The sequence below is a fragment of the Wyeomyia smithii genome, chromosome 3, assembly GCF_029784165.1.
Source record: "Wyeomyia smithii strain HCP4-BCI-WySm-NY-G18 chromosome 3, ASM2978416v1, whole genome shotgun sequence".
Taxonomy (NCBI): domain Eukaryota; kingdom Metazoa; phylum Arthropoda; class Insecta; order Diptera; family Culicidae; genus Wyeomyia; species Wyeomyia smithii.
Genome location: NC_073696.1, coordinates 262,351,745 through 262,410,710, shown reverse-complemented (window position 1 = coordinate 262,410,710; position 58,966 = coordinate 262,351,745). Strand labels below are relative to the sequence as shown.

Below are 58,966 nucleotides of genomic sequence, written 5' to 3'. Positions count from 1 at the left end.
TTTTTCCTTTTGCGGAAATGCTTGTGTCATCGCAGAACAATGACTTTGTGCATCCTGGAGGCAAATCAGGAAGATCTGAAGTGAATATGTTGTACAGGACTGGACCCAAGACTGAACCTTGAGGTACACCTGCTCTGACAGGAAATCTATCAGATTTTGAATTCTGATAGACAACTGCAGAGTTCGATTAGTAAGATAATTTTTTAAAATTTTGATTAGGAAAATTGGAAAATTAAAAGTTTGCAATTTCGCAATCAAACCTTTATGCCAAACACTGTCAAATGCTTTTTCTATGTCTAAAAGAGCAGCATCATATTAGTAACTCTGAGCAATTGATGAGTTGTGGAATGCCCATGGCGAAATCCAAACTGTTCATTTGCAAAAATTGAATTTTCGTTGATGTGTGACATCATTCTGTTAAGAATAATTCTCTCAAACAGTTTACTTATTGAAGAAAGCAAACTGATTGGTCGATAACTTGAAACTTCAGCTGGGTTCTTATCCGGTTTTAAAATGGGAGTAATTTTTGCATTTTTCCATAATTTCAATTGGACTCACAAAATTCAAATTTGAGTTATGAACACTCTCAAACTGCTGAGCAAATCTTTGAGCCTTTTGTTCATTGGATACAAGAAAACGTTCACCATCTTTTAAAACTGGAATAGGCTTCGAAGGTTTCTTAAGAATCTTCGACAGCTTCCAAAAAGGTTTTGAATATGGTTTCAATTTTTCAACTTTAGTCTCAAAATTTTGATTTCTCAGAAGAGTAAATCAATGTTTAATCTCTTTATATAAATCTTCATAAATAGTTTTTAAAACAGGGTCACGAGAACGTTGATGTTGACGTCTGCGGACATTTTTCAAACGAATCAGAAGTTGAAGATTTTCGTCAATTATTGGTGAATCAAATTTCACTTGAGCCTTTGGAACCGAATAATTCCTGGCATCAACAATTGCACATTTTAATGCTTCCAAAGCGGAATCAATATTCACTTCGTTTTGCAAATCAAGCTCATTATTGAAATTTCTCTTAATATGAGTTTTGTATCTTTCCCAATTAGCCTTGTCATAATGAAAAACAGAGCTCATAGGGTTTAAAACTGATTCATGTGATAAAGAAAAAGTTATTGTAAGATGGTCAGAATCAAAGTAAGCATGTGTGATCAAATCACTACATACAAGACTTTGATCTGTTAGCACCAAATCAATTGTTGAAGGGTTTCTTACAGAAGAAAAGCATGTAGGACTATTCGGAGACAACATAGAATAGTATCCTGAAGAACAATCATTCAATAAAATTTCGCCATTGGAATTACTTTGAGAATTATTCCATGAACGATGTTTAGCGTTAAAATCGCCGATTATAAAAAATTTCGAACGATTTCTGGTGAGTTTTTGTAAATCACCTTTAAAATAATTTATAACCAAAGCATTTTCAAATGCTGCAAATATGATTGATGAAATTAATATATTTTTCTGTCACTTACAAAAACTTTTATAACAGCGATAACAACTACACAAAAAGTGTATAATTGAGTTCTTGCTTTTCTATGAATTCATTTCTCAACCGCGGTCAAGTCAGCTATCGAGAATGTCTTACCATTTACTAATTTACGATTTTTTGTGCTGCGACTTGCTCATTACTATCAGCAGTCACGCATAAAAGCCCTAGCTTGCTGAAATTTAGTCTTCATTGTATAACCGATTACTGCAGCAAGAGGACGGTTGACTCTCACTGGAAACTGGCTCGACCTGCAGCGGACAAAGTAGTAGCTAATTTCAGCGCAGCAAGACTGATCAGGCAACTCATTCAATCGCAGCGTTCCACAGCAAACGGACCAACCGGTGGACTGAACAGCATTGCTGAACATATCTGGACATGTGAGAAAAATTTTGTCCGGTTCTGTCGCCACTGCTAATAATTATAAACGTGCCGGTAGCGTGTGTTGATGACCGTTATGTCTTGTTTGCTTGTATGTGTAGGATGTGCGGGGAGCAACAAGAGAACTAGAATCATCTTGTATTATCGGTAAATTTCTCTATTTGGAGAAATATCAAAGTATTTTCAAATGCCTCAAATCAGAATGGATAAAGTTGATATATTTTTAAACCTTGACAACGAAGACAATTAGCAAAAAGCGTATTTTTTGAGTTCTTGTTTTCTCTTTTCGCTTAGGGAAATTATCGTGATTTTTTTTTAAAATACACGAATTTATATGCTGGCATGAGTTTCATGATATCTGAGAACTTCCGCTTGAATCTCTTTGTTCTCCAATTTCAAACAGTTTCTTGGGTTTGATGTTTACTGAGAAAGTTAATTAGCTAAATTTAATGTTTGTCTTAGTAGTAAAGCTACTAACAAAGGTTTTTCTGTTTCAAATATGTATGAAGAGGAGGCGCTTAATATAAAATAGTTTCAGAGTTGCAAATTCGTCTACTATTTATTTTGATGGAATATAAAACTATCGCATTGCAACGTAATTTCTGGTGCGTTGAAATGCCTTCTCGAGCATGCGCACACTTATTTTTTTATGTGAGGCAAATTTGATAAGTAATCTATTCTGATTGACAATCGGTGCTTTATACGATAAAAACAGGGTAACGTAAAAGATTTGTTGAACGTAAAATAAAACAATAACCGAAACGGTTTGAATCAAAATCACTCTTTATTTTCGTATAGGAATTTCTTTCGCTTCTCAAAAAATTATTCGCATTACAATAAAAATATAATCGGACTAAAACACTTGCAGAACCGTTTGCCTGAACATATTTGTGGATTTCACGCAAGTTGTTTGCGGATCATTTTCTCTTCATCTACAGTAAAAAAGTAAGCATAAAGATTTGCGTTTTTTTTTTTGTATAAGAAGACGAACTACCGTCGAAAGAAAATACATCGCTTGAAGCAATTGGTTCGCAAATAGAGTTTTGTTCTCATCTCTGCTATTAAAACCGCAATAATTAAACGTAAATTGAACCTAACAGATGATTCTGACATGAGTGTTAGCTGTATCGTGTGGCTGTAGAATCGAGCATTATGTATCTATCAACAAATGTTTCATGAATTATCGCCTGGCTCTCGTGAATTTATTTAGCAAAAAAAAAAAAAAAAAATAGATGATAAAAAAAAAAAGATGATAAAAAAAAAAATTCACACTACTGCCATCCGACTTGTGGTAGCTTGCGCTCATATTGAACAGAAGAGTTTCAGGAGTGTATAAAATTATTCATTTTCCGTCCTTGTAGCATTTCCTCTCGAGCCGGTATGGCACATGACTTTGTTTCATCGCGGTGTCACATTCTCTCCGTAGCGCATTTTCCCGGGCAGTAAGCGGCTTACGTAAAAGTTTATCAATTCAACTGATCAATTCAAAAATAAAAGGTGTATCTGCATATGAACAAATGAAGACATGGCCCATTTTCTTGGCAATCGACGCGGAGAAAGTAAACGAAGGTGGAAATAACAGCTTCGTACGTCAATAAGATCTCGCAAAATCCCTGAATTCTGCACGCTTCCGTTGTAAACGAATGGCAATCCACCCCCACCCTGTCTGTTACTAACGTTTTTTAATTTCCTTCGTTTTCTCGCTATTAATAAGCGTTCTAGCAACCGCTCCGGTTGAGCTGACACGCAACCGAGGAAAGCATGTTTCCACACATTTACCATTTTAGTTCCTTTCTTTTCCTTCCGCGCTTCCTGCCATCAAAACTTATTCTATTTTTTGCAATTTACTCAACTCCCCGTGTCACCAGTTCATGTTTTTCACGTCACACGTCATGGTTTTTACCCATGTTTAAACTCTTCACTAAACCATGCCCACGTTGAGCGTTCCTTTTTCACTCGTTCGCACTCATCATCCTCTAAATTTATTTATTTTCTTTCTCGTTCCACATCGCAATAAACCCACCTCACACGTAACCTACTTTTGATTTTCCTTAAGCTTTTTAATGAACTCCTGCTGATATTCGCACTTTAGTTTGATGTCCGGGGGGCAAATCGACAGTCGAAACTCGAGCGAATCGTCCTCGCTCAGGTAGCCCTCCTGTCGGAGCCGCTCGTGGTGGATGTACTGCGGCCAGCCCCAGATTTTCTTCAGTTTGAACACGTTCACACCTTCCATCTTGATGTTGGCCGTCGGGTTCTGGTGCACCAGTTCCACCCGGTACTCGAAGCGGCTAGCGAAAAAGCGGTATGAATAACCCCTTCCAGAGTGTTAAGTTATCACTTACCTTCCGGAGACGCCCTCGAACAGTATCAAATAAACGCTCAGTTGGTTTCCCCTGCCTTCGTTGTGTCCGTTGGAGTAGATCAGCAGACGCCACGTGAAACCCAAATCATCGCAGAGTGGATCAGAATAAACGAAACCATCCTTCTGCTGTAGCTCGGAAAAGTTCTTCATCGTATAGGTGATGGTGTTGAACTCCGGTATCAGTTCTCTGGATAGTACGAGTTAGTTTAATACGAGTTAATGTTGTAAAAAAATATTCACAACCTACCGTTTCAACAATTCGTTCTCCCGCTTGACGTCCAACCGCACCAGCTGCTGGTATTCGCACTTTGCCTTGTAATTTGGTGGCCTGAGTGAAAAGCGGAAGTACAGTGCATCATGTTCCTCGTTGACGTATCCATTTGCACAGATCATATCCAGTCGGGCGAAACGGGCCCAACCGAAACGCTCCTGTATCTCGAACGTTTCCGTTCCCTCCATTTTAACCGTCTTAGTTTCGTCATTGTGCAGCAGCTCGACGCAATAATCGTAGCTGAAAAGCAAAGTTATCTGAAAAAATGAACCCATCTACCGCGCAAACCGTCTCACCTTCCGGGAATTCCTTCCAGTAGACGCAAATACACACTCAACCACTCGTCCCGTCCATCCTTATCCCCATTAGCATACACTATCAGCCGCCAGCAACAGCCAAGATCATCGTAACTGTTGTCCGAACAAATATCCTCATTACTCTGCCTTAGACTGGAAAAATTTCGCATTACGAAGATGTTCGAATTATACTCCGGATATGCTATCGTTTGGAGGGCGGTATTTTCCTCCCGTAGATTACGAATTCGCGTCAGATGCTGACTCAACTGGCTGTTGAATTGAAACAGTATCTTTTCCTCCTTGAGTGTCTGGTATTCCTCCTGGTACTGGCAGCGCAAGGCCAACGTGGCCGGTCTAATCGACAGCCGAATGTAGATGGAACCATCCTCGTTCAGATAGCCTTCCTCCAGGACCCGTTTGACCCGAATAAATTTTTGATAGCCACGGATCTCACCAACTCGAAAGTGATCCTCCGATTGGAACTTCACCTGCCGATGGGGGTCATCGTTTAGTAGCTCCACTATGTACTGGTACCTGTTTTGTACGAGAGGAAGGGAAATCTACATTCACAGCATCCTCCCCCAGTAAGACAAAATGAAATCGTTACCTTCCTGCGATACCGTCACACAGTTCGACATATGTGCTTAGATAGCGGTAGCTGGTGTTGTTGCCCTTGGGGTACACATTCAAGCGCCACCGAGATCCCACCGTGTCTGTGTACTGCTTGGAGAGCACGATGGACGTCGTCGGGTCACGTATGTTGCAGATCGTGATCACGTTGCTGTCGTATTCGCTGCGAAAACAGAAACGGAGAAATATTTGTTTGTTTAATGAAAATGATGAACAATTGCTTCGATTTTTTCGTCTCTGCCCGACAGTTGAAACTAGTTTGTCCTCCAATGGCTGGCAAGAAATTTCAATCTGTAACAAAAAGTAACTCTGCTGTGCCTTATGCCTTTGCAGAGCTGAATTTTTGTCATAGAATTTATCAGCGATTATTACAAATTTCGAAACCCCAACCGCTCGACTAATTTGCGTGGAGGTGATCTACTTGGACATACCTTTCTAAATGGTAAGCCTCGGCTTATAGACTGGCTTTCAATGTAAGCGGTAGTCGGTTCAAGAGAGGAAAGCTATTCTTTCTACGAACGGCTATCAAATTTAGTTACCGAGTATTTACGTGATTGATTGATGGAATGTTTTGTGTGATTTTACGCTCATTCTTTGAACTTATTCTGACATTTTTCAGAAACAAACAGATTTCGACTATGTAAAATGATTCTAGTGGTAATTTCAAAACATAAATCTCATAGTGATTAACTCTCTATAAACGTCTGTTTTCTGGACATTTTAAAATTTAAGGGCCCTATCACTGAAGACAAGGCGAGCAACTCGCTCGTCTCGTCTTCTGTAATAGGTCACTAAGTCTAAAAATGTTTTTGTCATCAATAGGCACTTGACTCAGTCAATTCGATTTTTTTTGTTAAGTTAGCATCAATAAACTCTAATTCTGTATTTCAACCCATCAATAAACTCGATGCGACACGATCTGCGTTTAATTCATGTATTACAATCCATGTAATCATGACTGATTAAGCTAAAATTTTGCACATGTAAATAATTTGAGTGTTCGGTTTTTCAAATTCGACAATGACATTTTTTCCATACATTGCCACCCTAACCTACACTGGTATTGGTATTGATGTTTTTTGATATTTGGTGAAATGGGACGGAATCCAAGCATTATTTTATCATTGTTAAAAGTACATGGTTACCAAATTTTTAATATTTTTGATGCCATAAAATTCAACAGAATCGTAACCATTTGAACATTTCTATATGCTAGCGCAGCCTGCTGTTGGCAGCGCTGACAACACGGGAGCAAAATTTGACACACGCAGTTGACTTGAAACTCGAAAAAAAACAGAAACCGGAATTTCGCACGGCGCCACACTTCAATGGAAAGTAAAGAAAAAAGTATACTTATTTTGAGTGATTACGCGACTCTTACGTGCCAGTATTTGTGGAAAATGTTCTTGTCGCTACCGCGAAAATATAAACAACACCGAGAGAGATGAAATAGTGATGTGAAAAATAGCAAGATTGGAACGTTTCGAAGATTTCAAGATGAAACCAAAGGTGCAAACTGATTAAATTAGGTGCTCTGAAGCTAGTTTGGCAGTTTCACAATAAATAATTGCAGGTTTGTTGAAAAACTAATAATATTGTATGAGGCATTCCCGAAATGCGGTAGTATGCAGGAGGAAGCCATCGGTTCTCTCATGCTCAGATTCCGTCCCGTTTCACCTGGAGATTTTTATCGTGCAATTTTGTAGAATCATGGTATTCATTAGAATACTCGTGTCGTATAAGCAAATACATGAACTGTACTATTTCTTTAATAGGTGTGATCTAATAAATTTACACTCTCTAAACTCCCTCAGGACACATGAGGCAGGGAAACAATTTCGTAAAAAATTCCTTAATTTTTTTTAACTGAAAACGTCATTTTGTGCTGTTAAAAGAGTTTATGTGCATGCAAAAGTTGGATATTGCGAAGTCACATCAATAGTGTATAAAATTCGGCCATTTTTGGCTGTTTCCACAAACCGGAAGTAGAACAATTTAAAATGGTGTCAGGTCGATTGTTGGCTTCTATGTATCATCACGATAACACAAATACCCATATTGAGGAGAGGTGGGCAATCCGCTCGCGAACTGATCCAGAGAGCTAGTTCTTCTCTTTTTAAAAAGCGGTAACTTATCCCTTACTTCAGGTAAAAAGCTGAAAACTGATTTTATTGATCAGATACCACAAGCGAGAGCCATGTGAAAGCTTTACATTCCTTTTACCAAGCGCAAAGTTGTGCGCAACTACAATAGAACTTACAGCAACCAGCTGCCACCGGCTGTCTGCTTCTGTTATGCATAACCTATCCACCAACCGCGAGAGCAAGCAAAAAATCACTTGCCACCATTCACCCACAGACTCAAAGGCACATGAATGGATATCTCGCAGCTGATCAAAAGTTCATCGGAAGAGTCAGTTCTTTTAGAAACGATCAAAAGATTTGTTTTGCCTTTCTCCTAGAAAGGCATAGCAATCACTGGAAAAACCAAAGGTATAAAAGTAATCCAGAGGGTCGAATCTCGTATATCAATCGAATTAGTTCGACGAGCTGAGCATTTTCTGTATGTGTGTGTGTGTGTGTGTGTGTGTGTGTGTGTGTGTGTATGTGTGTATGTATGTATGTAACGGTCTCCCAATCTCACTCGATTTTCTCAGAGATGGCTGGACCGATTTTCATGAAAATAATTGTAAATGAAAGTTCTAGTTACTTCATAAGATCCTATTGAAATTTATTATAATCTCATCTGTTATGTATCAAAATGTAAAAATTATGAAACTTCATTATCTCAGAAACTACACAACCGATTTGAATAAAAATGGTTCTAAATAAACGGGCTACCTAAAAAACCCTTAACTTTTGAATTTTATAAAGATTGGACTTGTCGTTCAAAAGCTATGGACAGAAGCGTGTTCCGGAGACTATTGAATCTCACTCATGTTTCTCAGAGATGGCTGGACCGATTTTAATAAAATCAGTGTCATATGGAAGGTCCAGTTTCCCCATGATACCCTATTGATTTTTTCTGCAATCGGACTATTACTTTGCCTGTTGTGTTTAAATATGTGAAATCCAGCTATAAAAAAAAAAAATATTCCGAAGACTACTCAAACTCACTCACTTTTCTCAGAGAATGTTGAACCGATTTTCACAAAATTAGTGTCAAATGAAAGATCTAGCTTCCTTATAACACCCTATTAAATTTTACTGTAATTGGACTTTAACTTCGCCTGTAATGAATCAAAATGTGATAATGACGAAACATCATTATCCAAGAAACTACACACCCGATTTGAACAATACTGATTTCAGATGAACGGGCTAGTTAAGGGTTAACTGACGAATCATTATGATTGTACACGTGGTTCAAAAGTTGTGAAAATCAAGTCATATTCGATATAGAAAAAAAATCTTACTATAAACAATCGAAACAAAAATTATATTTTAACGAATAATATATCGAGCCTACATATAACCTATATATGAGTACAGTGACGTTTCGATAATCCCACGATCAAAAAAAATTCGCGTCATATATTTGAAACATATTTATTTCATATTGTTCGCATGTGTTAATGTATGTTCATATATGTTTGAAGATTATGTTTTAAATGTTCGGTATGGTTTCACTGCTACCAATGATTTGTTATTTTAGAATGATAAATTAATCCAGCAAATATGATCAAGGGGTATTTTTTTCTGAAATGAAGGTTTCGTGTAAATCTATTTTAACAAATAATAAGTACGAAGGAGAAAGGCTTGGTCTGACCGCTAGGTGGATTAATTTAGGTTTTTTTTTAAACTGACTTCTGATCAGCCCACGAGTGGTCGCATGCATCTATACTCCCAAAAATGCATGAGAGTCACACTGCGGAAAACGTACAACTGAGTAAAACGCATTGGACGCAGGTAGAGATTTTGTTCTTCCTATTGATTCAATCATAAAACTAAAAATTTAAAACATACATTCATCCGAGGTAAATATATATGGCAGAATACCTTCATATGCAAAAATATTGTTGTTTTTTCGATTAGTACACTTTAATTGGTCTTTCAATAAAAGTTGCTATAGTTTTCTACTCATTGTTTACAACTCTGTTGTAAACCTGTCCTGTTTTGCGTTTATTTGTAACACGGCACTGACCCAAGTTTATATTTTTTTCGACATTTTCAAGAGCACACTCAATGTAAAGAAGTTTCTGAGGTTTATCTCAAAAGTGATGAAAAATAACACGGGACTGTTATGCATTTATGGGCAGTATATTCATCCAAATAACCAGTTAATAAGCTCTTTTCTTCCCACTGCTGCTATCCATTCGTGTGCCCTTGTGTCTGTGGGTGAACGGTGGCTAGTTAATTTTTGCGTGCTCTCGCAGCTGGTAGATGAGTTAAGCAAAGTAAAAGCAGACAGCCCACAGTGCATAATGGTCCCGAAACCAAATTTAGGAAGAAATTTAAGTCTAGAGATCTGTAGCAATATTTTAGAGAAAAACTTTCTTCTATAAAGTTGTTACAAATGATAAAGCGCTTATTTTGAAATTATCAAAAATTAGGGTGACCCAAATTTCTGATGAAATCAGGTATTTTTGTAGATAGAAGAAAAAGTTGTTCTACAATGTAATAGTTCCCTTAATTTAAAGTAACTTTGTTGAAAAAAATATTCTATCTTTAAAAATAACCGATTAATATTGAAAAAACACATTTTTCGCTCTAACTTTTTTATTTCAATTTTCACCTTTAAACTATCTTTGAACGACTTTTAGGTCTTTTTGAGTGAAACAATTTGCAATACTGACATTGTGAATACCTAATAGGGCGAGGAATCGTTACATGGAAAAAACGAAACTTGATAGCAGAAAGCAAGAACCAAGTTTTTTTGTTCTATTTGGGGCTCCAAACAATCCTCAACTTATCGGAAGTCGATTGGTTTTGTCTCAGCTGTGCGCATGGTATTTTAAATTATTATGGAAATTTGTATGGAAAAACCACCTTATTTGCATTTTCCATTCTAAAGAGCTCAAAAAGGCTCAAACAATAGGTTTCATGACTTCAAATGGTAGGTTTTTCTGATGCCTAACAACTTGGCCGAAGACACCAAAGAGCTGGGGTGTCCCAAAAAAATACTAGCGCTGTTCAAAGTTGAATATGTCGAAATTTATGTTGCAAATCATGTTTTCTGCCAACACTGCCAGTGTACCGGCGTTAGTCAGATTTCCATCAGAAGTAACCTCTGAAACACGTTGTAGATTCTATTTACGCCTAGAATAATGACATAAATTGGTTTGCTTGCTCCAGCTGAGTGTATAAACTCGTTACGACTGGTTACTTCTGATGGGAATCCTACTGACGCCGGTACATTAGTAATGTTGGCAGAAAACAAGGTTTTCTGCATTTAAATCGACATACTCAACTTTGAACAGCTATAGCTCTTCTTAGGGACATTCTAGCTCTTCAAAGTCTTCTGCAAAGTTGTTAGGCATCTAAAAAACTATACTTTAACATAATGAAATGCAATGCGTCAAGCGGAGACAAAACCAATCGACTTCAGTTAAGTTTAGGATTGTTTGAGGCCCCAAAAGGAATTAAAAAAAACTTGGTTTTGAAAAATCGATCACTTTTTTCCACCCTAATACCTAATTCTACTTAAAGTTGATAATGTTTTTCATCAATAATTATGCGTTTTTCATTTGTTTGTCATTCATTTTGGAGCAAACATAAAACAATTTAAAGGGCATATTTGACTCTATATATGGAGAAATTTTAAATGTTAGTTATTTTTTGTATTTGAATAAATTCAATTTAAAAATATGAAGAAAAAATCCTAAAAAATTTATATATTTTGTGGGTATGTAATAGCACAAAGATTTATTTTTGGTATTTTTTTCTTAAAACTAGAAGTAATTACCATTAATTTGAATCAAAAAGAACGAAAATCATTAAAAGTTATAAATTTTTGAAAATAAAATACATAGAATAGAACTGTTCTTTTATGGTCACCTTATTTCGGAATTGGTCACGCAGTGCTTCAACTGTACTCAAAATTGCAAGGATTGATCTTTGTTGAAAATAATCAAACCCGTATTTAGCTAGGAAATAGGGTGACCATAAACGGGAAACTGTGATAAACTTGAAATCTTTTGAGAAAGGTTCGACCAAAATCGATTCAGATCTTGCGGAATGGTAGGTAAAAGAATTTTCTCTTTTCGGGGTCAGGTACGCAAGTGGTAATCGAGTAGACATATTCTACAAAGTTGTTGATACCATCAAGATACACAACTCTTCTCGAGGTTTCAACATAGTATATCAAATAGTTGGCTTTTAAAATTAGTTTTAAGTCAGAATTTTACACGTTTTGCAATTATTATGTTTCAATAAATAGCACTATCTGGCAGCCAAACTTAACATCATTTAATAAGTCGTTGTGTAAACTCGAGGTGGGAAATCGATCCTGAATGACCATTTCCGATTTCGTTGAAACTTTTCACAGTTGCTCCTTTTTGCTAATAAGGTCATTTTATGATATCCGCTGACTCACGACTGCTACGCATATTAAATTTCAACAGGGCCACAGGGCAATTTTAACAGTGTATTTATTCTAGAACCACAATTTTGTTACCTTCAACTTTGCTGAAGACACCATGTCAATCAAACAAACCGTTTTGCTGATACAGGTCCGACTCGATTATACAGAGACTCGATTATATATGACTTATTTAGAGCCAATAAGTCGTAAGCAAACATCAATAAAATAAGAAACCATCCACATTCCACGTGGACAACTGGGGGAGAGGGGGGTATGTGTAATGTCCACGGTCCATACAATTTTTTTAGAATTTATATGGGCAGTTGTCCACGGAGGGGGAGGGGGGGGTCAAGTAAGTAAAAAATAGTCCACGTGGAATGTGGATGGCCCCTAACGCTTGTTAGAAAAGGGGAAAAAAATTTAAAAAAAAATTGAAAATTTTGTAAAAAAAGTAAAACAAAAATTTAAAGATTAAAATTTTTCAAAATTTGAGAAATTAAGTACAAACGAGTTGACAAATCAGTATACACTGATCAGAATTTTCCTTTTCATTTGACTGCAAAGTTTTTTAATAACTAAAAGATATATTTTTTTTGTAAAATATGTGCTTTCTGACTTTTAGGGGGATGAGTCAAATATAAAATTCTTCTTATTTACTCGAAAACAACAAATCATTTATGTAGAATGAATATTGAACTTTTTTTATGTAGTGAAAAAAATCGGAGACTATATATTATCTAGTCCGACCTGTATACAAAATATAAAAACTGTGATAAGTTCCAGCGAAATCGGAGATGACATGCTGAAAAAAAAATTCACCTAGTTTCCATGTATTGTGCTGTCAAAAAAAGTGGAAGAACTTGAAGGAAAACTAATTTATTTCTCATGAAGACACATTCCCAATGAATAAAAAAAAAACTAACAAAAAATATTGAACATTTGAGAAAGGTCCGTTACCGGCTTTCCGTTGAAGTTTTCTTATGATGCCGAGACAAGAGCGTTGTACGGCCTTCAAGTCCGCTTTTGGAATGCATCCCTTGATTCTACCGATCAACTGTTTGCAATTCTTTGATCTCTTTGATTGGACGACACTGAGGTGAATTGGGTTGCGTATTAGGGGTACAAATGGAGTCGAGTGGTTGTTCAGAAACGTTTGTGTTTTTTTGACGTGCTGTGATGACATTTTCTCTAGCCAAAACACATATTTTTCATTTCTATGGTGTTTTGGAAGAAACAGAATCACAATGTTGTTCAATCATTCGTTCTGGTATATATTTTGATTGGTAGCTAAACTTGAACCATGATTTGACAGAAAGAAAAAAATCCTTTTCTGTCCACTACTCTGGCCGGTCTTCCACTACCTTCCTGGCGAATTATCCAGCTTTCCACGAGCGGTAATGGCGAACAGTACACGCAGCCCATTTTGACGTTTTCGATAGGTCAGCAAATTTTTAATCGCAGTAACGGAGTGAAAAACACAGAAATGTTGCATCGTAGCATAGCAACTTTAATAAACAGTTTTGTTTATTTTGATCCGCGCATGCGCACGACGAAATTTAAATAACAAAACGCCCATTGTTTGTTGAAGTTGCTATGTTACGTTACGACGTTGTTATGTTTTCTACTCCGTTACTGCGATTGAAAATTCCCTGACCTACAGAAAACGTCAGAATGGGCTGCGTGCACTGTCCGCCATTACCGCTCGTAGAAAGCTGGATACTTGAGGTTCGCAGGAAGCCATATATAATAGAAACCGGAAGATTTTCGCTTTTAAAATGGTTTACCATGAACTTTTCGCCAAAAATATTGTGCAGTTCATAGCGAACTGTACAACGCCGCCATTTTGAACCAAACTAAGCATGCATAAACAAAACAAAAATACTAGCATAAAGAGGAAAGGTAGAGCTATCATATACACATTCTCATTCCTCTCTGAGCGTGTTTTTTTGTGGAGTAAAAGAGCCCCAAACAAATTCCAGATTTTTAGTTGTCACCCGTTATAATGCTCACATTCAGATGTTTTCCAGAAACCGGAAAACATCGGCATATTGGATTTCGAAGAGGCATGTGCCTCTGAGCGTCATTTTGCTTCCGGAAATATTCATATTGGATGGCATTTGGTCATTTTCGGCTGTTTTAAGACACCGGAAGTTGCCACGTTAGAATTCAAAATGGTGTCTGTTGTCGAGCTCTTTACTTCTCTGTATCATTCTGGTTTCGAATACCCAATTGAGGTGGAAATCGGTCATTTTGGGCTGTTTTTTTTTCAACCGGAAGTCGCCATCTTGAATTCTTGGATTCAAAAACGGCGTGTGTTCATCCCACACATTTTAGGTTGTTTTCCGGAAAAATTGGTTAAAATATCTGTTTCATTTGCTTGGAAGACCCCCTCCCATCTATCCAGACAATCAATTTATACTTTTATACTCGGATAACAAATGTTTGAGAAATATCATAAATGATAGATCCTCTGTGCCTGATTTTCTCGTTGCTAAAGAGTAAATTATAGAATATTCAACACACATTTCGATTATCTTATTGCTTTTGCTAGTAAATCAGCCTAAATTTGGAATATTTCGAAAACAAATGCCATCAGAGAGTCGATTTTGGAATAAGTGGAAATTTTCTAAATGGTCCAAAATTTAGCCATCACAAAAAATCGGTTATAACTTCTAATTTTTACATAGTAAAAAATGAAGTCACAATTTGTTTTGAGTTTTTCTTTACCCAAGTTTCATTGAAATCGGAGCCAAACTAAATTTGATCGGTCATTAGGTGAAAATTACTTTACCTTCAATTCTTCGCGTTTTTCGTATCTGAATATGTCGGATAAACCTACTTTCTGTTTGACTCGAGCCTTTTACTATACACTTCACTCGTAAGTATATAGATGACGTATGACAGAGCTTCCATTTATTATTATAATGTCAATAAATAATTCAATCAATCAGTGCTCCAAGATTTTTATTTTTCATTTTTAGGCCCACGTTAGTTAAACGTAAGAAAAAGTCTGATTAGATCATTCAGCAAATGTCTTAAGTTCAGGATAGTGGAAAACCTTTACTTGTCGAAAACCCACAAATGGACAGTGCAATGCAGAAAAAACGACCTTCAACTGTGTTTTCCACGCGAACACATGTTACCTAATTTGAATACCAATCTCTTGCCTGCAAAACCGCGTTCATGACCAACTCCATACTTGTGTCCATACTACCAACATCGCTACCGCGACGATCAATGCCTTTCTACCAACTCTATTAGGTCCGTCCTACTGTACCAGAAGCTGCCACGTACTCGTGCGGTTTCAAAATGTTTACACATCTGAACCGGTAAGTGGCGACCTACTCGAAAAAGCAGTAGGAGCGCTTCAATTGGGTTTCAAACACGGAAACCGTGTGCCGCATACGAAAAGGGCTATATGTAACAAGGAGGTTGGTTTGGATTAGTTGGAGCCCTCATCAGTCAGCATCATCATCGTTGCGTACCCTCCCTCACAACTGTTTACGTTCCCCGCACCCTCGAAAGGGCCGAAAGTGGAGTGAAGGGCAATCCGCAGAATCTTGTGCACCTAGCGCTGAATCATCTCTGCGCACGCGAAACCGCCGCCGTCGTCGTCCCGGCTAATGTGTGAAGATCAATCATAAAAATTTTAATTGGCCTCTTGGTTAATCGGTCCGGCATCGTAGGTAAACTAGGTGCTTCTAATGATGATCATTTGCACTCTAAATCGGGGGCCGTCGGCGGTAAAAATAGCTCCCGCGTTACGATCTTGATTTTTCGAAACGGTTCGACGCGCCGCAGGACTTTGTAGGGCAAAAAAAAAATTACGCGATTTTGGTTGTGATAGAAAGAACACGCTAAGCCGACAGGGCTTAAATTCTAAACCAGAAACTGCGGATAGGGGTGCATTGGCTATGAAGTTAACATATTAATTTAATGGTTGTTAATTATTACTGCTGCTTGTGCGGTCGCGGTGTTTGCCACAAAAGATTGTGGGACAAAGCGAGAGAAAGATTAAAAGTGGTCGGATGGACGAATCGTCCATCGTCCTTGCAGTGCTCTGACCCATCTGTTCTGATCCTTACTTTCATCTGGCTAGAGGCTGAGGATTATTTACATACGGGGCGTATGCGCTTTGTTCGTCTTGGCTGTCAGTCAAAAGCGGTTGCGCTAAAATAAACATTGTTTAGAGAGCGATTCAATTAAGGCATAATTGAATCTAATTTAAATACTACAAATTTCAGGTTAACCACTTGTTCGACATGTGTCACTGTCGTCGTTGTCGGTGGCGGCGGTTGGATGCGGTATTTGAAACAGTTTTGGATTAGGTGGACCCACTTGACGCACAGTTCGTTCGGTGTGTGTGCCGTTCAGGGGCGACTCGTCCATAGGTGCAACCTGTGCACTGCACACTGGGACGCCAGCAAAAAATATATTTCAAACGCAAATTTTAATTTATATTTAAGTGGTTTTCATTTTCACTTTTAAATAGTATCAGAGAAAATGACTTGCGTGATTACGCGGACATGATTGTGACTACTTTCCCAAATTGTGATTTAAAGAATTCTCAGTTGAACAGGCAGGTTCAAAAGGCACGAGTCGCCCCTGGTGCCGTTGTTGTAGCAGGGAGGAAGGTGGCAGCTGATCCTCATCAGCTGTGATCGTGACTGACATTTTAGAACCGTTTCAAACATGCTCGAGGATGGATGGCAGTCGGCGCGTCCCCCTTGTTAGAAGGCTATTACGACAATTGTATTTAGTGCTGTGGAGCTCCACTTGGCGCCGGTAGATCTTACAGTAGAATGGGATTGATCAGCAAGCAACTGTTTGACGGCGTGAGAAAAGCATCTTTTATCGAACTTATTAATAATGAATCAGGGAAGCAGTTTCAACTGCATCAATCATTCCGAAGCCTGCATGAAGAATGCATCATAGTTATAACGCGACTCCTATCAAGAGTAAAACCATAATTTATTTTAACCCTTAAATGCGCAATGTTGTTTTGAAACAACACTACTAAAAACGTTTTAAAATATATATATATTTCAGTATTTTTTAGAAATATAATTAATTAGAACAGCTCTCTAGACTCTAACGAAGAAAACTTAACTGCTGGAAGTGCTGTATTTTAATGTTTTGTTTTTATTTTCGCTGTCAAAATCTCAGAAACGAAAAAAAACATGGCAAGATTTCCGACTGGTGCTGACTGTCTTTGTAAATAAATTTTAAAATAAGGTTAGTGGTTAGTGAAAATGTCTGAATTATCAGTAAATATACTAACAAAAGGTCAATTTTACAGTTACTGTTAACAAAAGTAATTGTTTCGACTTTATTCTGCGATAAAGTCACAGTGTTGTTTAAAAACAACATGATAATATGCACATTAAAAAGTAAATCTTTCAATTTTTTTATGCATATTGGTTAGTTTTAGAGCAGTAGTTAGTCGTTTTTTTATTTGATTTCTGCTCATGGTGATGTCGATATTTTCGCAGTGCTGGTTATAGTGACGCATCATGCGATTTATTGGGCCATTTTTTGAGTAGTTTGTTCTGTGAGAATTTTCCGAAAATATTTTACGATTTCTTAATTGACGACTGGGTGCATAAAAATTTAGTTGTGATAATAATTGAGTAGATTGCATGCGTTGAGAAATAATGTCATTGATAAAATAAAGCATTGAAGGATCGCGGCGTTCTTTAAGTGCTTGTATGTCTATAAGCATGCAGCGTGCTTCATATGATGGTAAGGGAAATGATGTCCAATTTAGCTTACGAAGCGCGTACAAAAGAAATTGTTTTTGGACAGATTCAATGCGTTCTTCATGTGTGGCAATATAGGGATTCCATACAATGCTACAATATTCCAGAATTGGTCGGACGTATGTAATATATAATAGTTTGATTGTATATGGGTCTTGAAAATTGTGGCCGAAGCGTTTTATAAAGCCCAGCATACTATTTGCTTTGTTGATAATTGTATTATAATGTTCTATGAATGTGAGTTTGGAGTCTAAGATTACGCCTAGGTCCCTAACGATTTTGCATTTTTCTACTGGTTGGTTTCCTAAGAAAATGTTTGTTGGTGGTGTTACTGTTTTTCTGCTAAAGGCTATTGAATTACATTTTTTAATGTTGAGTTGTAATAGGCTTTTGTTGCACCAAGTGTAGAATACATTAATTTCATTCTGGAATATTTCGAAGTCTTCTGCATTGGTTATTTCTATAAAGAGCTTCATGTCATCAGCATATACAAGCACAGGTATTGACTTAAGAAGAAAGGAAATGTCATTTACGTATAATATAAAAAGAAGAGGGCCCAGGTGGGAACCTTGAGGAACCCCAGAAGTTACTTCTATTGGGTTTGAAAAGGAATTTTGAAAGCGGACTATTTGTGTTCGTCTTGTTAAGTATGACTGCAGCCATTCCAAAAATTTTGTTTCAGTTCCGTATTTTTCGAGCTTGAAGAGTAATAATGGTATGTCGATTCTGTCAAATGCCTTGCTAAAGTCCGTATAAAGAGCTTCTACGTGGTTACCGTTGTCCATTACAGTCAGAGTGAAAGTTATGAATTCCAAAAGATTTGTGGTAGTTGATCGGCCTTTGTAAAAGCCGTGCTGTTGAGTTGTAATTTGGTGTTTTACTTGTTGAAAGATTTTTTCATTAATTATTGATTCAAATAAACCTGATTCAAAGTAAACCTGTTAAACAAAGATTTTATGTTTTTAAATGATTTTTTAATGTCGTGAGCATTTAAGGGTTAACCCATTAGTTAAAAAACCCCCCTGAACTGTCAAGATATTGATGTGAATGCTAAATGGTGCTTCTTAACACCTCATAATGTTATCAAACATTAATTAACTTCAGACAAGCCTCCAAGTGTGATGAGTTAGTTTTAACTTGACAGAAATTGACTTGCAGAATCAAAAGTGTTACCTGCACATCAACCAAATTTTTTGTAAAAATGAACACACTCTTTTACAAAGCGAGTTGTCATAAAGAAGCAATATCTGAACTAACTAATTAAATTCAGCTTTAAGAAATCTTTAAATAACAAATGAAATCGAAATGTGTTAATATCGGAAGTTACTCTATGTACCGCACCATACAGTTTGGGCACACTGGAAAAACTCTGCCATTGAACCGTGCTTCTCTGTCTGTGTGACGGATTGGCTGCATTCTTTTGTGTACACAAGTTCTGTCATTTTCATGCAAGTAAGTGATTTTTCATTGTTTTATTAAAAATGCAAGGACTTTAACCGTAACGCCGCAAAAATATTGTGCGCAAATAGTAAACTGTATGAGAAGTGTCACCGAGAAAATTGGTAAAAGGAGAAGGTTTCGAAAGTTTTGGTGGGAGAACTTTTCCGAGGCTCTTCCACAACGTAGCTGAAAAATGTGGCGCAGTATGACCGGAAGTCGGAAGGAAAACCAAAGAGACGTTGAATCACAAAAGATCAGCATCAGTAAGTGATATTGGGGGAAAAGGTGGGTACATTTGTATCAAACGTTGAGCGTACTAGAAAGAGATTTGGCTTGAAGAAGTCCGTAATAAGAGGCATCCGTTAAACCGAGCTGCGTAGCCGCAAGGTTACAGAGTCCGCTTTGTCAAACGGATGGTCGTGGGTTCGAATCTTAGTAGAATCAGGCCATTCGATGTCGAAAAGGACTTTAAGTATGAGTTTATTCTCAGGCTCCCCACCACTTACCCTTCCTTTACGCTGAATTCTGTAATACCCTTGCGTGAAAAATAAGTCCCTCTTATCATTAAAACTGGCCAGAAGGACGCACGACGAATCTTCTCCAGGGTATATTATAATTGGCGGTATTTGGCAGGAGGAAGGAGAAACAGTTGTAAAATTCGAATAATACCAGGTTAATGTGGCCATTTCCATTGAAAATCACCTGTACTGAACCTTATTAAAATTGTTCAAGGAAAAGTGCTTTAACTTGGATATGATAAATAAACAGACAAAATGAAAAAAAATATTTTAAAAGTAGATAAGTCAGAGAATTTAGAAATCAAAATATCCATTTTGATGGAACTAGTTACAGAAAATATCGATAATAACCTTGAAAAGATAACACTATCAGAAAAATGATAAATTTTATCCTCTGGGTAGCCAAAATTTGCCAATCGTTGAAGGGTCAACTACGTTTTAGCAAATCTTTCTCACTATTCGAGGTTTTCTGCCATTTCCAAGCATGATCATATCGAAATTGCATCACTTTCGACAGCTGATAGAATTCCCACAGCTTGACAGATACACATACCGTCGCAAGTGTACCAAAAAACCAAGCAGTTTTGATTTGTAAACCCATCGTAGCAAACCACCCCCGAACCGAAGCATGCGGATCGAACGCATTTCACTCACATGACCCGGCATCGAATCGAAACGAAAGAAAAAAACAGCCTGATTTAGCCGAATAATTAGTGCACAAGTTTAACCACATCAAGGTTTTTCTCTTTCTCTCTAGCTCTTTCTCTCTCTGTCTATTACATTCTCGTTCTCGCTAAAAATATCGATCTACATAATGATTGCTGCCTCTCGAAGCAGATGCCGGTCGTCTTCGGCGGAGCAGACAGCAGCATTTCTTCGAAGTGGGCGGTGGTGGATCGGGGTAGGCATCGGGAGACGAATGCGCGCTACTGCCAGAGTCCGGCGAAATCACGGCGGCTAGATTTTTCGGGGGCAAAATGTTGTTACAAGGCGCATATTTGATGATTTTAATGATGCGTAAAACGCGGTACCAGCAGCAGCGGGGAGAACCGAAAATTCCACCTTAAAGTAGCTGGCAAATTTGTTGGATAAATAGCGGCTCTTCGGCTCATTTATGGCACCGGTACTGCCCGCGTGTCGAGGGCAAGCATTTTGAGGATTAATCTGTACCGATTACGGTGCCGTATAGCGGTCACATGTTGGAGAATGTTACTCTCCGCGTCGGTTGTGGTCTGTTGCATAAATACGCACAAAGGCCAATTGGAGACGATCGCGATGCGCTGATGCACGGTGTGTATGCGGGTGGCATCGCTGGGTGTCTGCCAGGTTGCAAACGGGAGATGCAAACGGGTGATAATTAAGTGTACGCTTGATCCCAGAGGTTCGGAACCACATTGCACCGATCAGGCAAACTTGTAGTAGCCGGTTACTGTACCTGCTATGCATCCGGGAAGGGATGCGCCTTCGATACTTTCGAACGCAGCTTTACATAAGGAGTTTTTTCTAAACTATGTGATCATCAAGGGGTTAAGGATTGCCGATATTTTGTAAAATGAATCTTTTTTTTTTCGGAATACTCCACACAGAACTGCAAGTTTAGCTCTGAGGTGCAGTAAATATGTGATGATCTTAACTAAAGACACTGTCGAATGTGAGGCCTAGATATTCGAAGTTGCCTACTCGGTGAATTTCAATTGTATGAATTTGAATGTCCGGAAGCTCCGCAACAGTACGTTATCATTAGAGACAGTGGTAATTCGCGGCAAAAAAATTGAAAATTCGCGGGTGGCAAAATAGAAAGTATTCAAAATTCGCGGTAATTTTGCGGCAACCTTCTTCTTCGGAAAACAAGAAACAACTGGTTTATTTAATCATTATATTTAATTGACTGGTTTATTCAATTATATATTTAACCTTATGATTCATGATATCTTTGCATTGACAAGTACATACTGTGTCAAATTGTCCTCAGCCAAATTTTGGTGTCGATAGGCTCGTATTTTTCAAGTTATACTGGATCACGCTGCGTTCCGTATCTACCAAGTTCCCGGGAATCGCTTGTCCATGTTGCTGGTTTTGATGAATTCCGAAGGTTTTAAATCGAAATATTTCATGAATGACATAGAATGTTGCTATTTTTCATTACTTTCGCGGCATTTCGCGGGTTTTCATGAATTTCGCGGCTGATGCCGAATTTCGCGGAATTCGCGGCTTCCGCGAAATCGCGATTTACCACTGTCCCTAGTTATCATGTACGTTATAAATTCAGTGCTAGGAGGTTAGCTTCCGAAGTTATACAAAATCATAACCATTTTTTTCTAAAATAGACGTATATGCCCTCCAGACAGTGGTTAAAATTATCAAATGAGTTTCGCAACATTGAAACTCAGCTTTTTCGTCGTGTAGGTGATACATATTACCATGACAATCGGTTTCACTATCCGATATGCGATCTAAACAAAAGTGTTCATCGTTACTTGACGTCTCAAAATGAATATAATACCCAACAAGAACGAAACAGAAGACATTCGGATCGGTTTATCTATCAATTCAAAAATAGCAACCGTGAAAATGAAACTCAAAGGCAAAAAAATCAATTTCGATTTGAGGTACTGATATTTTTTGAAGTGCAGTTACATTTTTTTATTTCGAAAATAATCTGAAATGGATAGCCATACCAACTGGAAGCTCTTCTCATGATAACGATATTAACAAAACTAGAAAGCTTTGTGCAACTATGGTTATCGTCCATGTGTTTTCAACGTTGTAAAAAGTGCTTCAACATTACAAACCTTCTTTTAGGGAAGCGTACGCTACAGGAAGTTGCTTTACCGCTGACTGCACGTGGGCGATGTCAAATTGATGTTGGGAGCGAACGCAAACATTCCTAAGTCGTTTTGGACGTCTGGAATATCATCCGGCATTTCCGTACTGGTCATTCTTTTGAAGCGTATGAGCATGGTTCATTCAAAGATGATGAAATTACACAGAAGAAACCAAGAATCATCACCAATAGACAGGTCGATTTAGCTGATCAATTGTTCATGAATTCAAATAATAAGTTTGTTATTATGATTGAACTTATTTATGAGAAATATCATTTATTAGAATAAACGTATTAAACGTTATAACTAAAAAAAAATTATATGAATTATATACGATGATGGCTGCTGTGATTACGTATGAACTGGTCAAGGTCAGTCGGTTGCCCAGAAATTTAATATTGAATATTGCATCTGAGCTCAACGTAATACAAATATTCAGTACAAGTTATTGACACTGATATTCGTTCTCATTTCCGTGATGATGATAATGAATTTTGACAATATATAAACGAATGTGAACTTTGACTGAGGAATAAATACCAACAAATGTGTTCATCGAAAATCAACATTTCGATCTGTCTAGCGACCGTTGTCTAGCTACAGTTTATGTTTGTGCGTAGAAAATTATTTGACGCTAAGGTTGGCTTGATATCAGTCTGTTTGAGTTTCTAGGTGGTGATTTTTCTCAGCACTGCCTCCAGATTTGTACACATAGGCGCATTTCATGCATCTTATACGGTCATTTTTTTACCAAATAATGGTTCCCTGAACGGAGTTGAGCAGTGTACGACCCCTTTCCCATCAGCATACGACCAAAGTTTTCACCGGGGGTTGGTTACCCGATCCCCGCTAAGGTTACTCGTATCCAGCTCGGACCCTCGTGAAGGTTGGGATAGGAGCTGCTGGACAGTTGCTGTTCAACATCGCCCTTGTAGGTGCAGTACGAAGAGCAAACGTGCAAAGAAACGGCACGCTCATCACGAATTCTCACATGCTTCTTGGTTTTGCGGACGACATTGATATAATCAGTATCGACCGTAGGGCCGTGGAGGAGGCCTACGTGCCTTTCAAGAGGGAAGCTGCGAGATTGGGACTTGTCTTTAATTCTACCAAAACAAAGTACATGGTAGCTGGCAGGGAGCGTGAGAGTTCCCGTGGTGTTGGTGCTGAGGTGAAGATAGATGGGGGACGATTTGAAGTGGTTGACGAAAGCCGTGAAGTGGAACGACGAGTTGCTGCTGCAAACGAGGCCTTTTCCGGACTACGTAGCCAACTAAGGTCCTATAGTTTGCAAACTCGCACAAAACTAGCGCTGTATAGGAAGCTGATACTCCCAGTGGCCCTACAGTGAATCGTGGCATGCACAAGAGTGAGAATGCGGGGTGAGGGGATGATTCCATTTACGCTGCTTACTTGTGTGTGTGTCATTAAGTCTACCTCATGCGAAACATAAGATAGACCACGAGGAATCCGTTCTATGGATTGCTAGACTGATTTAGTTAGATGTTATGAATTCTCACTGTTTTTTCAATTGAAATGCAACTTTATTTAGAGAAAGCATGAAACGGCTACGGCGCTGAAAGTTTGTGAAACTTTACTCCACTCTTTTGCAGGAAAGTTTTGAGTTCTATAGCCGTGAATTGGGGCCCGTTGTCGGACACGCCTGTAATGGTTGCTCCAAAAGCAGAGAATATTTCTTTGAGAATTTTTGGAGATATATCTGCGTTCAAATGCACTTTTGCTGGTGCTCATATCAGCTTAGCGAGGACTTCACTGAAGATGCAATTATAGTTGTCCAAGAGTTTCGACAGTTGCTCAGCTGTTAGTGCTTGTGATTGTTTTAACAGACGTATCGATACTGAAGAGGCGGTGTAAAATGAGCTATCCATTCACGTCCAAATAAAGTGGGGTCCATCGATCTTAATGGTTATCATTTTCTTATCAGTAAAAGGAATGTAGTAATTATTTAGCGACTGTACTAAATCAACTTCGGAAACTGGATTCTCTTCTGAATGCACCTTGTCGTTAGAAGAATTTTGCGTTGACGGCTTACCAGATCTGCAGACTTCAGCTATGTGACCCTTTCTTTTACAATTATTGCAGATGACATCGCGAAAACGGCATCGCATTTCGCAGGTGTTGACCACCACAACCGTTGCAGGCACCCGATTCACTGTTATGATTACTGCTGGTTTGCTGTTTTCCACTTGTTGTGGCCCTTGGTTTTCAAAACCAAGCATGTTTGTTTCTCCCGGTATTATTGACAATGTTCCAGAGTTGACTTCTCGTGCTGTATTACAGGTCGCTTCCAAAGAGTGCGCGGTTTCATACGCAGCAGCAAACGTTTCGGGATTCTTTAAAATATTCCGTCGCAATAATTCGCGCCTCTAACCCGTGTAGTAGTTGTACGATCAACATACGGTCTAAAAAATCGCAGAAAGCAGTCCCTTGCTTCAAATGGAGAACGTACTGGGCGACTGTTTCGCCTGTTTGTTGCACGACCTGCCTGAATTTGATGCTCTCGAATTTGTTTTTGGCACTATCGAAATGATTGACGAGTGTTATCGTAAATTCGGATAGGCAATCTCCGCAGTATCACGAGGGACTACCACGAATTTCAAAGCGTTGTTCAACTCTCCTCTCACTTTTGCAAAATTTGCGTACTGGGCTTCGGATATATAGTTCAACTGCAGGACTTATTTGAACTGGTTGAAGTCGGATACGGACGAACCTTCTGTCGGTACTCAATCATCGCAAAAGACGGAACTCTTGGTAGTGGAACGGCAGCGTCATTCTGTGTATTGCGTTGGCCAACATTGCACAGTGGTCGAAGCCCGGAAAAAACCTCGATTTTTCATGTCAATATTTTTGATATTTTGCATTTTTCCGAAGATTCTCAAAGTGTAAATGACTTTTTCCCAAAGTTTCATGACAATCGGTTGAGATATCAGTTTTTAATCGCACGCAAATGTTGCTATATCAGGCAATTTCGATGATTTTCATGTTTGAAATCACAATTTTTAGCTCAACTTTAAACACCTGAAACTTCCTTAGTTTTGGTCCGATTTTGATTCAACAAGTTTCATTTTGACGGGAAATTTGTCTACTTTTTGTTTGATTTTTAAGACTTTCCAAAAATATAACCAGTTTCTCAATCGAGGTGAAACATATTGCAGGGATGCCAAAAAAATATTCTAATTTCATTTCTACCGTACAATCTTGTGAAACAGTTCGGAACGATCAGATAATCAACAATCAATGGTGAATTTATTGTACTTTTCAAATTTTTGGGTCCCGTTTTGAAAATAAAACTATGGAGACGTATGGTGATCAGTTGTAAAATATTCAATTTCGTACATTTGAACAACATGAATGACTGGGAAGTATACATGAAATTTTTTCCAGTAGTTTCAAGCATTTTTATATAAACTTTTAAACCGCTTTCAGTACTGCAAGATGTATAAAGAGAGAATAAATTGAATTGATGAGATAAAAATATATCGTCTTTCATATTTTCACTGACGCTGAAATAAACTACCATATGATCTCATAATTTTCCTCAAAAGACCTTTAACTTGTCGCAGAAAGATCTTGAATTGGTCAAACGGCTTAAAAGCCGTTAGTACCCTAAGAACCAGACAAAAAAAATGCGATTCTAAAATTTTTCGACGAAGAACAAGTGTGGGAACCACCAGAATATTCATCTTAGCACCTATATTCTTCCCATCGCTTTTATTTCGCTCTTCTCGTCGCTCTTAACTTCCGACTACTCGACTTAAATAAGAGGTAAAATAAAACTACTTTTACTTAAAAAAAGTACAATTTTACAGTAAATTGAACAAATAAGAGCAACGAGATGAATATAGGTGTTAATATAAATATAAGAGCGGTTCTCCTATCAAAATTTTAAGCAAGATTGAAGCAGAAACAAAAATCTGATTATGAGAAAGGTCTAACGGCACTTTAGATGCATAAATTACTATTTTCAACATTTTCTCTCATCAGAAATGAGTTCACCACTCCAAAATTGTAATAATATGTAATTTCCAATCATATAAAATAGACTTTTAGTTTTTTTCCGACTTTTGTATAGAGACCTTCCACTGTGATTGGCGTGCTTGATAGCATTTCTCTTAGATGATTTAAGCGCTTGAGCGAACATCGCAGACAATGCCTTCATGAATTCGGGAATTGCTTGAGCTGCTTGTTATGTTTATTCACAAAATGTGCTCTCCGTACGAGTATAACTTCGATTTCTGAACAAAAGATATTTTTCTCGCCATCCCACTTCTGACACCGAATTTGTTACATATGTGGATGGTTTTCGGAAGCACAAAGATATCGGTTCAAGTAACCCGTATATTGTTTTAATTATTCGTCTTTATCGTTAAAAAGTTTTGCCATAATCTCGAAACTTCCCTAAAATTTTCGAGTGGGTGTTATTTTCTATTCAAAATATAGCCTTTTCTAGCAAGAAACAAGCGCGCAGTATTGTCGTTAACAATCCCAGTTTTAGTTATTGCATGTAAATTAAAATTTAGTGTTTATTTGTTTTTTTCTAGTGAATTTTTTTTTCTCACATATATTTTACAAGGATGCTCTATTCTCAGATAGTTTTTCGGTACAACCAAAGGTTTTTGAGCTACAATGCGTTGAATGAAGTCAGTGTCAAAATACCTACGCTGTTTTAAAAATTACTTATTCGTCTGAAACTTTTTTCCATCTACCGTAAATACTTAGTTTCTATACGTGTAAAATTTTATTCAGAACAAAAATAATCGATTAGATTTTGCGTATTTCCAAATCATTTTTTGTGGTTTTGCGGTCATTCGATGCCTATTTCATAACTATAGTGTAACATTTAAGTCATTTTTTGTGTATCTTTTCTAACAAAAAAAAAAAAAAACAATTAAAAAATTTTGATTGGATGTGTCTATATTGATAAACCTGTTTGAAAGAATACTCCAGATACATAAAATCACGATAAAAAATATATTAACATATAAACAATTTGTAACGAAAACACTTATGGCCAAGTCTATTTACACGCCAAAAGGAGGATCAATCAGACTCGAACAGAACAAATTTATATAAAACATTGGTATAAAAACCTGTATTTCACCTTCAATTGAAACCTTTTGAGCAAGTTTTAAATTAACATAAAATTTTAAGTTACGAGAAAGATAATTGTTTTATTTTTTCAAAACTGAAACTCAACTATTTGTAGAAATAAACGAATTACCGGAATAATTTGGTCAACATAGGACCATGTGGTTTAGTAACGAGCCCCAGTACCGTAAAACGGGGTAAATAAAAACAGTGGGGCGAATAGAAACTAAACCTGTGAGCTTGAAAATTGTTATTTCAAATCTTTGTTATCATTAAAGAATCATGTAAAAAAATTTCTCGAATAGTTTAATAGTGAACAAATCCAAGCATAACTGTCAGGTTCTTAAAAAATATAAAATGGAGGCTCAAGTTCAGAGCGTGTCCGAGTGCCAAAAATTTGCCTATGGAAGCCAAGTTTGGTCAGCCCATATTGGTCAGAACTTCATAGCCCAGTTGCGGGCGAATAGAAACATGCTACATTTATAATAGAATAATTTATTTATCAAAATAATATTTACATTCTTGATTGAGGAAGGTTAGATTCATGTTTAAAAGCTTTCATATTCGTTTTAGAAATTACAGTTTTTTTACACTGCAAGATATCACGGAGACTATTTCTATTAGCCCCGTTTTACGGTGTATCACAAGTTCTACATTTAGGAAAAGGATAAGAAATTAACCAATCTTGTTGTGATCTATAAAGCAATAAAACGTTTCGAACCCATATTCTTAGAACTATTTTCAGCTAAAATTATAAAAGAACTTTGATTTCCATTGTGAATGCCTAGGCAATAAAAATTAAATTAAAGCAATAACAATTTCATCAACATCTATTTCGCATGCTAAATCCTAGAAAACCAACAAAACACTTCCCCGCCCAACATTTTCATGCTGGTGCGGCGCGCTCGACGCTGCTGCAGTAACTGACCGATTGAATCGGGTCGTAACACGACTATTTAGAAGCCAGGCCAAACAAGTCAGGGCCCCATCAGTGCAGATTCTGCCAAAACAACACCATCGCATATCGCGCCATTTAGCCGCCAAAACACTTAAACCGACAACGAAAAAAAAAAAAATCTTCGACACCGCGCTCAATCTCGAAGGCAGCTTACACCCGATCCGGTTGCATTTGGGCGGAGGGCGAGAGTAAAAAAGCGCGTAGTTCTACTTGCGCAGTCGATTGCCGAGTCAAAGTTTGGCGGTTTGCTTTTGCACTTTTTAAGACGATATTTACTAGCTGGTTGCAGATGCCTCCCCTCCGTATACCGAAACGGGGCTGATTGATGCTCCAACTTAAAAAAATTCAACTTGGAATGAGTCTGGAATTCTTCAATCCATAGAAAAGATTGATCCAGACAGAACATACAAATGAAACCATCAGGATAGAGAGACTCAAAAAAACGAACTCGAAATAAACTAGAAGTCAGACAAGAGGGAATAATATTTTTCCAAAAACTCTTTGCTTATAGGAACAACTCAGTACGTTGCAACCAGTTCTAGGATAGCCTTTATTCATATTCGTGTTCCGAATTGCATTCCTCTATGACGTCCTCATTCAGAAACTATTCTATAGTGAAATGTTTCTCACGGCAAACCAAATTTCATCCGAACTGAAAATGACCCAATTTGATCTGTACTTTTATTGTCAGATTATTTTTTATGTAAAATTCCTCTCAACATTTATTTTTTTACGATTCTTTCACAACCCTCAGAAGCTCATTACCAATCACCGATGAGATCGATTTCTCTCTACATATGCTGTAACAAAATATCCAACCTGCGAGCAGCAACAGGTTATGTCTCTATCATCTTGCTGGTGGTGGGACCACGGCGCGGCAGTTTGATCGTGAAAAAAAACAAACATAGATGAAAAATCACTCAACAAAATGTGGTTTCAACATGAAGGTGTGTCAACTTGTTACTCGCTTTCGTACAGCATCCCAAGGTCACTGAACCCCTGCTGCTGCTACGGTCTTCCAAAACCCCAGCTATGAATCAGCTCGAAATGAAACTAAAAATAAGTGAGTAATACTTACTTGACATTATCCTTTCGTGTCCGGTCGATGTACTCCTGCTGGTAGCGACTCTTCATCACTATCGTCGGTGGCCGCACGGAGAACTTTATCTTGAGTGTGTCGTTGGCCGCACTTAGGAAGCCCTCGCTGACTAGCCGTTCGTTTTCGATCAGATCATGCACCGGTCCGGTCTGGTGCAATTCAAAATGATCGATCTGGGTGAGCTTGAGTGATCTGCTGGGGTCCGTTTCGTGGAGCAGCTCGATGCAGTACTCGTATCTGGAAGTAACGAAATACGATCAGTCACTGCTGACGGGGGGGCTTTGCTTGCGAAATCGCACCTTCCAGTGACACCTTCGGTCATCATCAACGTAACCGACAGATGATCACTTTTCCAGGCGTGCAACCGCCAACCGAAACCGATCACGTCGTACAGAACGTCCGATGTTCGACATTCTTCGATGGGTTCGATTGCCCGGTAGTCTTTAACGATGAAGACTTCCGATCGAAACTCGGGAATGAAGTCGCTGCAAGTGGAAGAAGTATTTTATATCCTACACACTGGTTTGAAGAAGAAGCTTCAAGCACACCTCGTCTCTCGAATTAGCAACACTCTCTTATATTTTAATAAATTTTGTGCGTTTGATGCTATCGCTAATTTGAGCGAAAAGGGGCCAAAAACTTAAGAGAGTGTTGCCAACAACTGGGTGAGATGGCGTAAAAAAATCATTACCATTCCAAATCAGTCGGCACAGCTTGGTGACCGAAAGGACCTTCAGTGATTTCCACCAGCAGGCTGCACCTTCTAAGAAATTCGCCATTTTTTACCAGCAGTTCCGGCTTCGAACAGGCTTTCAGTTCAGCTTCTAGCTTGTTATACGCCGAAGTCACCCGAAAAATCTCGTTAGCTACCGCGTCTTTCTGATCCTGCAGAAGCGTCAACTTTCGATTGATTTGCCGTTCGATGCATTCCGCCTCGATATGCAGCAATCGGCTGAGCTCCTGCAGCTTACGAGCTTTCGATGCTTTTACCCAGTCGATGTTACGTTCGACACTCTGGATCACCCTTCCGTTGCGCTCCAGGTACGCCGTAACTGCAGCAAGCTCCTGCCGGATTCTCTCCAGTTTGGCATCGTAAATCGTGGAAATTTGCTGGAAACTGTGAGCGGAGTGTGATTCATCCCGGAAGGCGCAGGTTTCGCAGATGCAGCGATTGCAGGACAAGCAAAACAGAAGCAGTGGCAGTGAGTGTAGCAGACAGAACGTTTGACAACTGTCCTGATCGTTGCATAGCGGTTGCAGAGGAGTTCGATGTGCAGGCGCAAGTTTGCTCTCGATTTGAGTTTCCCTTTCCGGTATGATCTTTTCATTTGTTGGAGCCTCCAAAACGGGCTTATATCCATTTTTGGCTCGTTGGTTAGTATCTTTTTGACTTTGTCCATTCTCGGTGAGGCCGTTAAAAATTGTACGTTCCACCGGTTCACCAATGTTAGCAATCCCATTGCTTAAATTCGTTACCTCATTTTTCACATTGTTTTTCGACTGACTTGAGGTTTGGATTTGTTTTCCCTTTGGCTCTTTCGACTTTTTTGTTTGGCGCCCATTGATGGCGAACATTTTACCCGGTGCCGCACCGTTAACCATTTGGTCGATGTTGGCGGCATTCCCGTTAATCAATCGATCGTCTAGGGTATCATTTTCGATTACCTTCACTACAAGTCTTATCGAACCGGACTCGGATCCATTGGTGCGACACAGCTTCTCGCAGTTCTCCGGGATAGCAGCGTCCAGGTTGTTACCGTTAACCAACAGACCGGCAGCACACCGAACCAGATCATCGATCGGCAACCGAGACTTACAATTTGGGCACTCACTGAATTTAGTTTTATTATCCGTTAGCCATTTGCGTATGCATTGGAAGCAGTACTGTTTGGAACACTTAGGACACAGGCACTTGGGACTGCGGGCTTCCTTCCAGCACAGTAGACACTCGCCGCTATGTTTCGCTTTCAACTTACGAAGAATAGTTCCGTTTGGTAGGACAGTTGCTAGGTTGTTGTTGTTTCGATCGCGGCCATTACGATTTTCCATCATACGCACCACACCTGCACCGGTCCGGAGGGCATGTGTGGGGTACCGGAATAACTATTACGGGTGAAGTTTAGCGTCGAACGATCATAGGCTAGGAATTGTACATAAATTAAACGAAGAGCAACCATATTCTCCACGAATTCTGGTGTGTACACAAATCAGAGTTTTGAAATAAATGTGATGTAAAATTTTCCGAGTGGTATTTCCAACAATAAAAATTACAGATTTTCGAATTGATTTTCTGGCTTGCTTGAAAGATTACTATAAAACTAATTTCAAAGCACCTTATAAAAACCAAAAATTATTCTTATTGTGATTGGATGATATTTTTATGCTACGCCATATTTTAGTTATGAAGTAGATCTATTTTATATTTATTTATTCTACGCCAATTGAAATGAAGAGTTTTTTTTTTGCTTTTCAAAATACAATATTTTAAGGTTTTTAACAAACTGAATATTTGAAATTATTTTCTATGTTTGTTTAAAAAATTGTTTGGTGGAAAAATATAATAAATTACCACCAAAAGAAAGGATTTGCGCGATAATTTTACCATCAGCAGAAAGACATGAATATTACTTATGAATAAATGTTACAAATAAAATAAAATAACAGTGCGTTAAGTGTAAGGTAACACAAAAAAAAAAAAAACTACATGATTTTGTCAAATAAATCGTTAAAAATCTGTCCACGTGGTATGTGGATAGCCCCTAAGCTAAACTTGAAACTTTATCCCGGAATTATGTTTCTCAAAAAATGATTTTGCCGTGTTTACGCTAGCGGTAAAACCACTGAACCGATTTCCTTCATCTTTTTTTTTTAATGTTCGTTATCGAATTCCCTAGTCGTTGAACGATCGTTTTTTAAAACACGAAGTTTAACTTTACCGTAAAAAAAATTTTAATGCATTTTTTACGGCTCAAAACATGTTTAAATACTGATGAAAATGACGGCCGTTACTCCACAAATAATTGGTATTTCTTATGAACAAACGTTTTTTTTTTTGTAATAATAATCAAAAATCTCACAGAGTTGCAGAAAGTTGCAGCTAGACCATATACATTTTGCAGTAGACAATTTATGCAAACTTTTAATACATATTTTAGAAAAGAACTCGGTGGAACTTTTTTGAATGGTCATCAAACATTTAGTTTCATTGTTCCAATGATTAGTATCAAATTAATCATATCGATTACTCACAGACGCATCGAAACTGAGCACCTCTATATTTAATACATTTATTATATAATTTACTAATCTGATTGTTATTTTCCATTTTATTTTATTTAAATCCAAGAAGTATCCTAAAGTTTTACCAACGTTTTGAAAACCAGCGGAAATTAATCACGAAATGAGATTTAAACGTCGGCTCCTGACACTGATATTTGCTGTGCTTGTAAGTGATGCTTCCTCAAGCTTATCAATAGTTGTTTCCAACCCAGGAGGTACTCGTGAACACTTGTGGGTACTTAGTGCATCCAAAGAAAAAAAAAAAAAGATTGATTTTTGTCCATGGTTTAACGCACTGTGCGCTGTTGACAGCATAATAAGCTTTCTTATGGTATTAGACTGCTTATCGAGAGGTTTTGAGTCTCAAAAAACTGCTCTAAACCCTTAGTAAGGGTGAACTGCTTGGCGTTTAAGTAAGAAATAAATTATAATTTATAATTTTAAAAAAGGTGGAGTTCAAAACCGCGAAAAAACCCATGCAGCATCAATCATAGTAACCCATGAGTCAGCAGCAAAAAATAACTCGAACTCTAACAGTGATGGCAGAACCAGCGAAACTAATTCATTCAGATGTGTGCGCGTCCAAATAACGGTAACTCGCAACGTCGAAAACGAATGCGACACGCCGGATGCGTCCGTTTCTGCATCTACAATATCTTATCGCTATTGGACAAGAATCAAAGCATCGAAAGAACCCCCGCACACTGTTTCCAAACTGCAAAAACGTGATCGAAATTATTTTGACCCAACTAACCACTGTGTCTCAGTGAAGTTGCTCCAATAAATATTCTCTATGTTATAAAAGTTACAGTTTTGTGATCAATCCAACTTACAGTGAAAAGCGAACTTTCCTTTTTTCATTTTTGCATATTAAAATTCATCGTGTTCGGCAAAGTTGTAGCACATTTCATAAGAAACAATTTTGTCAAAGACACCATACTTCTATCTGCCTATATAAATGGACTTATGTGGAGTTTTCTACAGATTGTCTTTAAAAATCAGTTTTTTTTTTTCAATATAACTTTTAGTAGTGGTTTTCTACAATTTTTCAATGTTAAATGCTATATTATCGTTAAAAACAATATCGATAACGAATTCTCTCAACTATTCTAGTTGATCGAAACCGCTATTAGCCCCAAGGCTAAGCATGCGATATTGTTATATATTCTTATAGTTATTGACGATTTCTACTCAAACAATGCACTAATTCACACTAATTACTTTAATCTCAAAAAAAAAACATAAGTTTGGAACCATAGTGTCTTCGGCAAAGTTGTTTTGTTAATCATTCTTCATTCTATGAAAGTTAGAATTTTGTGATTAATCTACCCAAAAGAGAGAAACGAATTTCATTTTTCTCGTTTTTGCATACAAAAATCCACTTTGCTGAGTAAAGTTTTAACACATGTTATAAGAAAAAACTTTGTCGAAGACACCATATTTCTATCTTCCAATTTTGATGAACTATTGTAAAGTTTCTCTTAGAATGTCCCTTAAAATCATTTTTTGATATAACTTTTTATAGTGATTTTCTAAAATTTTTCAATGTTCTACAATGTTTTTCAGTATAATAAAACGCATGAGTTCACGGAAAAAAGCTTCTTTTTATATCTAATAATTATTTAGTTATTGAAGATTTCTATTAAAATAGTGCATCAGTTTACTTACAGATATAAACACAGAAAACAGCGAGAGACAAATGCCTATATCTGGATTGAATAATGTTTTGGTTATACTTCAATATAGAAATGGTTTAGTCTGCAGATATTTGCAGATTTTGAAGATATCTGTTAGTAAATTAATGCATTGTTTTAATAAAAATCGTCAATAATCAAAGAAATATGTGAGATAAAACGAAACTTCCTTCGCAGACATTGTTTGTTTTATTATAGCAAACAACATTATAGATCACAGAAAAATTGAAGAAAATAACGACTAAAAGTTATATTTCAAATTGATTTTTATTGGCAATCTGTAGAAAACTCTACATAAGTCCATTTAAATAGGTAGTTAGAAGTATGGTGTCTTTGACAAAGTTGTTTCTTATGAAATGTGCTATAACTCTGCTGAACACAATAAATTTTTATATGCAAAAATGAAAAAAAGTAAAATTCGCTTTTCACTGTTAAGTGAATTAATCACAAAACTGTAACTTCTATAACATGGATAATAATTATTAAAACAACTTTACTGGAGACACTGTGGCTCTAAAATCAAGTTTTTTGGGTCAAAATAATTTCGATCACGTTTTTGCAGTTTTGGAAACAGTGTGCCCCTGTTCCGAACGACCGACGACCCTGAGCGACGAGAAGCTCCAAAGGATGCTGAAGAGGAAGACCGAGAGAAAAGTGGCTACATCACTGCGTGCGCTTGGTCAGGAGTTTGGTACCACCGGCCAAACTGCGAAAATTACCTGGCGAACATGGATGGTAACGACTGGCAGGGCACTTTGTATTTTACTTCCTCCACGAAGGAAGTGAGATCCGAGGTGAAGTTCATTTGACACACCAAGTTCCCCAAGAAAGTGCGGCTGTGACTGACAATCAGCGAGAAGGGGATGTCAAAGCCGCTCTTCTCTCGCTCCAGACTGGCCGTGAACGGGGAATTTTATAGTAAGAAGTGCCTGCCGTAAGTTGCGTCGTTTATCAAGAAATATCAAGTTCTGCCGTTGACTCACCACTCGAAGCAATTGTTGGAGGAGCTGGCCCCATAGAGTGTTTCTGGGCAAAACTGAAAAACATGCCTACGCGCACGTTTTCGTCCGCCATGGTGATTGTTCCGGTTAACTGCCGGAAGGCCATCCATGAACCTTCCCTTTTTCTTACTACCCAGGGTGACGCCGGCCCTGGTTCTAATGTCAGTAAATTTTACTCGGGTTTAGGATCTAGGTAGTGTGAAGTAAAGGCGAAAATTTTCAGTTAACTTTTTTTTTCCCGACTGCTTCATGCATGATGGACCTTGCTCGTAGAGGACGAGCGTGCCCTTGGGATCTTCGAACGGAAGGTGGAGTGCAAATTGAAGATGGGACATGGAGACGACGGATAAACCATGAGTTGTATCATTTGTAGGGGGAACCCACTACAGTTCATACGGCTAAAATCGGTGGGTATGTCGTAAGGATGTCGGATGAAAGCCCACTGAAAATAGTTCTGGATAACGACCCAATAGGAACGCGGCGTCGTGACGCGCAACGTGCAAGGTGGATCAACCAAGTGGAAGGAGATCTCCTCCGCAGCCTACGCAGTCTGCAAGAGTGGCGACAAGCAGTCATGGATCGAGTAACTTAGATACAGCTGATTGGTAAGGTAAGTAAATCATACATGATGTAAGAACTTTCAGCGACAATGGTAAAGAATATTATAATTTCATTGTATTTTTGTATGTCAGTAATTAATTCTAATACAAAGGTTGGTAGACCACCTAGAAATAAACCTATAAATTAGTCTCTCGTTCCGTTGCGTTCACGTTTCATTCAGCCTCGTAATGAGCCGCAAATAAACAAAAAATTTCGCCTCCTTAATAAAAGTAAGAAGTACTTACGAAATACTGCACTAAGTATTTATTTTTTTGTCGTTTAACACATGTTTCTTGAGTTTAGTTTGAAACAAAAAGAAAGTAGAAAGAGTGTGTCAGTATGTTTAGGAATACTGCAAAACAGATGACAAATACTTGAGTCAGTTCGTAAAGATCAACAGGGTGTTCAATAAGTTCGAATACAATTTTCCCCCGCTGTGTAACATTGGTATTGAAGTCAGCTTCAGTCTCATATAAAGGCTAACCGGCGCGCATGGTGTCGACTTGCTGTCATTTTTTGTTTGCTCACCGTGCACAATGTAGGGGTACCGTGAGTGACCCGGCGACATATTCGCTGGTTAAAATTTCTCACTATATTTTTTTTTTTTGCTTCGCTTTTTTCGTTTTACGTTCACTTGAAACGGTTTGCTCGCCATGTGGGTTGATCTTTTATTTGTAGTTTACATATGCTTTGATTCAGGGGTTTCCAGATCTTTTACTCGGTGGAGCACCTGCATTTGTAGCTCAATGACTAAATTGATTCAAAAAATGTCGGTTGGTTAGCAAATTTTAACTGCAGTGTAAATCAAGGCTCTGCTGCGACATGCCACTTCTAGCGAAAACATCGCTAACTTATTCTCCTAGGGGTGCTAACTGGGATACGAGTAACCTTAGTGAAGATCGGGTCCCAATCTCTGTGGGAATCATGGTCGTGTGCTAACTTAAAAGAGTGTCTGTAATCGTCTGTTTTCCATATTGGGCAGCGTATTACTGCGTCTAATTTGGAGAAGACGGCTGAGCGGCTAAAACGAACAATTCAGACGTAGATAAAAATCGAAACAGTCGGTACGACTCAGACGAACAAAAAGAGAACATTGACTGTAAAATCGGTACTTGGAATATCAGAAATAGACCCGCGTGGTCAATATGCACGCGTGAACATATTGACCAGAGAACTACGAAATGTGAAGGTAGAAGTCGCGGCCATCCGAGAAGCGCGATCGCCGGAGACAAAAGATCGTTACGACTTGCAATTACCACATTTACAAAACTTCTAGTTCATTTTTCTCTGATAAGAATCGATGTCAGATAGGACCTTTTGAAATGTTTCTCTAGATATTTGAACAAAAGTTACAAAAAGACGAGCTCCCAGGCCCAACTGTTCGTTCCGATGTCGAACAATATTCAAAATAATCGGCTGTGGGTGGCGACGTTTGCCAGCATCTCCCCGTTCCACGGTTCCAGAGCGGCGACGGTTTGGGGAGCCGTACTCAGACGTGGGAAGCTGTGTTTATCAATGAAAATCAACACCGCGTTATATAGGACCGAGGATCTGAAGGAAGGCCCCGATACTTCGCAATCTCTACGGAAAGGATTACGATTACGTCTTTCAACAGAACGGTTCAACAGAACTTTTCAACAAGTTATTAAGTGTATTCGAGCATATTTAACTCCCTGTGCTATCAATTTTAGCTAAACATTTCAAAAGGTCCTATCTGCTTTCATTGTTTTTTGGAGCGTCTCTTCATTTTGGTAATGGTGCAGCTTTAGTAACTGTCCCAAGCTTGGTTTTCGTTCAGAAGGCTAGAGTGATCCCTCCGCTATCAACCTATGCAAATAACATGTCATAAAAGGTGTTTAATAGGTTGTGGTGATTGAATGAAAGTGATCGATCAAAAAATCGATCAAAGCAGATAGGACCTTTTGAAATGTTTCTCTAGAATTGTGGATTTCTCAGCTTCGTTTTTTTTTTACTTATTTTGTTTGTTTATCAGGTTAGTTACTGAACTACGCCAGGTTAAATTTATTTTCGATTTCAGTTATTTCTTTGTTGCGTTTTTAAACACAAAGATTGGACATCATGTCGCGAACATTAAAAAAACGGGTGGAAGAAACACGGGTATTCTGATAATGTGGGCGAACCATGGGGTCGTTACTTTATAACTTTTTATTGCATGGGTAAACATTGTTGAGATTTTGCGTAAAACTAGTTCAGAGTGTAATGTTTACATATGCAAAACTTCATCATAATCTATCAAGCAGTTCGAGATAGCTTCCAAGCACGAAGTGCTGCGAAAAAACTATGAGCGCGGTCGTTGAAAATCCAGGTCAGTCACACAGGTGGATCGCGAAACAATTAGGAGTCGACCATTCTACTGTGTCCCTTGAGGTAAAATCGTTCAAGGAGACCCAGACGACCCAGCTGTAAGCTGGCATCACGAAGACGACCAATCCTGTGAAGGCAAGAAAGGTGCAGGATTACTTCCAGCGGAATAATCTTCACTTCCGGACGTGGCTAAGAAGATACGTGAAGCGGGCTAGACTGCATATTTTCAAAGTAAGGAAGGTGATTAACTGAACCGATAAAGTGCTATTAAAAAAAGGGGCAACCGTTTCGATCGACTGTTTTCGATCTGAAGAATAAAAATTTTGTAAGGACAACATTACTGCCCATAACTTTGAAAAAGTTACTATACCGGCCAAACAAAAGCCACTCCGTCCAGTCAATTCGATTCATATGTCCGTGTAGTTTTCGTTTTTCGAGACAAATTAATAATCTATTTTAGTTTTTCCATATTTTAATTTTTCTATATTTTTTTGTCGTGTAATGTATGTTTTTTTCTGGAGAACAAAATTACTGTCCACAACTTTGGCGAAAACCTCATAACAATCAAGCAAACCGCTCTGGCTTCATTTTTTTCTGTTTTTGGGGAATTTTACCTTCTTTTATTTTTTCATGATAAGACAACTATCAAAGTTTAGCTTAGCTTGTGTAGTTTTTTTTTTTAAACAAACAAATAAATTTAAAAAAAGGAGTGTAAAATTACATCTAAAGCCCGTAGGATCCATTTAAATATTAAAATTTGAATTGTTCTAAACAGAATACGGCGGCGAAATCCCACGCCAGGAAGCTGTACCGCGAGTTTTTGGTGCATTAGAAATGCATCATAATAAAAGATGAGACGTAAATGAAAGCGGCCGCCAAACCGATCTTCGGCCAGGCAGGAGTTTTACGGCGCCAAATCCCATCTGGAGTTGAAAGAAGTTAACGATGTTGTTTTTGTGCCGAAAGAAGCAAATCAGCCAAACCCGTCAGAACTACGCCAAATAAAAACATTCTGAGCGATTATGAAGGACAAGCTAAGGAAACCAAAGGCATTTAACCTTTATTTTGCTTGGGTCTAGCGAAACAGATTGAAATTTGGAAATATTCTGTGGTAAGAACCGTGCTAAAAAGAACGATACAACCACTTCCACTTCATGTAAGTGAGCTGCAAAATCACTGTTACAGCTATTTTTTACATTATATAATATGAAAGCAATAAAATATTAAGAATAGGCAATGTTTCCATTCAACTTCACTCGAAATACCTAAATTAAATTAGGTAGTCAGTTTTCACGATTGATTTTTGAGGAGGAGTCTGAATAACCATAAAAAGAAAAAAAAAAATGGCAAATGCTTATTCAGTGCCTTAAATTATGAATTGCCACTGCAATAGTAGTTATTTTCTCACAGTGGTTTGACGAAAAAATTCTTCAATAATGAAGCTTCTCCACTAAGATCATAATCGAAGGAGACGCATATTAATTATGAAAAATTTATCTACATGTTCACCAATACAGTATTTTCAAATATGCCCCACAAACACAGTTTTCCATGTAAACATAAAAAATACAACGTGAAGTAATCTCGATTGCAAATGTGTACACAGCAGAATTCATGGAAAAAGTAAAACTACTCTTCGAATCACACCTTTCCTTTCAGTTGTTCTGCTTTACGGCGTACTTTTCGTTATTACCGAACTTACATTGCTTCCTTTTTCAACTTTTTTCTTGAAACTATACGTTCATTTGGATTATTTCAACAACACAAAAATCGCCTTCTACTGCAGAGCATAATTTTAGATGTGATTCTTTTTTTCACTTTCAGTAGCTAGTAGAGAATCATAAAATAAAATATGCACTGACGAACAGATAATCACTTTTCAACACCAATACGTTAAGCCGGAGAGAACTCAAAAGTAAACAAATTAGTATTTTTTCCTCGTAAAAGAACGCTGCGAGTTGGTTGAACTGAGTGAATATTTACCCTGAACCATTTCTGAAACGCCTAATTATTCACATCAAATCCACACTTTCGGTGCAAAATTTTTTGCCGATTGCACCCGGTTTCAACGATCGGGTCTCAAAAGAATCACCGCAGGTGGGTGGTGTAAAATTACTCGACTTTCCGAGAATTTCTTCCACAATTTACACCTTCATGCGTTGCAGCAAACTTTTCACTAACACAACGCTAGAGCGTGGACAGAGGCAAACGATGTGCCACCTGTGTATGTTACTGGATCCGCCGTTACGTACCATCGCACACCGTGCGTGCGTGCGTTCGTGCCTGAATGTCTCTACTTTGTAGAGGCGATTCGCCTTACATCATGACGATGACACTGACGACGAAGCGACCTGGTGACGTACATATCGAATTTCGAAGTGCACGATTGTACGATTTTTACACGTTTTCACGATTAGCGGGTGGTTTTTCACTCGCCCAACCACTCACTCACCAGCACTACTAACTGCACCTCACAGAGACTTGCGCAAGTGCAGAATATTTACTCCTGCGTCCCACACTCGATCTCACAATTTCTCACTCTCTTTTCGGTTTTCCTTCACTGATTATCCACTGACTGAGCCACCCGATTTTCTTCTTTCTTTTAGTCGTTTTCAGCGACGGAGGACGGAGTTCAAAAAGGAAAAATATTTTTAACCCACTATGACTTGGTTCGTTTTATTTTTCCTTCTGCTCTTCACTGTGATCAACGACAAAAAAATGATCTAATTTTCAGCCACTAATTCATTTTTCGCCCACACCTCTTTTCCACCACGACGACGATTTTCCGCTCATCACGTAGCAATGGTGCAAATTTCACCTTTTCGCATGCACCTAGAGCACTAACTGCAGCCCTTCCAGTGTGGTTCCTTGATCACTTCCGCCCTCCGTCACAGTTGCTACCAGTATCCTTTCAGCCGGATCAATTAGTGGCACACCAATTAAGTAACCACTAACTTTGCCAAACTGAGGCAAAATAGTTTACGCCTCAGTAGGAATCTTTTCTTCTTCGCCACGATTTTCCACACCGTTGGAACCACACGCAGATTTTTCTGTCGAATTTGGCTCCGAAAAGAGAGACGAGTTACGAAAAACTGACACGGAAAAATCTCGTACGCACCGTTCTGGTCCCGAAATGCATCTCAGGTCGGACAAACCGCACTTACGCATGCGCACTCCACCTGGATGGCACTCACTGGGCGCCTAGATGCAAACCACCAGCATGCCAACGAGCCGGGAAGTGTTGCCAACTGTTCCCTGTTCCATTGGTTGGTCCACTACACAGCAACGACGTGGGTTGATGTGGCCTATTTTTAACTCCAAACACCAGCGCAGTGTGTCGTATCGTGCGGTGTCACTTCTGAAAGTCCACCGTTCCAGGGATTGTGTTTTACGATTTGACCACGGTAACGTGATTTAAAGTCATGATTGTGAGTTGCAGACAAAAATAACGAGTTAATTATTGACAATAGTGGAGCGGAGCGGATTGTGGGTTTCCGTCTCCTCGTTCTAGGCGGTTTCTCTTCCTAATTTGTGTGTTTTATCTCCTTTGAAACGATCGCAACCCGTTGTGTTTGAAGACCGCGGTGAGGATGTAGTTAATCGTTATTATCACCACATTGAAGGCCACCTGTTGGGAATAACTCTCATACTTTGTCAAACATAAGCAGCGCGATCGGTTTTAGCATTGCAGTATGGAATGTTTTATGTAATGTTCTATGGAAAGCTGAATGTTTATTATGTTATATACAGGTCGCACTCGATTATCCGGAGACTCGTTTATCCGGGGCTAGATTATCCGGAGAAAATCGTTCGACTATCCGGAGTATTTTTTTCTGTATTTCTACAACGTACGATTATCTTCCGGGCATTGGGAGGCTCGAAGTTGTTCAAAAATATTACGGTACGAGCCCGTTCTTTTTGGCAGTTTCCTCGTTATTCCTTCAACCAATTCTTACTCAACAACCAAGGTATAATAGTTTTCGTAGCCGATGAGGACAATCGCTATTGGTCAACCGGTTTCGGATCTACGGCCGTAACATATTCCTGTAATATAATGGCCATGATCAAAGCAGTACTTAAAACCACAAGTAGGTCTGTTCCGGTTGTGCTTTGAATACTCCCGGATTATTCAACCAAAACTCATCAATCGAAATCATGAACGACGTGAATCCACAAAGTAGTCCAGCAGTGGCCATATCGAACGTCTAGGTCGTTATAGGTCACTCAAGATATAGAAAAAATCATGAGTGTTGTCAAATTTAACAGGGTCTGTATATGTACCACCTCAATTCTTCTTAATATTTAAGATAATAAAATTACGTATGCATGTATAACAAACACCGACAAACCGTCTAAAGACAATTTTTAATTTTTGTCGTCTGCACATGTACATATAGTGTACAATACATTATAATAAAAAACTCACTGTTCTAGATGAGAAATATCAATTTAAAAACAAAACGAGATACAAATTTAAAAACAAAAAATGGCTAAATTATTCGGAGAGTTCGATTATCCGGAGCGAAATGTTTTTCAAAACTCCGGAAATCGAGTCCAACTTGTACAATCAAACGATTGCTAAAAGGTCTTCAGTCACAAGTTTTAAAAACTGCTGATAGCTGGTTTCAAATAAAACATCAGCTGAAAATGCATTTTCTAAGTGAAACGGAAATATTACCTACTTCCCAGTTGCCTAGTCTAGTTGCTTCGTTTAGGTTTTTAGCTAGGCAGTCATGCGGCATTCGTATGACATTCCTAGCTTATTCCAGGTGGCTCTTCCTGCAAAGCGCTTGTCAAAGCGGACTCTGTAACCTTGAGGTTACGAGCTCCCCATTCTTTTTATTCTTTTTTTTTTGTTAGGGAATTAGAATTACGTTGTCCATTGATGTGAACGTTTGTAATAAAATAAATAAATTTATCCAGTTGACCTATTCTTTGTGTGAGGTTTTAAACATCTTAGAGATATTTTAAGGAAAAAATATATTTCAAGAAAAAAATCAAGAAACTGAAATTAATTTGAAACTCTCCCATGCAGAATACTATAATTTATAAAATTGAATTTTTTTTTCAATTTTGTATACAAATTTACCGAGGACTTTTAAACATTTTGTGAATTGTTTCTCTTGGTTTACAGGGTGCGGCAGGATGAAAAGCGAAAATGTGTGGTACTACTTCAAATGTCATTTTCAACTACTTTAAGCTGTAATATCAAAATTTTCGAGCTCAGATATCTTTGTTAAGTTCTTTCAAACACATGAATTCAATGTGTTCTTCTTTAATATCGATGACATTCTTAAGACAACGCCGAAGGAAGGGCATGCCTTTTGAACGCAGTTCTCCGATATCGACAACCTCGTGCGCGCTATAACAAATTTCATAAATTAGAATATTATGCTGGTTTGTGCCACAACCTACGTCCAAATTGAATAAAAAATATAACTTTCCACGGAATAAATCCGCAAATTTCTTCAAGGATATGAACCAGTTTGTGAGGCTGTAAGACAAAGCATCGATGCTGAACAGCTTTTCGTCATAGAACAACATTGTAATTTTTTCCTTCAACAGAAAAAAGACTCTTTTCGAAAGAGTTACTCGTAGTTTCTTTAGCCGCTACATAATAAAGCGGTATTTCATTCTAGCTCTGGAAGATCTGGAAATTCTTCTATGATGATTCCTCGCATCGATTTTACAGTTATGTTTGCTTCTTTGCAAGTTTCCTGATGTAACGCACCGGATTGCGAACAATCTTTGTGCGGACCAACTTGCTCACGTTTAGCGTACGTATAAACCACGGACCTCTGCTTAGATGATGATTTTTGATGGGATAAACTGTGTCCAAATGACATTCTATCACTTTGGAAACCTGATTCAGCGTCTTCTAGGCGAGCAACAAACTCGTAATATTTTCTTTGGCGTTCATTTTTTCAAATATAGTCAGGTTTTTTAGGCGGTTTTTTTCATACGCGGATTTTTTTACGTTTTTCTTTACGCGGATTTTTCAATTAACGCGGTTTTTTTACGCGGATTTTTGAATTAACGCGTTTTTTACGCGATACCGCGCTAATTCAAAAAAAAATCGCGAATTCTCGAACTAACGTGGGTTTGAAACCAAAAACGACCAAAGACTTAGTCAAAAAAAACCCTTCGCTCTCCGAAAGATCCGGCATTGACGGTCATGCCAGGACAATTTGAAATACTGGTTCTAGAGCGTCTCGGGTTTTTTCTAAAGCTCTTCTTGCTGGTTTATTTTACGCGGATTTTTTAATTAACGTGTTTTTACGCGGATTTTCGAATTAACGCGGTACGTGTTACCGCGTATAAAAACCTGACTGTATGCAATAAAATAATTTCGATGTTCTAATGCACTTTAAAATAAATGTAACCAAATGTTGTCGTTCTCGCCGATGACGCTAACGTCTTCAGACATTAGCATCATTGCCAAGAACGATAGCCACTGGACGGTACCGAATCAATAACGCCTGATAAACGAATTCACCATTGCTTTTACTTTGACTGCTGTCTTGGATAGCAACACAAACAAAGCAGTATTTAGTCCAATAGCAACGGATCGGATCGTTGATATTGCATTGCCAAACTTAGGTATGAACTCGTTGCCGATAATTTTCACTTCCATGGGTTGTTATTTTCCAATAGTAAATAGCAACGCCCGGTGCGGTTATTTTGTTTGTTGTGAAACCCGCTTTTGAAACAGACATTTAGCTTCTGGTGCATTTGCTCTGACACAACAAAAGACGTTAGTGAGCTGATAACGTTTGGTGACTATCGTCATCGCCGATAACGTAAATTCACAGACAAACAGACGTGCCTCTTTGAAGAAAAAACCTGAAAAATCTTCGTCCTTATTCGAAACGTTTCACTCATGCGCCACTATTTGAGCTTATTGCCTACTAACTTATTTTCGTAAAACGGTTTTTGTCTTTGCTAATGGGTGTGTACGCTTGCCTAAATCTACACCAGCTGCATTATTGACGGTTTTTGTTTTTGATAATGAATGTTCACGCTTGCTTATAGCGACACCAGCTGCACTATTGCCTACTAAGCAAAAAAAAAGCAAAGCCTTGGTGCTACATTCCGATTCGGAGCTCGACCTTCTGTTTATTATACACAGACTTCGCAGCCAACTGTTAAGTGTACAGGACAATTGCGGGGCCAGCGCTACGATCCTACTAACACTAACAGTCTCTCCCGGGCCGAGACTCGAACCTACGACAACTGGCTTGTTAGGCCAGCATTATACCCCGAGACCAGCTGGGAGGGCCTACTAAGCAAAACTTCAAAATAATCGTTATTTTTCTGGATATGAAATCGTCATCGAGTGGCACATCTGTTAGTCTGTGGTCAATGTTTGAAGACGCTATCGTCATCGTCAATAACGATAGCAGGATAGCAGACGTTATCAGTATCGGCGATGACGATTACTGACGACAATTTATAGTATAAACAACCCTGAACACAACCACATATTTCTACAGCTAGGGTTGCTCCTGCGTGAAGGATTTGAACTATTCTATTCAATATTTTGATAAGTTTAAAAAAATACCACAGATTGTGTAAACATTACTATTATAGAATGTACCCTAAGCGCCCCCAATTAGTGTTGACGATAAGCCTAAAAAAAAGCATCCTGACAAAAAACGAACAAGATTTATGTAAGTCTAGGACACAATAGCCACAGACAATTAGTTAATAAGTATAACACCACGAATTTTTACTCCATCTTTACGGGCAGTCTCATTTCTATTGAGGTACTCCGGTCGAGGGAAACGGCAAAACACTTTCCGTGTTCCCTGAGGACAATACAGGAACATTTTAAAGCTTTATCCCAAAAATCTTCTCAGATTACCTTAGTATAGGTCTCCTTTCATTGTTCCATTCAGGGCGTTGAGAAAGCGGAGCGCAACAGACAGTAATATTTATATAGACCAATTACCACAGATGAACTTTTAAAATTTTCATATCAGAGTACGCTTGTGAACTAGCAGACCTCGTGGTACAAGGGAGAATTGGGAAGGCATCATCTCCAAGGTATCCACCAAACCTTGGTTTCGGGGGTTACGCTAGTTAGTTTGGGTGTAATAGTTTGATAGATAGATAGTTTGGATGTATGCTGAATTCCGTGGCGCTAGATCCCTACTTTTGGACTCCCTCAGGGCCATCAAAGTGCCCATGTAACAATGCCAGATAATTGAACCATCGAAAAAGAAAGATACTAGATTTAGTTGAGGCTCGTAGTCGGCAGCGAGAATTTTGGGTAACTGGTGAACTGGTGAAAGATTTGTAAAGTCGATGGTAAATCAAAAGGATTTCAGTGAACGTGTAGAAATAAAACTCCTCGCAATAGACTCGAATGCTCTTTATTTTCAACGCGTCCAGTCACAACGGTTGTTGGCACAAAAGTGACGCTAACTTGTCGATTCTTATTCCTCTCAAAAAGTTTTTGGCGATAGTTATCTTCACTAGGGGAACCAAAATCAGAGACTCAAATAAGTTTTCCCATAAGCCAACGTAGGGGCGACGAACCCGGCAATTGCTCTGCCGCACTTTGACACACTTCTGCATACACTAGGGGCATCAAAGCACACAGGAATAGTTAAAATGCTATGATCTTTTTAGAGCAACTATGTTAAGCTTTAGGACAATTTGTTTTGCTTCTGTCGACCGGTGTAATAAAATTCTGTTGACCTAGAATACTCTAGAAATAAGATTTAGTAGCACCTATTGAACATTATATGTATTGTGTCGTGTGAAATAAACGTTTTATTGAAAAAAATGAGAAAAAACTGCTACTAATCGGTAATGAACTCCTGCAGTTTCCCTTGAAGATGTCATTGATCAGTGACAAAACGTCGTTGTGTACTTTGTTGAGACCGCTCAGCCGAAAAACCGTAACGCTAAAAAAGTTATTACTGCAGATCGAGTTTACCTCTGCATCTCCACGACTGTGACGGAAGGGAAGGTTTTGTGTATCACCGTGATAAATGGCGAATTTTCATACTTTTGCCATTCCCTCTATGCTTACTGCCCTTCGTTACAAAGCCTCCTACCTTTTCTCTTATTCTTGTCATTATTTAGATATATCGGTTTATAGAAAAGGTCTAAAAATTACATCAGTCTTTTTCAAAAGTCTAGATAATTTTTCGAGAAAATTAAGTATACAAAGTTGCAGTAAGACCTACATATCTACAAAGTTTATTTTCATTCTGAAAAGATTCTGCCAATATCTGATCGGCTTGATTCACAGAGCTTTTCTTCATTTTATCGGCATTGTTTCAATTTATTATTCTATTTTATCAATGTGTCAATATCTATTTTCTTCTAAAATTTCTTTTCGGGAGCCTGCATTCAAATATCTGGTATTACTGCGTAAATTTCCCATTCAAAGTAGATATTAATGTTGTACTACACGCAAAAGTTCAAGCTTTGATCATCCAATGTGTCCTCTCAAAACACACATTCATTACTCTGGTTTAGCACAACAAATGTGTTGGTTGCATGAAGCAACAGTTGTTCAATGAACACATTGACAGAGATTAAAATCAGAATATGTATCATACACACAAAATCGTGATGATTCGGTAGACTGCCTTTTCGGGCAAACAATCAGTTTTGGGGCGCTCAAAAAATCGCTGATTACAACCGAAACAGGCAATAGCGAGCCTTGTTGCGACAGGATATACTTAGATAATTTGCTTGTCAAATTCGAGGTGGTTGTGACCACGTCCCGTTTTATCTTTAATGTTCCTTTGGTTTGCAGGATAACTCATTTAATTTTAAGGTAAAAAGACAGACTTGTACGTATCTCGTAATTTCTCTTTTCACGAGACACTTAAGATTTGTTTTATTTAGAATTTGGCCACATACAATTTTCGATTTCTCTCTTTGAAAAGTAACAGTAAACAGTGTTATCGAAACAAGGATTATTCCACCAAACTGCCCACAGTTTCGTCCCATCGAAAGATGTTGGACAATAGTCAAGTGCAAGCTGAAGAAGTATGGCAAATCAATCAAAACATCATCTGATATGGCGAAGTGGTGGAGAAAATGGCCGATACGGTTGATGTTGCCACTGTGCAGAAATTAATGGGAGGTATTCGACGAATAGTTCGAGAATCCTGCAGAACAGCAGACAAATATTTTTTCTTGTATTTTTTCCTTGAAAAACATATTTTACCAATTTTGTACGTTATTTCCTCTTGGAGAAATCGGAAATTGTGTGTGGCCTAATTCTAAATAAAACAAACCTTAAGTGTCTCGTGAAAAGGGAAATTGCATATTTGCATATTTTTTGCTTTCATTTGTTTGATTTTTTTATATTTATTAAATTGATAGTGTGTTGTAATGCTGTATTTTTTCGGTAATTTTTATATTTATATATTTGAAAAGTGCAAAAAACACTATTTTCAATGTTTATTGTTTTTGTAAATTTTTCCTATTGCTTCGTACACGGAATATCATTATTTGGCTTTATCTAGTTTTATTCTCCTTTTCTTCCTTATTTTCTTTCACTCTCTTCGTCATATATCCTCATATAGACGATACGTGACTGCATGTATTTGTGTAGATTTTTATTACAAAGGTTAGATGAAAATTAATCGCAAAACAGAGGAACACTCCTTCAACCCGCTTCTACTAATAAATTTAAAAAAAATCGGGTTTGTGATTTGAATAGATTACTTTGCAATGTTTTCGTAAAATGATAATGGTGACGGACAAAGCAAATTTTTTTTATAATACTTCATTTGTTGCTCAAACTTACTCTTAAAACATGACTGTAGCAGTCAAACGAACCATAGTTCAATTTTAAACCTGAACTAGACTACCACAACATGATCTACCACTACTCTTTCCTACTCTGTGAGAACATTCCAAGCCATGGCGTATAATTCAATTAGAAAATATCGCCAGGGGGGTACGCGGACAAAAAAAGGTTGATAACCGATATGACGATACCTTGAATAGTTTCACTATTTATACTGATCACGAAATTGAAAAAAGTACATATTTTCAAACATTGGATTTGTTTAGAACCTATCACACTTGGAAATTACTGTCGAATTTCGGTAATTTATTGTCGTTAACGGCCCCTGTGAGTACTCGGTAATGGTTTCGATAGAAGAATAATCGAAAAAACTAACTGACCGAAAACTTCGTCGAATATATTCCTTCTTTATACACCGTACAAAAAGATTATTCCACAAATGAAAAAATCGCAGGAATTTAAAGTCCCAAAAAACAGGTTTGACTGTTATTACTACTATTAAGCAAATGACCTCAAATATATTGTCATATCACATGACACCTGGACTAATGTCTGGTGGACTAATTCAAATTAATTAATACCCCCACTTAGAAATTGTCACCGTGACGGTTTATATGGTCAATTAACACGATTTTTTTATACAAAGCCTGAGAAAATTCAGCGCTCACTGATTATTTAGCACGACATTTTGGAATTCCTATACGATGATGCTGTTTGATTCTGAATCTTTCCTCCACATTTTATTATTCCAGCCGTAAATGCTTCTATGTGCATAAAAGTTTTTAAAAAGGTATGACAAAAAAGTATATTAACAATATGGTTATAAAGTCTCTAAACGATATTTTCAGAAACAGTTTATAAATAAATGGAATGGATTTTAGTCGCCCATTTTTTCCGCATGGCTCAATCTGTCTTTGGTTCTGAAATTCCATCAAGTAGTATCTGAATAAATCCGAATCTGCTCACGAGTTAACAAGACAATTTCGCACCTGAAATGGTATTGCCCAATTAAATCTGTCCCAAGACAGTGCCATTCGAAGTGTCCTCCTCCTCCCACATCCGAAACGAATTTTCACTTCAACGACGTCATTGATTCCGTCCACTTAATTACGGACTACGGTTTTCCGTGAGTGTGAATGAATGTACGCACGTATGCTTGATTTATTGTTTCTTTCTCCGTCGGGAGCAAGGTTGGCGACGACCGACGGTGACGGGGAACAAACTATTAGCGAAAGGTTCGCACGTGGACACCGTCTTTTTCAATCGAGTAAAACATTATTCTCATCTTCTTCTGTGGGTTGCCTGCCTATCGCGTTTGCGGTGAACGATAATTCGACTTTCTGACAGGAAGGTAAACATCCAGGGGAAGGAGGGACTGGGGAGTGTGAATGTGTCACTCTCATTTCACGGGAAGCTAAGGTTCATTTCAAAGTAATTATAATATCAACTCGATGCATTTCGTGTGGCGAAGCAAGGAATAAAGAACCAACCGCCGTCGTTTGCTTCAAGGTACAAGGCCTTGAGGCGGACAGCATGGTGCCATCGGTAAAGCTAGGTGAGGGTGATATGTTTTGCTTTTGTCCGGTCCCTAGCTTCGCCACTGTATCAACACTCGCCAGCAGCGGGACGGGAGTGAAAGCAGATGTGGTTTACTACCTTTCTACACGGCTGAGCGGCTTACGGCTTTGGCGGTGTGCTTACCTGCTGAGAGGATTTGTTTTGTCTATGTTTAAACCAGAAAAACCAACGCCGATAGACGATGGCGATTATGCAATTTTTCCGCTGTAATTACGGGTTTTATTCAGATAGCTTAATTATTCGAGATAATCAGTAGAATCATTCAAAGCTGTGGTGCGAATCGTTTCGATTTCTGTAATGTTGTAGTACATTCGAAACTGTAATTTGTCATTTTAAATATTCTACAACAACTTTACAGACCTATCGTCTCGTCAAAACTAGAATCGTCGGTGTCCCATTGCTCCTATGCTCGGTGCGATGCACTAACCGCCAATGTTTTTCGTCTAATTATGTGATATGTCATGCCACTGCCTGCGCTTCGCAAACTCGGTTGAGCAAAATTAATATAGAGCGCTGCTTCCTCTTCTACACTATAGCGTTACTATAGACGTACATAGTTTGAGGCTGACGACAAGCGCAAACCAGCCTACAGCAGAAGAATGGTCTGTCACTCGAATTTCATTCTGCGATTCAAGCACGATGTGAATATTAATAGCACTGCTGAAAGAACTAAATTTAATACTTTCCGCGCCGCTACAGAGTTTGCTTTTAGAGTATGTATTCGAATCAGACGACGCGACGGTTTCTAGTGCCCGCACGAGAACAAACAAATCTGCCACCCAACGATGAAGGAAGTGTGATAAATGACTTGCGATTATTTGCAGTTGCGGTTTGCTCGAGAATTGATTGGTACATATTATGTCTTCCTAATTGTTCATATTTTGTTGTCAATTAAAATTTCCTTTCAACAGTTTTCGCATGCGCCTTGCAACTTTTCTTTAATTTTCATAGTACTATCTATCCTATCATCTTTCGCGGAAAAGCGAGACTAATCACTAAGCTGAAAACGATATATTAAGTAGAAGAAAAAAGTGTCACTCTTGAAACAGTTCTAGGCCATACTAATTAATTATTCACAGGAAAAGCAACCGACTTATGCATCATTTTCACAAAAATGTGCAAGTGGGAAGTGGAGGAAAAATTCTCGCTGCATTAAGAAATTATCCCAAGGTTCTCAAAACGACAGGTGTGCATGTAGTTATGTGTGAAACTAGCTTCAGCATATTACTACTGTTCAGCGTGCCGCACGGAAATCCCTCACCGGCTGAACGCAGATTCGTTTGACTAATGAGACAACAATGTGTATGTGGGTAACGTGCCACACACGCTTATTACCACTGCAGATTATTATGACCACCAGCTCAGGAGTCCTCAGGTTCCCCCGTACCTTCCATAGCGAGCGCGCAGTTGCACCGCGCCACCAACCGACCGTGAGTTGCGTTGGATGACCCGAGGGACAGATTATGACGAGCATGCATCATTTTGCTAATTAAAAGAGCTTTAGCGCAGAATAAAAACGCTCCGCCAATTTCATAATAATCCAATATTTTTGTTGCGGAATTTTTGGGGATTCACAAGTTGAACAAACAAAATCTTGAGATGAATATATTTAGCCGAAAGAGTTGCAACTTTTTCGCTGCTCCTAGATTAGACGTTCATTACAAACACAGTTCTATATTTTCAACACTTATCTATGCCATTTTTGACATTTCCAATTTCAGTTTGTTTCTTTCTTTTAACGCAATATTATAGGTAGTAAAATTTATTCTCTATGAATGATATGTATTTCTTCTTTTCTTAGTCTTTCACCTACATGGTCTTTACTACTTTGCAGTAGATATAACCTGTCGTCTTAAGGGTTTCACCAACTGCAGCCGTAAAAATTAAATATCATATAAATGCACAAATTATTACAAACACCTTTCAATGAGGCCAACCGCGGCGCAAAAAAAATCGGCTTTTATTCGCCGATTGTAAACTTGACATTTGCACAAACGAGGAGCTAGTTACCTACCTGTACCTTACAACCGTATACAAATAATAGTCATTCCATTAAATTAGCCGTGAAAACTAGCAGTAAATTTGCTGTGAAATGGGATTTTGACGGGCTGAGTTTTGTCGGCTCGCTTCAGAGTTATTGCCTGTCTGTGCTTGACAAGGTGGACCAATATCCCCGGTGGCCCAGAAATTTGGGGGTACATATTATTTGTTTGCCCTTTGCCGATTTCACACATTGTGCAACCAGCTGATTACGCTAATTCGAAGACGATAATTTTGTAACAAGTTTTGAGTGCTTGGTTTCAGCAGACAATGTAAGAGGCACTTTGGTTTCCTTTCGCTTGGTTACTGGTTATGGCATGAATAATTATCCAAACTCGCAATGCAACATCTTGCTTGATGTGCAGAGGTCATATTAACCCCGTATAGCCAGCTTAATAGTAAAATATTAGGGCCATCAGAACTTCGCTCTGCGCTTTCCGGTGTGATTTACGCAAATGGCCGAACCATTTGTTTATGTCTCTCGACGAGTCACGTTTGTTGGTTTACTTATGCTTATGTCATCGAATTTTTATTCCTATTCCGTGTGGTTTTAAAGCCCCCACTTGCTTGGGCGATTTTTTGCACTCTGTAGTAGCAAATTACCTCAATGGGCGGCATTAAAATCGTCGCCATCGGGGATAGACGGTCTGTTTTTTTCTCGATCACCATCTATCTCTACTGATACCTACTGCGAAATGCGGTTCAGAAAAAATTGATTGTTATTTGTGCGGCTCTTTAACTGTCCGAGTGAAAGAGAAGTGACAGTTTTATGAACATGCAAGCTGAAGGCCAACTGTTGTTACTGCATAATGCCCGCCGCGAGCGCAACCCAGTGAGCGGTCAAGAGGTCATTAGAGCGAATTTGCCGAAATCCGGCTCAGATGTTGGAGTATTGTACTTGTATGAAAAATACAAAAAAGAGGGTAGAGATAAAGATAGACAAAGATAGTCATTTGCAAACAGGCACGATTTATAACTATTCAACAAATTATTCACAAACTGTGTGATGTTTTTCTATTACAGATTTAGCCTTGATTCCTATTTTCCTCTCTGGTAACACTATGTAACTTGACATTTTTTCGACTTATTTTCAATTTTTTTTCACAATGTTTTGATCAGTGCCTTAGAATAATGAGTGCCATGAGTAGATGAATTGAATTAATCTCAGTGTCAGCACATTTATTCTCTGATGCAACTCAGTAACCTATGTTCATTGCGACGATGCATGAATATCGTTCCTCATATTCAATGACAGAACAGTGGAATGAATATCAAAGGCCTCGTAATGATATTCAAAGAAGCTTCGGCGATTATCAATCCAAGTAGTGCAAATCTGTTCGGAAGCTGTACACTGCCTAGTCGTCGAATAAGGTTAATTTTGATTTTCACTATTTTGATATGATTTTTATTTTTGACGATCAAAATATCAACACGAGTGTTAAAGTTTATCTTGTCGGTGTTCACCGGTTGTTTGGTATCATGAATATCAACGGTCGCATGGGTAGTATGATTATCAATATAAAGACGGCTGAAAATCGATGCTTTTGAATATCATGACAGTTAATATTCTCAGCACTGGTTTTGATTCATTCTTGTGAGCCCATCTGTTATATAGCACCAGTTGTACAGGTAATTTCTTAGTTATAACCAAACCAGTTAAACGTTCCCGGCGTTGCTCGGAACAAAAGGGTTCGAAATTCATCATCTGTTATATTTCATAGCCTCTTTAACTCACTTCAAAAATTACGTCACATTTCACATTTATAATTCAATTGCCACACCAATTATAATATAAATTTTCTTAAAACGCATAATACAATTTAATATTATGCTGTCATTTAAGACAGTTGTACACAAACCGAATGTCACCAGCTTAAACTCAGGGTGAGTACTGAAAATACCCATCTTGGGTGGTATTTGACTATTTAAGGTTATTTTTTGTGTGAAATGGATTTTAAAACATCTAGATCTGCTTCAAAATCGTTAAAAATCTGTCCACGTGAAATGTGGATGGCCCCTTAACCCATTCCCGGCGAAGAGAAATCAGATTTTACTTCAAAAAATGAGCTTTAAACTCGTATTACTGAGCCACTACATGCGCAATTGACACAAACTGTATTGCATATTGTAGATCGATCTTTTTGCTAACCGTACTTAATAGTTTTGTTGTTCAAAACTGCAAGTAGAATTGTTAAGCTACAAACAAAGTTTAGATGACAGGTGATGCCATACGCAATGCCATATCACCCGCCGTAAACGGATAATTATTGAACTCAAACTTAATGAACGACCGCACATTTCGTAGTTGCTCTTCCGTGATAGATCTGAAATAGTGAATTTGCACAAAAAAACACCGCATGATGGCTAATTTCGGATTAATTTAGCATCGTCAATGCGCACCAATCCGTTCTTTTCTGGAATTTAGGCGTTAGGAAAGGGTCAAACTAGGAGGATTTGAGGGAGCCTGAGAATAAACCCATCGAACCATCCGATTCTACTAAGATTCGATCCCATGACAATTCGCTTGTCAAAGCGGACTCTATAACCTTGAGGCTACGAGAGCCGAGAGTAGACCTTCTTCCCCAGCACAGACGACGCTAAAGTATATAAACTATTTGACTTTATAGCCGATTTGTTGTTGTTATTGTTTGACTCACTCTAGCCCACAAAGATACGCCTATCGTAATTTTAACCACAGTAAACTTAGCTCCTTTTTCTATATGCCTTGTTCAGACTACGCCGGCCGCATATCACCTGATATCACCGGATGATATCGGATATCACCTCGGGTGTTCGCACTACAGTGAGATGATATGGTTTGACATTTGAAGTGGTAGTTGAAGTGAGAAGAAAACAAAAACAGGTCAAAGCAAAAACAAGACAACAAGAGCAAGACAATTGTAATAGAAATGTCAGGTAGCTGGCTCGCCAACTCGAACTCTCGAACTCTCATATGCAATTGAACCAACTCGAACTCTCATATGCAATTGTGCGGGACGACAGAAACAAAAATACATCCTTTCTTCTTTTTCGCATGCAACGCGAATTGCGAAATTTGTAGTGTTGCGTCAAACGTCTTTTGACCGTGTTGCCAACTGCTGCAAATCTGGTTTTTATTGGTTTTCTAACGTGATGTTCGCGATATCATGTAGCCGAGGTGATATCCGATGACAGCTCGATTGTTTGGGATATCAGTTAATATGGATGGTGATATGGCCTCGATATCACGAATCGCCTGAAATAAGTGATAAGCGGTGCAATGTGAACGGGGTATAAGTGTTTATTCTTCGACCGCGGCCGGTGCAGCTATCGAAAATGTTTTACTTTGCTTGGCACTTACTAGTCTTCCGAACTGCTTCTGATGAAATCTTGACATAAAAAGTAGCATGCAGGAATTCATCTCGTTCATTTCGTCCAGGTTTCAATTTCAGGTCGCGTTGGTACTTGAGCACCCGTCTATCTTGCGGCTGTTATGGAGTTTTTGATAGCTGCAGTAGTACTGGAAATGACAGCAAATTCTGCCAAAGATAACGAGAGAATATGAATCATCGGCGAACGGCAAACCGAAATCACGACGAATCGGACAAATTTGCCGGTGTTGTTACTACTGTGAAACACGATGGAACCTTTTGGCGCTCCAAAATTATACAATTGAAGTAGTTGAGATTTTTAACCATTGGAATAAATGAAAAATTGCACATATCATAATTTGCAAATTAAGAAATAACTTAGCATTACTTCAAGAACGTATTTCTGGCCCTGAGAAGGGACGATTGTGGTTTGTGCTTAGCAGTATGAATGAACCAATTTACTTGGAGCTAGTGTATTTCATAAAACCTTAGTTTATTCGCACATAACTCCCCTAATGACGAGGTTTCTTTTTGTAGTTGTCACCTTTGGTAATGTTATTTTTGTGCTTTGACAGATTTCATGAATGCTTTGCCGCTTGTCTTCGGTGCCATCACAACGGTACGTTTAATGAAAGGTACTTACTGTTTATACTGACAAGCAGTGTGCAGGGCAGTCCGTCTCCTTTTTCAAATTCCTTCTTTCTACCACTTATGCCACACCGCTTTCGTTGTGGTGTTAGTCCACTCCGCTGGTTCTAGAAAATTAACACGATATTTTGTTTCAACGCATTTGTTCATCGTCACATAGCTATTCCCTTCAACCGAAACCGAAAATTACATTGTCTGTAACATTTCACTTTGACATTGTAATAACTGCCGATCTGGCGGCTGCAAATATAGAGCTCTCTGGCACGCAACAGTATAAGGCCTTTACCATAGTAGACCGAAAAGCGGCGCGAACCGTTTCGCCCGGCCGCAGGTTAATGTACAGCCGTTAGTAGAGCTTGAGGGTGGGGCAAGGTGATCGATTTTTTTTTTTCTCTGTTTGGACTCATCACTGCGACCAGAGACATTTGATCTATTGTGATATTGTCCAGGTGTTTTCTGTATTCCGCACTTCATATTATTGGTCAGTATCACTATTGAAATGAATGATACGCTTTTTTATTCATATCCGTGCTTGTGTGTGAGATTTTAGCCTTCCGTTTCAAGCTTACTGCTCTACAATACCGAGCCTCTTTCTATCCTACCAATATCGCCAAATTATAATTCCCTGGAGTGAGACTTCACCTATCGATCCTCTCTGGCCAGGTTGATTCTAAGAGGGACTTATTATGTCAAGAGGAAAGAGTCTTATCGAAACCTCGTTGCCCGTGCCAATATCGTCAATTACAATTCCCTGTAGAGGATAAATATTCCTATGATCAGTTTTATTATAAGAAGGACGAAATTTCGTTCCTCCTACCATCACCGCGCCACAATTACAATTTCCTGAAGAGGCATTTAGTGCTTTACCTCTGGTTAGTCTTATATATAAAATAGAGATACATATGTGCGACCGCTCATTACTTTACAACGGAGCGTCTGATTTGAGCTGGCTTTGTTTTGTTCTGTTCGTCTTTGTCCAAAGCAAAATGTTACGGCGTGAAAACTAGGAAAATTCAAAGGAAAGTGGTAAAATGCACGAAATTAGAATTTCCATACAACGAAGAAATGAGATCGCAGAAGGCGCAATGAACAACAACAATATGACAGCAATTTAAAACAGGTGACACTCGACAGTTATTTTGAAATCATCCTTTAAAACTACCACCGAAAATTAAATACAAATAGAAGTACGCTCGACTGGTGGCTACCGTCACGGTGATCGGTTGAAATGTCTAAACATATAAAAATGCAGCTCTGTCTGTCTGATTCATATAGGCTTGGAAACTCCGTGCTCTGGAAGGGAAGGCAGGTCTCCCATACAAATAAAACAGATATTTCAACCAGGTTTTCTGGAAAACAGCCTACAATGATCGGGTCGATGCACAGGAGCCAAAACTCGACTCCAGACGCCATTTTTAAGTTTAAGATGTTAACTTCCGGTTTCTAATATGGGCATTTCCGGAATCGTAATGGTGCACACAAGGTATAAATCGATCACAGACACCATTTTGAATTCTAAGATGGTGATTTTCGGTGTCTGGGAAACTGCCAAAAATGACCAAATACCACCAAATATGGGTGTTTCTTTAACCAGATTAGTCCCAAGTACTTAACCTTGTCGGACCAACTTAAAATAACCCCATTCATCTTGACAACGTGATTATTGTTTGGCTTGAGGAAAGAAGCCCTAGGCTTATGCGGAAAAATTATCATTTGAGTTTTAGAAGCATTGGGAGAGATTTTCCACTTTTGCAAGTAGGAAGAAAAAATATCTAAACTTTTCTGCAATCGACTGCATATGACACGAAGACTTTTTCCTTTTACGGAAATGCTTGTGTCATCGCAGAACAATGACTTTGTGCATCCTGGAGGCAAATCAGGAAGATCTGAAGTGAATATGTTGTACAGGACTGGACCCAAGACTGAACCTTGAGGTACACCTGCTCTGACAGGAAATCTATCAGATTTTGAATTCTGATAGACAACCTGCAGAGTTC

At 38.4% G+C, this 58,966-nt stretch overlaps 1 protein-coding gene across 12 annotated transcripts; it reads right to left on the bottom strand.

Moving 5' to 3' along the window:
- Positions 1–2,654: 2,654 nt before the first annotated feature.
- On the bottom strand, positions 2,655–41,661 carry LOC129730157 (uncharacterized). 12 transcript variants are annotated; one of them, XM_055689252.1, is made up of 10 exons: positions 40,557–41,661; positions 40,221–40,481; positions 30,366–31,814; positions 29,974–30,159; positions 29,654–29,911; positions 5,422–5,607; positions 4,815–5,348; positions 4,495–4,758; positions 4,228–4,434; positions 2,655–4,173 (listed from the first exon to the last, which is right to left on the bottom strand). In XM_055689252.1, exons 3-10 carry the CDS (start codon positions 31,724–31,726, stop codon positions 3,918–3,920), a joined length of 3,252 nt encoding a protein of 1,083 aa, XP_055545227.1. In that variant the 5' UTR covers positions 31,727–31,814; positions 40,221–40,481; positions 40,557–41,661; the 3' UTR covers positions 2,655–3,917. The 12 variants fall into 12 exon arrangements, with proteins under 12 accessions (XP_055545227.1, XP_055545228.1, XP_055545238.1 ...); XM_055689253.1 differs by having other exon boundaries at positions 40,221–40,400; XM_055689263.1 differs by having other exon boundaries at positions 30,366–31,777; positions 40,276–40,400.
- Between the last annotated feature and the right edge of the window lie 17,305 nt (positions 41,662–58,966).

Excerpts from the sequence above, each read along its gene's own strand:
- LOC129730157 (XM_055689256.1), bottom strand. The coding sequence starts at position 31,726 with ATGATGGAAAATCGTAATGGCCGCGATCGAAACAACAACAACCTAGCA. Across the intron at positions 30,160-30,365 it reads GTGCCGACTGATTTGGAATG|CGACTTCATTCCCGAGTTTC; the intron begins GTAATGATTTTT and ends TTCCACTTGCAG. Across the intron at positions 5,349-5,421 it reads TGTGACGGTATCGCAGGAAG|GTACCAGTACATAGTGGAGC; the intron begins GTAACGATTTCA and ends CGTACAAAACAG.